The sequence below is a fragment of the Durio zibethinus genome, chromosome 19 (genome assembly GCF_047325235.1).
Source record: "Durio zibethinus cultivar Kanyao isolate XHJ-2024 chromosome 19, ASM4732523v1, whole genome shotgun sequence".
NCBI classification, from domain to species: domain Eukaryota; kingdom Viridiplantae; phylum Streptophyta; class Magnoliopsida; order Malvales; family Malvaceae; genus Durio; species Durio zibethinus.
In genome coordinates, this window is record NC_143180.1 from 17,943,945 (window position 1) to 18,016,033 (window position 72,089).

A 72,089-nucleotide genomic window follows, 5' to 3' on the forward strand; every position below is an offset into this window, starting at 1 on the left:
GAGAACGTTAGATGAGAAGAGACTAGAGAAAAAAGAAAATTGAAAATATGAAAGTCAAAAACATAAAAAGGGCGTTTTATACTAAAGTCAAAACAGCTTCGTTTCCTATGCTTAAACCCGCATGTTGACCTGGACCTAGTCGCCTCCTATCCCCACTAAGCCGCCAAGCCACTAGCTATCGAGCTGCCAGCCGCAAAAAATAGGCTACTGAGTTGCGAGCTGATAAGCCATTTTGGTTTTATTTTTCTTTTTTATTATTTATTTTATTTTATTTCTTTTCCTTCATTTCTTTACATTAGAAATGAGTTTGAAAATAAGTTTTTTTTTAATTCATAAAATTTACCAACAGATTTTATTGCCTTAAAATTCAAAATTTGAAAATTTGTTTTAAAGTACAATCTTATTAAAATATTAAAAGATTTTATAATTTTTATAAAGAAAATTTTTAGAAAATAAATTCATAAATTCCTACTAAATTATTAGAGAATTTTATGAGTTTAAAACAATTTTTAAAAAATTAATTCATAAATTTTTACTAAATCATTAGAGGGTTTTATGGGTTTAAAAATAATTTTTAAAAATTAATCTATTAACACATTGGAGGATTTTTATAAGATTTAAAAAATAATTTTTAAAATTTAATCCTACTAATATATTGGAGGATTTGATTTGAAAAATAAAATCTTACCAAATTATTAAAATATTTTTTTAAGTAGAAAAAATTTTGAAATTAAATTCTTTCAAACCAATGGAAGATCTTTTTGAAAAATAAAATTTTACCAAACTATTGAAAGACTTTATAGATTTTGAAAAAAACTTTTAGAAATCCAAGATGAAGCCTCTTCAAGCGTGATAAATAGTTTTCTTGAATACCTTTGAGGTGAAAGAATATTTTTAAATTCTTACCAACATATTGGAATAAGTAAAGATTTTTTTAAAAGATTTTTTTAGGCTTTGGATAACATAAAATCAATTAATACCATCATTTGAATAGGCATTGTAAGGGTTGCTATAACCTTTTTTACATGGAATTATACTCTCGAATTTTTTTTGATTTCGTAGACTAAAATTTACTCTTTTAAAAAATTTGAGTCAAGTTTAGGATCTTTTTAAAAAAGGATATATTTAATTAGGTGCCAAGTCACACCTAAACAACAAGATTAGTAGCGATTATATGTTTATGTCTAGAGATAAGCTTTTGGACTTATACATTATAACAATTACAATATGCAAAAAAGGTTGAATTGAAATGCCTCCAAGATACAATGAAACTTATGTTTGGTTTACCTGACATTAGAAAAATCAAACGACTAAACATTCCTTGATGAAAGACGAAAATACCTTGTCTTTACCAAGGTTTTCTATAACAAACAATGCTTGAACATGAGTAAAATGAAAAAAGTACTTTTGCATTGTGTAAATGAACTCACAACAATTTCGATTTATAGAGATTTAATCCTAAATAGTGACTTTTTTATTTTGTTATTTCAATCAAAAATAATTTTCTTTTATTTGAAAGATTTTTTCTAAATAATTAAGAACAAATTGGTTCATTAAACTTATTGATCTTTTCATTTAAAAAGAAACCATTTTTCACATTTTAGAAAATTGTAATTTTTCATGTTGACCAGTCAACTTTCTAATTTTAATTTCCAGAAGCAAGGCAATTGACTATTCCTTCAAATAGTTAATTTTTTCAACTTTAAAAAACATTTAACACGTGAGCAGTCGACTCGACTCTTTTCAATTTCCAAAAAAGTTCTACTTAGGCCTCCAATTGGATAGTCAACTCTTTTTTGTTAGTAGTCGACTACTATAACCTCAAACCATAGTTTAGAAGATTATCAATCAATAGCAATTGATTTTATTAGGGTTTGAAATCGATTCCATTCAATCCAACTATAATAGCTGATTGCTCAATGTTGACAATCAATTGCTATTTTGTAAACTTCATGCCAATTATAGTCAATTGCTCTATTTAGGAGTTTAAGGTAGTTGACTCCTTTGAATAAGGTAGTTAATTGCCTATATGATTAGTCTTCTATATTTGATTCTTTTTAATTCCAGAATCATATTTCTTGAAACCATACCTTAAATTAAATAACTTAATGTGATTTCTCTTTTGATTAAGTTAATTACTTAATTATGTTATTTTAATATTTTAAAAATATATTTCTAATCACTACTATAATAAAATAAAAAAGAACTTATATAGAAAATGTTTAGCTTTAAGGTCCTTTGTTTTGAAGAGGTGAAATTAAGCACTTTGAATGGACTTTTCCAGCTTAAACATTATCTTCAATCATACAAGTTAAGCAAAAGTAGACAAATATATGATGTCCTCAACTCATTTATTGAAACAAATTGTTTTTGGCACACACAACAAACTTTCTCTATTACCAAATAAATGTCATCTTAAAATCCTCACTATTATTAAAATTTAATTTAAAATGAAGTATTTTTAAAATGCAAGAACGTATGTTCAAGCAAGCTTTCTCCCTTTTGAAGTTGAGGTAAACCTTCTACTACTTTGAGATGCTTAAGTTATGAATCTAGATGGTATTATCATAGCTCAAAATGCTTGAGATGCAAAATCATTTGTATGTTGGTTTCTAACATCTAAGAAAGATCTTATTCATGTTTGGGTTGTACCTCGACTATAGCATTTTAATGTGCATGTTAATTTCATCATATCACTTCATTATAAAAAATGAAATTGACAATTACATCAGGCATCCATTGGACTATAAATGTTGGAGATTGGAAAGTTTGGGTGGGTAGTAATTATAGGTTGTTGTTGCTGAGATGATTAGGAAGCTTAATTTTATGAAGGGTTAAATATAAAATGGTCTATATACTATATACTTTATGTCAGCTTAGAACTTAAAAAATAAAATTATCAGTTTGATAGTCATACTTTCATTTCGTCATCAACTTTGATACTTGAGACTAACACTATCAATCAACTTTGCTAATATAGCATGAATATCCAATAAGATGTTGACATGTATAAAAAATTCAATCAATGTCATCATCAATTGCCAAGTCAACATTAAAAGCAAAGTTCTTAAAAATTCTAAAAAATCTAAAATATTTTAAGAAATTATAAAAACTTAAAAAAACTAAAATATTTTTAAAAAAATTATGAAAACTTAAAAAATTAAAAACAAATCTCAAAATTTTAATAAAAAATCCAAAAATTTTCAAAAAATTCTAAAAGTTTCAAAAAATGAAATTTTAATAAAAATAAAAATTTCTTTAAAAAGATTCAAAATAACTTTAAAAATTCAAAATATAAAATATAAAATTTTTTGAAAAAATTTAAAAATGTTAAAAAAATAAAAAAAAGTTCAAAAAAATTTTCATTTTTTAATATTAAAATTATAATTTTCATATATTTTTGAAATTTTCAGAATTTTTTTGAAATTTTTTAGATTTTAATAAAATTTTAATTTATTTATTAATAAAAAGTTTTTAAAGAATGTTTTAGATTTTTTTTATAGTTTTTAAGTTTTCAAAAAATTTTAAAATTTTTGAAAATTTGTTTTAAAATATTTTTATATTTTTTCAAAAAAATTTAAATTCTTTTAATTTGCAAAAATTTTCAAAACACTTTAGATTTTTTTAGTTTTTAGCTTTTTTAAAGTTTTTGTTATTTTTTTAAATTTTAAGAAAATTTTATTCTTATTAAAATTTTTATTTTTTAGATTTTTTTAAATTTTGAAAATTTCCTTTAATTTTTTATATTTTTGAATTTTTAAAATTTCATAATTTTTATAATTGTTAAAAATATTTCAATATTTTTTAAAATTTTTATAATTTTAAACTATTTCAATTTTTTTAAAAAAACTTTTTAGAATTTTAAATTTTTCTAAATTTTTCTTTTAATTCTAACATTGTAATTGATGATGTGGCATTAATTGAAAATTTTTTTTACACATGTCACCATCTTATTAAATGTTCATACCATATCAAAAAGTTAAATACAACAGTAGTCCAAAGTTCCAAAGTGGATAACATAATGAAATTTAAAGTACCAAACTGACAATTTTATTTTTCTAGGTATCAAATTGACAAAAAGTATAAAGTACATTAGTCATTTTTATATTAACCATTTTATGAATTATTTCTCTTGACCTATACATAATGAAATACATGAGAATAAAACAAGTCTAATACATGTAATGACTATAAAATAATGTGAAATATAAAGAGTTTGACACAATAGTAATTTTTTCTTTGTATTTTTAAAGGTGGCGTTGGCTCCATGAAATCTCTTATTGTGGTTTTTCTATCTACATATGAAGCATGTCATTTTGACTTCTTGGTTGGTTATTCATAAGACTATAAAAAGAATGTTTCTTTCTCTTTTAAGTTGTTTTTCTTCCTTATTTATTTATTTATTTAAGTAGTGGTAGTGGGATGACAATACCTTTTCCACTCTTAGGCTACATTTGTTTTCCTTTAATAATAATATAGGATGAATAGTGTAACCATAAACCTATACATAAAAAATATGTTTGAAAAATGGATTATACCATTAAGTTATAAAAAATTTAAACAAATTTTCAATAACACACATCTTTAAGTAATTTTTTATTGAGTAACATTCATCCACAAATTAACTTTAGCTTTAATTTTTCATGTTAAATGCTAGCGAAAGCATGTGGACATGGGAGTTGCGTTAGTTACCATGCATTTTTTACAAGAGCATTCATGGGTTTCAAAGTCAACAACAAATTATATATCAAGAGGGTCCACTTCATCTAATAGTAATGGAGGAATTAAGTAATGCACTTGAAAGCTTTTAGTATCGAACCATCTAGGAATATAGTACAATGATTGTTCTTTAGCCTTATCTAACTTCTTTTTAATCTTATGACATATTGGACCAATGCGTTTTTTCATGGCCTCTTTTTCACCTTAGTCTTTTCATTAACATACTCCTAACCATCTCTATCATTGTTAATATTGGGATGTACATATTAAAGCACTCACATACATTGCTAAGTAGCATATCAAAATTTCCTCATTCATCTATCAAAGTTAGCAACAAAAGTTAGCCTAACAACATTCCATAACAAATCTTCTAAGATTTTACCCTAATGCCCATATTATCTCTAAAGTTGTTGTACATATGCTAGACACAACATCTATACTCAAATCTAGGAAACATTTTTTCTAACATTACTTTTTCTCCTTGTAAGATACAATGACATAAAGATTGAAATTAATAAGTGTATTTATTAAAATAAATAAATATATAAATTTACATGAGAATAGGAGTATATTTTCAATATCATATTTTCAAAAACTAAACTCCAACTTTTTTTATCCATTGTTTCAACCACAAATCAATAGTAATGCCAACAAGAATAACCATAACCTATTTACCCCAATTAAATGCCTATAACTAGCTAAAACTCATCCTTACAAGTTTGAAAACAAAAACACATTTTTGGAGTTAAAAGTTTATTGTTTAAATCCAAAATGGTTCTACTCCTTGAATTTGTCCTCAAAATCCCTCACAATAATCTTAAAAGATTGAATATTTTTCCTTTTTATTAGAACCCTAAATCTTTTTGTCATAATAGGGATTTCTAACTATCATTATTGCCGTACTTTCTTTTACAAAACACTTGCAAATTAACCAATTTGGATCAACCATAAATTCATCCAAATACTTTATTCCAAGATACTTGTAATTGGAAAATCTTTTCTCGTGCTTTTTGTTGCATGAATGAGTATCAACACAAGTTTTTATCTAGACAATGGACTTGTTATAACGACAAACCCAAATCTTTTAAGGACAACCACTTTTGCATTTTGTTTGCACTCGATACTTACCATTACGATTAAACTTGATCTTGAAGTTATAGGTAATTGAATATTATGCACAAACTACTTTAAATTCTTTAAATGACTTGAACAACAATTCATTTTTAATTTTAAGATCACTTGTATACAAATAAGTATTAAACTTATGACACTTCACCCTCTTTTGATCAACATTATCATCACTAGAACTAGCACTATGTAGCTTATCATATGGAAAATATTTTGATGATGTTTCTTCTATATCTTCTTGGACACTAAAATGAGATTTTTGTAATTTGTTGGTTGGCTCATGTCTTACTCAATTCCATTATTGACAAAAACATGAAACATTAATGTCACTCTCATAAAAATCACCATCTTCATTGTCACCATTTTCTTCCTTACCCTTTTCACCATCTTTCTCCTCATCATTTTCTTCATTTCCATATTGCAACACTAGAATTGCAAGTCTTATTTCCTAAAACAATCTCAAACCTATATATGTTTTACCTATATCTTAATTACTTTCTCTTGAGGAACAGAAGTACCTATTTAAGCTGGGCATTAAAAGCAGGGCATGTATCTTAAACCATTATCTCTAAAGTTTGTTATACATATATCTGACACAATATCTGTATTCAAACCCTGAAAATATCTCTTAAAATGTTATTTTTAGTGCTTATAAGATATAATGACATAAAGATTGAAATTTATAAGTGCATTCACAATTGTTTACAAATACCATGTTCCAACCATAATAAACCAACTTCTTTTGCATGAAAAATAATTCATCCCCCCGATGGATTTTTAGTGTAAAATCATTATCATTTTTTGTTTGTTTGTCTGTATGTTTAAAAAAAATTAAATAATGTTATATGATCCAATTCTATTGAAAAAAAATCAAAGTTGGAACATTAAACAATGACTACCTAATATTATTAAATTATAAAAAACATCATACAATTCCATCAAATATTAAAGAAAACTCAAACACTAAAATATTTTATTTATAGAAAACCATTAATGAAGCTTTCAATAAATAAACCAATGACCATTGAAAGCATAGACATGCATAAATCGTATAAAATCCACCCATGAACTCATTTTTCACTAATGCACTACATGAAATAATAATAATAATAATAATAGAAATCAAATACAAACCTATCAAGTAAGTTTCTTACCTCTGGCGCACGATTTTCTGCTCCTTGATGCCATCACAATCAATTGATTACTATCACAACTCACCCTTGGTAGTCAATCTTTTTCACTCAAACCATTGGTGTAAATAAAGAAAGAACAAGAGGAAATAAGATGGAAGATGAAAAACAAAAAATAAGAAGTGGAAAGGTTTTGGTAAATGATGATCACTGAGAATAAAAAAATATTATGACCTGAATTATAAATAATGTGATAATTTATGTGATAGTGTAGATGATAATTATACCATTTTTCATTATCGGAAAATCTATTAAAATGATCAAATTTTATACAATTAATAAACTCCAGTGAATTTATCAAGAAAATTTAAAATTTATTTAAAAATTTAGTGATTATCTCTAAAATAACTTTACATTAATTACTTGGTTACATAATGAAATTTGTTAAATAAAAAATTATAATTTTTTATGTAACCATTAATAAAAAATACTCGGGACTTTGGGCAGTGGGCACAAAAACAAACGCCACGATTCCAAAATTATCAGAAAACCCGGAAGCGCTCAAAAATACAAATCTCTCTCTCGCTCTCTCACGACGGTTAAAATTCCCTCCTTTCCAGATTTCCCACTCTCTCTAAAACTAGACCCAGCCACTCACCATTTTATAATTCATTTCTATTTTTTTTCATCATAATTACTTCAGGTTTTACATTTCGATTCGAAACTACAATGTCCCCATCAACTGTCTCCATTACCGCCAGTCCTGTGGCGTTGGCTCGTCGACGGCCAGTCCATAACACCGACAGGAAATCAAATATCGAAGCACTGGTCGCCGAACCGAACCCTAACGGAGTTAACGTTGGGTAGGATAAAGCCGCTGGCGCCGTTGCCACTGCCGGTCACAGTAGAGATCTGAGCCACCATTCGGTCCATGGCGAGGAGTCGAAGGACTCTATGCAAGCGAGAAAAGTCACTGTGGGTCAAAACTCGAACGTTCCGCTCCGGCGGACGCGGAAAGGAGTGGTCAACAAGACGGAGAAACCCCGGTGGTTGATTGTGGGTAGTATTTTTATTAAGAATTCAGTGCTTTTACTTGTTTTAGCTGGGTTAGTTCAGATTATTAGGAGATTGGCTTTGAAATCTGGGAGGTTAGTGGGGTTGGGACACAGATTGCGCAAACTGAATTTGAGGGTAGGGTTGCTGAGGTTGAGAGTTTTTTGAAGACCACGGCTAAAATGATACAGGTTCAGGTAGACGTTGTTGATATGAAAATTGAAAATGAAATTGGTGGGTTAAGGAGGGAATTGAATGAGAGAATTGACGATCTTACTGTTGTATTGGAGAATTCATTGAAAAAATCGGAAGAAAAGAGTGAGGGATTAGACAAGTCCTTGAGAGAATTGAACAGCGGGAATTTGTTGACAAAGGAAGAGTTTGAGAAGATATATGAACAATTGTTAAAATGGTGAGACTGAAAATGCAGTGAGTTTGAGTGATCTAGGAGCCTATGCGAGAGAGATTGTTAAGAATGAGATTGAGAAGCATGCCTCGGATGGGCTCAGGAGGGCTGATTATGCGCTGTTTTCAGGTGGAGGAAAGGTTGTTAGGCATTCTGAGCCCTTTCTCGTTGGAAAGGGAAGCAACTGGTTTTTGAAAAGTAGTCAAAATGAGGTTCATGGTGATGCAGACAAGATGTTGAAGCCAAGTTTTGGAGAGCCAGGGCAATGCTTTCCATTAAAAAGAAGCAATGGGTTTGTTCAGATCAAGTTGCGCACGGCTATTATCCCAGCGGCTATTACTCTGGAACATGTTGCCTAGGTAACATTTTAGTTATGCTTACATTGTTGTAAAGATGTTTACTTCGTTTATAGTTCAACTTATGTATATGTCTTAATTTTTTATTTGTTTTCTGATGGAAATCCAATTATAATTCAGTTTCGTTGATGTTTAACTTGAAGCTGTAACATAATATCCATTGGCTGTGAATAATCAACCTAGAACACCTATAGCCAGTTCTTTTAGGCAAAATAATTTATAATTGATATGAGCTATGGCTCTAAGCTCTGTTTTGACCCTTGATCTTGCAATAACAATCTGCTTCTTACTTTTTCAAGACTTTATATTTCTACTAACTGACAGCTATTAACTTTTAGTATACTTCTTATAATTAGGAGATCTAACTCTTTTTTTTTTTCCCTGAATAGCCTCAATTTGTCGATGGAAATAAATCTTATAGAGTTGGATACACATGGATCTTGTAAAATTAGAGAAAAAATACACAAACATTGTACTTGGATCTCATTTTGAATCTGGATTGGCTCAGTAGTTTGTCATAACACTCTCCTTAGCCAGCATCCTACCTCCCAAATTAAATAGGTAAATATTTACGTATAATATTTCTCTATTATATGTAAATAATGAGATATAGTAGTGTTTCCTTCCCTTCAATAGTTGTTTCAGGGAAAGAGAAATTGGTTAATAATACAAATGCTGAGGTTTGAGTGAAGAGTATGTGTCATATGAGAATATGTTTATCCATTTATATTTACTTTTAGCAGAGGCACACTTTTGGATGTTGTGGGTAAAGATATAGAGATTTCTGGCCCTGCATTGTGTAAAGAGAGCAACAGCTACTTGTTTTTTAAGAAAAAGACTGCTAGGATGGGTTTTCGTCAGTTTCTCATATTTAGTTTTTGCCAGACATTTGCAGCCTAAGATGTTAGGAATCTGTTGCTTTGAGAAGAGAAGGGTCCTTTTAGTAAACTATTATGTTGGTGGCTGAAAAGTTGCAAAAATTAATCTTGTGTGTGCATTGCAGCCTTGTCTTTTTCATAATTTTAAGACAATAGCATCTAAACATGTTGAAAATGTTGAATCACCAAGCCGAACAAGCTAATATTAGAACAAATAAATTCATAAAAGAAATACATAACAAAAAATACAACAACAAGAACAACAACAACAAATTAAGCTTTATATCCCATACTCTGGGGTCGGTTGAAATACATAGCAAGAAATAATATGCGAAAAATAAAAGCAACAAGAACATTAGGATTTAAGTCATTCGGCCTTAAGCTTACATCCATGGACAGAGGTAAAGAGAAATTTCAACTATAATGGAAGTAAGGTAAAGGGTGCAAAAATTTTGGTACCCAAAACTCATTTGAAGGCACTATAACCTACAACCCAAAAGCAAGAGCTCTTACAATTCATTAAAATCTGTGAACTCTCTTTTTTTTTTTTTTCCTTTCTTGTGAGAAGCAAAAAAGAAGACCACACCTTTTTTGACTTTTATACTCACCATTTCTTGCAACCCCAAAAGTGTCATTAATAAAGGTTGAAATAAGGACAAACAATGGCAAGGGCAAGAAGGGAAACCAAGGGCAATGGAAGGAAAAAGAGAAAACGGTGGGACTGCACTTGAGCCAGCTTAACTTTCATGTCCATCCGCAAAAAGTCTTCACTTTGGCTTGAAAAATCACTTTGTTTCAAGACCATGTTACGCATGATGATGTTGTGATTAGTATGGTTGCTCCTGAAGAGATCTTATGGACATGTTGACAAAAGCTATCCCTGCTTACAAGTTCAAGCATTGTTTGGACTTTGTTTGGACTTGTGATGCGGTGAAGAAGTAGAAACAATAAAAGAAAAAAGGAAAATCAGAACAAAAGGTTGATGGAAATCGAAGTAGGAAGAAAATAACTAGGGTTTAAGGTTGTGGAACCTTTGATAGAAAATTATTCAATATAATATGGTTGTCTAATGTGTCTAAAATACTATTTATATTAGGGTTACAATAGCATTTAGTCCTAGTCTGTGGATATACATCAATAGCATCTAATCCCATCTAATCCTGGACACTCAAACTCATTAAGAGATGACACACTAGTCACATGACCAATTACTAAAATAAAAACATAGTAATTACTAACTAATAACTATAGTAAGACAGTAAGCATGATGGAAAACATATCAATATAAACAATTACATAAATTATAGATTGCTTCTGTGTCAATATCTTTGGGTTGACAAAATGCCTCCTCATTACTGGGAACTTTGGTGACTTTAGCATAGTTTTCTGGACCAATCTTTTTCTGTTCAAATCCCTTGATAAAAATCCAGTTACCTTGCTTCCCAGAACCAGTAGCTTTTGTTTTAGTTTCTCCTTTGAGGGGTGCAAAGTATACTTCTTTTTCCCTCTATAAAATGATTAAATATTAGGCTTAGTGAGATGTTATTATGGAAAAACTAAGAATAAAACTGTGTGGAAAACTAAGAGTAAAACTTAATGTATATTGAAAAACTGCTCATAAAGAATTATACAAGCACCTTAGGTTTATATACAACTAACTAGTGGGTAAACTAGAAAACTAAATCTTCCTAAAATTGATCCTATAATTGAGGGATTGTCTATCTTAATTTTTTGTCTTTAATTTTAGGGATACAAATACCTAATTCTAGAGATACAAATATAAATATATAGATTACAAGATTACAACCAGTTATATGCCTTGATCAAACAGCCAATGTCTACCCAACAGATTATTAGCTGCATCTGTGGGTACAACATAACATAAAGCTTCATTGTTTGGAATACTACTCAAAAGGAAATTTGACCAAACATTGAGATATTAGTATCACTGGCATTTCATTCCCCTTCTTAAACCAGCTCATTTGTATGGTAAGGGTGCTTCTCTGGAGACAGCTTCAACTTCTCCACAGCCTTCTTTTGAGTAATGCGCTTCATGCTCCAACTATCAATAATCACATCACAAACTTTGTTCCAGCAAACAACGCAAGTCCTAAAAATGCAACTTTGCCTCCAATTTTCCCTTCTACAATTTTCATTGTCATCACTTTTGGAACCACCAAAGATTTCAAGCAAAGGTGGAGAATTGTTTGTGGATGGCTTTGAAAATTAAGTTGGCTCAAGTGCTGCGTTAGCATTTTCATATTTTCCTCACCTTTCTTCTACGATTGTCATTGTCATTGCTTTCGGAACCACCAAAGATTTCACAGGAAGGAAGAGACTTGTTGTGGATGGCTTTGAAAATTAAGTTAGCTCAAGTGCTGCCTCATCATTTTCTCTTTTTCCTTCCTTGCCCTTTGTTTCTATTTTTACCCTTTTCATTGTTTGCCTTGATTTCTACCTTCATTAGTGGCATTTTTGAGATTGCAAGATAGGGTGACTATAAAAGTCAAAAAAGGTGGGCAAACTCAATTTCCTTTTCATTGTTGCTTCTCACAAGAAAGGGGAAAAGATGGAGATTAGAGAATTGCAACATCTCTTGCTCTCAGTTTGTTGGCTGTAGTGTCTTCAGCTGAATTTTGGTACCAAAATTTGTTGTACTCTTTGTTTTGCTATATGTAGGCTTAAAGTCGAACTGCTTAAATCTGTTGTTTTTGTTTCTTTTACTTTTTTTATTTGGCTATTTTTCTGGTGAATTTATTTGTCATAATATTAGCTCGTTGGCTTAGTGTTAAGGAAGTTCGGCAAAAGAAAAACCAGCCCATAGGATTTCACTATTCACAGCTCTAGTTAACAGGCAACTATTTTTTTTCTGCAGAAATGAAAATGTTAATAGTATAATATGTTGTCATTAAATTTTAAATTTTAAATCTGATATTAGGTTTTTTGGTTTACTACATTTTTTTTTCCTGTAATATTTGTAAAGTAATAGTCTCTCGTGGACTTTTTTTGTTGTTTTGTTTTTCCAATTACATGTTTCTAATATCTTCTTTTACACTTTTTTTTTCTAAAATTTTAGAAAGCTAGACTATTTATATGTTTTATATTATGGAAACTTTTTGAAAATATTATAAAACTGATTTGGTCTATAGAATGAACCCGTTTTTGGCATTCTTTTCTTATTTTAATGTTTCTTAAATTTTCAAATTTGGTGAGTGGCCAATGAATGTCTCCCTCCTATATGTAGAATTTTGTGTATTTATAGGAAGTAGATGATACATCTTGACTAAAAGAAATCTAGCCTTTAGTTAAATCTCAACTAATGCAATTTTTATACTTGGAGTGCAACTCTGCAGCTGGAGCAACATGCATCCTTAGCTACCAACTCTAGTTTTTGCTACATAGATCTCAATGACATGCGTCCTAAAGTGCTTGTCTTCAAGGATTTGGCTATCAAAACTCACCCTAATTTTTTAAGGAGGTTTATGAGACTGTCAAAAACCTGATTTTGTTTTTGGGATAAAGATCTCAGTAACATACCCCCTAAAGTGCTTGTTATCAAGGAAGCAGCCTTCATGCTAGCTATCAAAACTCACCCCACTTTGTCAAGGTAGTTTTTGATGCTGCTCCATTCACGTTTTAGTGGCTCATGGTTCATAATAGGGGGCTGTGTACTCGTATTTTGTGGATGAGATGCCTATCTGCTGTACTGTATCTATGCTTTTTGCAGTAAATCAGGATCCTATAAAGTGGAGACTGATGTCTTTTCTGTATAAATGCCTTTAAATTACTGCAAGCAAGAATAAATCAAGGGCTGATTTAGGAGAGTTCTCCTTCTGTTTCTGCTCTCTTTCAACTTTATCACAAGTGCTAAATGTGTTGTTCTTGTGCTCTGAACAGAGCGTGGCATATGATAGATCCAGTGCACCCAAGGACTGTCGTGTCTCTGGCTGGTGGCAAGGTCGTGATCTTGATTTACCAGTTGATGCCAATAAGATGTTTGTTTTGGCTGAATTCACGTATGGCCTTGAGAAGAGTAGTGCTCAGACCTTTGATGTACTGGATGCAGCAGGTGTTGGCATTGTTGACACATGATGGATTTCTCTTCCAACCATGGAAGCACTTCACATACGTGCATTTACCGTTTGAGGGTGCATGGTCACGAGTCTGATTCTGTTTCAATGTTAAAATTGCAGTCTTGAGGCATATCATGCTTTCTATCTGCATTCCTCTTGTAATTGTTGTTTGTCTCTTTATTTAATTAAACTGTACATAGATCATTCCACTTACTGCATACAGACTCCTTATCCTGTTAAAGTTTTCTTCTGTGTTGCTAATGAGTGTGAATCTACTTGTATGTTTTCAGTTAGGCTCTGCTTGAATTAAGAACAATGATCTATATGAACCAGAAATAGATGAGCTTTAGTCTCTAGGCGGGAAAAGTTTGATAGACCACGATGACAATCGTAATCGTTTCGGCAATTCAAGACTAGAGCTTTCTTGCTTAAATGAGTTGGATGCTTGGAAATTGTATAAAAGTACTTAAATTGACAAACAGTAAGCTTTTACAGGTTATGAATAGTTGAATTGTTGAACTTAAAAGTTTAATTTAATTGATTTACATATTAAAATAATATTTAATAATTAATAAATTTAAAATTTTAGCATTTAGAAAATTTTTTTCATTTTTTTAAGCTGATGTTTTCTTGTCAAATAAGAAATATATATATATATATATAAATATATAAATAGTTGAATTGCTGGATGTTTTGGCAGTTTTATTTGTAGGAGTCAAAGATGAAAGCAATGATTGCTCAACAACGTGTTTCTGCTCTGTAGAGTACGAAAAAAAGGGGGAAAAAGGCCTAGTCCTGCTGGATGATTCCTTGCTTAGTTGGATTGGACAGGGGAAAGAGGCTTCTTCAAAATTTCAGTGCCATGCAAGCTAAGAAATATCATATATATATATATATATATATAATAATTATGATTAGACGTGATATAATGATATATAATGATTTATATAAAAAAATAATTTAAAATTAAAAAATTGTGTATGAATATAATAAAATAAAATAAATTTATGTCTAATGTATAAATATGAGAATTTTTATTTTTATATTTTATATAAAATAAATACGAACAATTAGATCTAATTATAATTATTACGATGAAGTTTTAACTTTAAGCGTCAAAATCTATGGTTTCAACCGGCGGCGACAGTGATCATATAGCCTAGCCCTAGGTCGTCTGAGTGTTTATGGGGTATGTAACGCCTTTAACTGGCTTGAGCGGCCTGAGACCCCTTATAATCGTGATCAAATGAAAAGTTCATAATGATTAATTATATTCGCACTGTAGCATTTCGTTCAATAATAACTGATCCTCGCTTAAGGAGCGAGTTGGATTCCATTTTTTCTTTTGTACATATAACATTATATATATATATATGCGGGGATTATTAGTGTAATTTTTATATTTTTTATTATTGAATTAAAATTAAATTAAAGTAATATTTTTAAATTTAATAAGTTTGATCTAATACAAAAAATATATACTATTATGAGTGAATTCATCTTTTATATATGTATATATGTAAAAGAAGGCTGATTACACAGTATAAAATTAAAAAAGTTTAAATTTTTTTTAATAATTGATTTTAATATATTTAAAAGAGAAGATTAAATTATTTTTTTATTTTTTATTTATCTCTCTCATATCTTAAATATATTAAAATTAATGATTAAAAAATATAAAATTATTTTAGTTTTATATTGTATAAGTTAATTTATGAGAGAGATAAGTATAAAGTAGAAAAAATGATTTAATCTCATTTTTTAGATATAATAAAATTAATGATTAAAAAATATAATTTTTTTTTAATTTTATGCATTTTTTAACCATTAATTTTAATAGATCTAAGAGATGAGATTAAATTATTTATTTTTGTTTTTACTTATCTTTCTCATTTTGTGGATTTATTAAAATAAATTATTGAAAAAATATGTAAAACTAAAAAAATTTTATACTATGTAAGTTAATCTTTTCTCATGATTGACAAAAAATAACATGAGAGTCTAAATAATTTAAAGTAATCACTTACAAATGAACTTTTTATTGTTAGATTAGTGTGATTTAGTGGTTGTGTAGTCTTTTAAGCTTGGTAAGCTTTTGACGTGGAAGCTTATAGGGTTTTAATGAAATTTGCTAACATCCTTGCTTCACTTTTATCAGTTACGAATTTTTATTTATTGAGAACCATTAGTAAGAAAAGAATAAAGAGGAAAACCTAATTTACTTATCGATCTTAATCACCTAAACAAGTATGTTAGTTCACTTTGTAAGTTCATGGTGTTCTTATTATCACATAATAATTTTGGTTGATGCTTACAAATGAGATTTAAATATTTTATTTATTAGATTTAGGTTCAAATTTTACTATTAGCAATATTTCTTTATAAATGATTTGTAGATTAATTATAAATTTTCTATAAAATTTGTGATCTATCCCCACTCCAACAATTCTCCTTTCACTTTTACAATTCTCTTCTCACTTTTTAAAATTTTTCAATAAAAAAAGTCCATGCCACTCTAAACATTTGCATTAATGACCTATTATTCATATAAGATTTTTAAGTAAGAAAAACCAAATCCAAGCATTTGATATCCAAGATTACATTTGGATAGACGATGAAATTAATTTTTGTGAGATTTAAAATAATAATAAAAAATATTGTAACTGTAATTAAAAAAAAATTACTGTAATTATAATTGAAAAAAATTTAATGAAAAATATATGTTAAATGAATTTTATTAAAATAAATAATTGAATTTAATTACATCACATCGAAAACATAATGAAATTTAAACCTAGGCTAAGTATCTCGTTCTTAAGGATTGTGCTCAGATTTATAATTGCATTTGTAGTGATAGCCGTGCACATGGACGTCTTGAAATAATGAAAGAATATTAAACTAAAATAATTAATGGAACACAACATTAAAATCAATATTATCCATTAGAATTGAGAGCAATTCCAAAATTCCGCAATCATGTTTCCTCTGTTTTGGGGCTTCTGTATGGTTCAAGAAAGGTAGGTACGGCATGGCAGGGCAGACCTGTTCTTTGTCTTGTTTAATACCTTTTTTTTTGTAGCAATTTTATATTGAAATTTGAATAAATTATTTAACTTAAAGCAAGGGTTTTCATCAATTTGGGATTAAAGTACAGATACATGATTTGGGTTTGTTATACTTGTTGGTGTTACTGTCCTATAGTTAATATAGGAACATTCCTTTACATAAGGTTATAAAGTTTAATGTTACCCCAATTGATTTATATATGTGACATTTACCAATATTATTTCATGTGTATATCAAATGAAACCATCTATATCAATTTACACAAAATACATCTTTTTTTTTCACATAGAAAATATAATTTTTGTTTAAGATTATTAGATCTTAATATATCAATTTGCACAAAAAAAAAATCATTTTTCACCTAGAAAATAAAAATCTCGTTCAAGATTATTGGGTCTTATTGGATGTTGCAATTATACTTGATAGAAGCTACATAGAATTAAGTTAATAATGTTAAAATTTTGGATCAACATGATTGATATTTTAATATTCAGTTGCAATATATATATATATATATATGAATATATTTCATTATAATTTAGATATTAAATATATAATTTATTCAAAATTTATTTATTTTTATGGTTTTTTAAGCGGTATGATGGTTTTGAGTTTTATTCAATATATTTTTTTAGATAGGTTCAAGCATATTATTTACACCGAATCTTCGAATTCATGAAAATTTATTATCTTACGATTTTTCAATGTATTCGAATACAAAAAACTATCTTATAGTTTTATTTTTAGGGGATTTCTAAACATATTTCATTTTGTCTCTTCATATCCTTTTTTTTTTTTTTTAATCATTCTTAATTATCCTTTCTCAAACTTCTTCCAACTTTTTAAATTTTCAAGTTTGTAAATTTGGAGACTTTTTAAATTTTCTGAACTTATTTATTCGAAAGTTTTTAAAAGTCTCAAAATTTGCAAATTTGAAAACTTTTAAAAATTTACGAATTCATATATTAGAAAACTTTTAAAATTTTTGTCCCATTTCATTTAAATTAAAAAAAAAAATTCTCAAAACCCACATGCATAGTTTTTTTTTTTTTTTTTATCAATTTGTAAATGAACTTATAATTATTTGAAATAAATTTTGTTTTTTTATAATGTTTTGAAAATTCTTCAAAATATAATATTTTTTCTTAATTAAATTTTTTTCTAAACTCTAAAAAGGTGTTTGATTTTGCAAAATTTTAAATTTCATAAAGGAAAGTAATTTAGGAAAAAAGTGATATTGAAGGAGAATATGTGATTCCTGTATTTTTATTGACTTTAAGAATATAAGATTTTTGTATGTGGTTCATGAAAATGTAAAATTGCCTAATAAAGTTTTTTATTATATTATTCTTGATAACATAAAACATTCATGATACTGATAAGTAAAAAATACGTTATTATCCTTATGCAAAGAAAACACATGGATTGGCCTTTACGGTAAGGTTAACATAAGCGTTGGAAGAGGGTGGCAAACCCCCCTCTTGGGGGTTTTCGAGAGCAGAATCTGAAACCAATTTTATGTGTAATAATATTAAGTAAATGTATTTTAGATTTTATATGTAATAATATTAAATAAAGATATTTTACATTTTAGTTTTTCATATTTTTAACAAAGATATACATTTTTATTTTAGAAACATCGTTTTTTTTTTTAATTTTGAAAAATATATTTTTCATGTTTTCAATAAAAACTATTTTTTCTATCTTAGAAACATTGTCTCTATTGAATTTTGAAATATATATTTTTTTATGTTTTCAACAAAGATTATGTTTTTATCTTAGAAAGGTAGTCTTTTCAACAACATTGCATTTTCTATCTTAAAAATGTTGTTTTTATTGAATTATTGAATTCTGGAAAATACTTTTTCATGTTTTTAACAATATATTGGGTTTTTTATCCTAAAAATGTCATTTTTATTGAATTTTGAAAAAAAATATTTTTTCATGTTTTTAACAAAACCTATATTTTTATCTTAGAATCGTCATATTTTCAACAAAAAATGCATTTTATATCTTAAAAACGTTGTTTGTATTGAATTCTAGAAAATAGGTTTTTATGTTTTCAACAAAAACTATGTTTTTTTTTATTTTAAAAATGTCGTCTTGTATTCTGTAAAATAAATTTTTTCATATTTTCAATAAAAACTGTATTTTATATCTTAGAAACATCATTTTTATTGAATTCTAAAAAGAGTAAATAACACATGCGGTCCCTAAACTTTTTCTATTGGTCTTTAAAATTTTAAAAATTTAATTGAGTCCTTAATTGCCCAAACATGTATCAATGTAGTCTTTTTGTTCTATTGAACTATTTAAATTGACAAAAAATCTAGCATGACATGACACATACCTTTACAAAGTTGTATTACTTATAAGGTTAATATTCTGTCCTTGATTTTAAGCAAAAGAATTCTTGGCTAAAGGAGGAATCAAACAATTAGAGAGACAAACATCAAGCAATCAAAGACAAAAGCAATTAAGCACACATCAAGCAATACACAGGGGAAACAATTTGACAACAAACATTCAAGCAATTTAGTAGCAAATTCAATTAGCCTTCAAACAAAAAATCCATCAAACCCATACCCAAAAACCCATTAAAGTTTACCAATAAAAAAAACACCACCCAATTAATTCACACTCTAATTTAGTAGAAACCCACAACACCAGCAAGTAAACCTAAAATCATCCATGCTTACAACCCACAAATTACTACAGTTGATAATCAACCTCAACTAAACCGGTTTGTAGAAAATCAAGAGCTTTAGCTTAAAAACAAAACCCATTAAGATTAAATAAAAGCCAAATACAGAAAGAGTGACATCGTAAAAGAAAGGTCTAGCAAAAAAATTTTTCAAAGTTTGGTGGTTCTGTTTAGGTTTTCCAAACAGAAAAAAAAAGGCTAAATTCAGTGAGATTTTGGTTATAAATGGGTCTCGATAAGTGAAAAGAAAAGGGAATTCAAAGAAGTTTTTGGCATAAGCACAAAGATCGATGGTGGTCACTGGTGAGATAAATGGTCGACAACAGAAACGGTGGACGGTTTTGTGGTGGTAGATGCTGGCTTTTGGTTTAATACTATTGATATTTATTGGATTTAAAAAAAAAAAAAAAAGAATTGAGAAAGAGGTTGGACAAGAAAGGAAAGCTTAGAATGAAAACCTGAAGCTGCTGACTTTGAAGTTTTTTACTCTATACAAATGATGCCATTTAGGGCTGAAGAGAAGGCCCATAATACATCTGTCATTGATTGTAAGATTATGTGTCATGTCATACTAGATTTTTCATTAATTTTAAACGATATAGTAAACGAAGGGACTACATTAACACACATTTAGATAATTGATGACTCAATTAAAATTTTTTTAAGTTTAAAAACTAATATAAAATTTGGCTCAAAGTTTAAGGACTACGTGTGTTGTTTACTTTTCTAAAAAATATATTATTTTCATATTTTTAACAAACACTAAATTTTTATCTTAGAAACATCATTCTTTAGCAAAGATTACATTTTCTATCTTAAAAACATTATCTTTATTGAATTTAAAATTTTTTTTTTTTTTTTCAACAAAGACTGCATGTTTTTATCTTAAAAGCTTCATTTTATTGAATTCTAAAAAACATATTTTTCATGTTTTCAACAAAAACTCTATTTTTATCTTACGTACATCATCTTTTAAACAAAGATTGTATTTTCTATCTTGAAAATGTTTTCTTTGTTAAATTTTAAAAAAATTATATTTTTTCATATTTTCAATAAAAACTGCGTTTTCTATTGTAGAAACATCATTTTTGTTGAATTATGAATTTTTTTTAATGTTTTCAACAAAAACAATATTTTCTATCTTAGAAATGTTATCAGTTTTAGGTGATATATTACTATGGTTTATCAATGACTATATTTTCATAGCAAAAAACATAGTCTTTGATATGGAGAAATATAAACCAAAATTTAGTTTTATTAATTACTATGTTTTTTACATACAAAATATAGTAAAACAAAATAAATATTATATTGTATTGACTTTACTAACAACAACTATATTTTTATATTAAAAATTTATATTTTATCAATTACTACATTTTCATACTAAGAAACAATGTTGATATTGAAAATATAAAATTTGTTTTGTTATTATTTTCTATAATCAACTATGCTCAATATGTTAAAAATAGAGTACCGTTGAAATTATAAAAAAAATTTCAAAATCCTAATTTTGAAACAATTTATTACATTTTTCTTTTAAAATCATTGTTTTTATTATAATTAATTTTTAATAATTTATTATAATATATAACTATGTTTATAATATAACAACATTGTAGAAATTAAAATTTTTTATTTATTAGGATTTTATTTTATATGTTTTTCAACTATATTTATAATTAAAAAACATTGTTTTTTTGAAATTTTATTAGTCGAAAACAAATATTTGAATTTATAAAAATTCAAATACACATGATTACTATCAAGTGTCCAATCATGTAAATAAAAATGTAGTTTTGCCTTATTATATGGCTAGGAATGTAGCTTTGCATGTCAAAATAGGTATTGATTTATCATCCAATTTTTATTATAATTAAATTTTAATAATATATTATAACATATAATTATGTTTATAAAATAACAACGTTGTATAAATGAAAATTTTTTATTTATTAAAATTTTATTTTATACATTTTTCAACTATGTTTATAATTAAAAACATATTATCTTTCTGAAATTTTATTAATAAAAAACAAATATTTAAATTTATAAAATTTAAATACACATGATTATTGTCAGGTGTCTAATCATGTAGTTAGAAATATAATTTTATCTAATTATGTGATTAAGAATGTAGCTTTGTATGTCTGAATATTTTATGTCAGAATGGATATTGATTTATCATACAATTACATTAATTTTTAAAAATAAAATAAACTATAACAAATTATTATTAAGGTCAAAAGTGAAATAAATTTTATATTTTTTAGGAATCATAAAAAACTTAAGGGAGAGGTAGGTTTTGATTCAAGACTATCATCAATTTTTTTTTTTTTTGGACATTATTAAAAATCTTGGAATACTTAATCTATTGGATTCTATTAACTAATTTAAGAAATCAAATTACGAAAACAAAATTCTAACCAATAATTTAATTTTTCTTCGGACTAAATATCTCTAAATATAACTTATCAGATGTAAAAATCTGATAAGTATAACTTATCATATATGTATGTCCAAAAATTTAAAAATAAAAATAATTAAATAATTTTATTTAAAGATAATTTAAAAAAATAAAAAATGTGTGCTCTTAGAAACATCCACGACAAAATGATTGACCCAAGATAAATTTTTTGGCTTTACGCCTGTACCCACTACTTCCACTGGCACAAAAGAAATTTCTTTACTTTTCATTAAAAGCTCATAACCCAAACAAAACCAAAGGGAACAACAAACAAAAACGAAGAAACTAAAGAAAAAAACAAACGGCAAACTAACAAAGAATCGAACTCTTTACGGAAAAAAAAAGGAGTTTTATTGAGGAGACATTTGAGATTCGATCCTCACTTTTGACCGATTCTTTTCCCTTTTATTTTCTTGAGAAAATCTTTCTCTCCAACCCGACCAAACAAAAAACCGACGTCTATATTTTATAACATTCAAAGAAATTAAGAAAATAAAATGGGTTTTTCTTAGTCTTGTCCTTCAACAATAAATCTAAGGCGACAACTTTTTGGTAACTCCAATACTGTTGTCTTTGCTGGAAAACCAAACTTCATTTTTGCAGCCCATTGGCTTTCCAACACCATTTCTAGAACATTGGAAAGACATCACCCAACATTCTTACATTTTTCAGGTTTCTTACCCACCATTTCTGTCTGTTTCTCTTATATTCTTTGACCCTTTTGTCTCCTTCAACTTGCTCTTTTGACCAACTTCTCATCAATAACATGAAAAATATGAGGAGAAAAAAAACATTTACTACTGTATATATACATTTACTACTATATATATATATATATATTGTCATATTTGCTTCAGTTGACTTCCTCTATGAATACCCAATGCCATGATCATATTCTTCCTTCCTTCATAGTCCTGAATTGAAGTACACCTTTGTTTTATTCTTCCTTGGTAACTTTTTTATGTTTGAGTTAAAAAAAGTATGGGTTTGTCTTTTTTTTTTTTTAATTTTCTTTTTTGATTTGTATTATTCATCAATGTCCTCTATATGAGAAAATTCTCAATTTTTACCCATACTTTTTTCCTATCATATGCATGTATTCAGTCAACAAATTTGCTTTCCTTTTTTATTGTTCTATTTTGATTTACAAGTTTTGGATTCTTTTGACTTCCAGGTTTCTAAGTTTTCAGAAGGATTCTGATGATCGGGGTTGGATTGTCTGGCATGACTGTAATGAATCAAGACAGGGCAAACCAACAGGCTTCAGTAATTTCTTTTCCTTTTTATTTAACTTAATCTTATTTTCTTTGTTAAATATTTTCAATGGTATTTCTTAATCTTTCCTTTTTTCTTCTTTTAATTTTTCAGTCTTTGATTGGTAAAATTTTTAGTGTGAAAGGGAGAAATCAAAGAAAAGAGGCTGAAGTTTCATTTGGTTCCTCTGGTGAGTGCTATTAGCATCATTTATACTATTTACCAATTATCATCATTTTCTTCCACAAGAAGATAGATTGGCATTTGGCACAGAGAATGTTCTTATTATAATTATTGATGAAATAAAGCTGTTCTTGATAAAAGGTTCATTTCCATATTATAAATATTGTTACTATTTTGTCAAATACACTATTCTATTCCCTTCCCTTTTTTTGTGGAAAGCAATTAGCATCAGTTTATTGTCTGAGGTTCCATTTAGCTTTACATACATATGCAAACAGTATCCTTCTTAAGAAGTTAAAAATTTTTACTTTGCTATATATCATATGAATTCATGTTGGATTTTAGGCATTTGTTCATTTTGAATCAATTGTAATTTTGTTCTTTACCATTTACTTTTAAAAATAAGTAGGAAAAGTAATAACTTAATGAAATGTCTACTTGTATGGAAGGATCTTTTTATATCTTTACTTTTTTTTTTTGATTAGATGATTTATTCAAAATTTATTCGAAATTGCGGTGATGATGACGAAAGCATGTATATGTATCTATGGAGAAAAAGGATGACCATGTGGGAATTTATGGTCTTTATACAACAAAGAGATATATAGTGGAATATTATTGCTTAAACAGATATAGTATAACCAAGTACAGACCATGACTATACAAAGGGGGTAAATGGCAATTTGTTGAGAATATATTCTTGTTTGAACTTTTATCCAAGACTAAGGAAGGAAGCAAAGAAGAGGATATTTTTCTCTGGTTCTCACTTCCACTTCCATCCAATAATAGTGCTGCATTTGTTTTCTCTTCCTTTGCCTCTATAAATTCTTGTTCTTACTTCAAATCAAGTACTGGTGGGGAGTTAAGTCTTAGATTTCTAGCCACAATGTTTCGCTGGAAAAGAAAGTTCCTTTTTTTTTTCTCCTGTCATAAACTGCATTAAATTCCCATACTTCTTGAACTTTCATTCTAATCTTTGTATCTTACTAGCTTTCTTGTCTATTGATTTGCATTTTTGCAGAAGGACAGTATGATTTGCCACTTCAACCTCTGCTTTCCAGAGGTGTAAGCACAAAAGTGCCTTGCGAGGATCTGTCCTTCCGGTAGTCATTAGATGGCAATCTTCCTTTTATCTCTATCCTTTTAAAAGAGGCTTGCTTATTAGATTAACTGAACTGTTATGTTTCCTGATTTGTTTGCTTTGTTTAGTGTTTTTGTTGCGACATGGAATGTAGGAGGCAAATCTCCTGATAGCAAACTTAATCTGGATGATATTCTTCAGGTCCGCGAAGAATCAGACATATATGTACTAGGGTAATTCTCTCTCTCAGGTCTTGCCTTGCAATTTGAAGATTAATATTTAGTTTCGAGTTTCTCTTTTGGAATTTAAAATTTCTTCTTCATGATGACAAAATATGCGGAGACTGATAGAAAAGTTAAGATACCTTTCTTTGTCATAAGATTTCACTATTGTTTTGGATGCAGATGCTTTAATCATGCAAATGCAATTGTTTGAATTTAAATTATTCTTTTGAATTATTAGTTTTCAGGAAATTGTTCCATTGAATGCCGGAAATGTGCTAGTTATAGAAGACAATGAGCCTGCAGGGAAATGGCTTGCCTTAATAAATCAGTCACTGAACAAGGCAAATAATGTGCCTTTAAGAGGATCAAGATCCACTGCTGCTTCTGGGGGTTCACTGGTTTTCCAAAGGACTTCGCTTAGAAAGGCCAGTAAGGCTTTCAGGACAGAGAGTAAGAAGAGGCTGAAGAGTTGCAACTGCCCTACTGACTTGGAAAGGAAGAATAGCAAAGAATTCTGTTTCCGGTGCCCACAATCACAAACAAATGAGAACGAATTTTCTTCAGAAGAGGATGAAGATGGACCTAGCAGCTTTGCAGTCACTACAATATCCGCTCCTTCTAGTACAAACCAGATGAAATATGGCCTTGTAGCAAGTAAGCAAATGGTTGGAATTTTTGTTACTGTTTGGATGAGGAAAGAGCTTGTGCAACATGTAAGCCACATGAGGATCTCCTGCTTAGGTCGTGGAATCCTTGGCTGCCTTGGAAACAAAGTAAGATGAGAACTGGATCAGCTACAGATGTTTTGTTTGCATACGGATATCTATATGAACATTTATTCCATTCAAATATGTTATACAATAATTTTTTTGTGGATGCAGGGGTGTATTTCTGTGAGCATGCTTTTCCACAAGACAAGCTTTTGTTTCATATGCAGTCATTTGGCATCAGGAGAGAAAGAAGGTGATGAACTTCGGAGAAATTTAGATGTTGTAGAGATACGTAGAAACACACAGTTTCCAAGGATCTGCAAAACATCTACTAGTAGGGTGCCCGAGAAAATTCTTAATCACGAGTAAGCATCTATGAAACTGTTGAGCCAAGATTTTTAAGTTTTTCAGAAACCTTTCTTATAATCTGATATCAGTTTTTTACATATATGATCTCAAATTATTTGACCTTCTTCCCTTTGAAAAATTTCCCAGTCGGGTCATATGGCTAGGGGATTTGAATTACAGAATATCTTTAAGCTACTCTGATACCAGAAAGCTTCTAAAAGAGAAAGCCTGGGATGCATTATATAACAAAGATCAGGTAGCTTCTTAGACCATAAATAAAACCCAGAATTTGTAGGCTTTATGTACAGTTTAAAATCATTTTGCTTTGATAGCATTCAAAAGAACAATATTTCTTTAATACTTGATGCATACTAAACTGGAGCACATTAGAAGTCCATAAATTTTGACTGCTTATGTTTGTTTCTGGAAATACAATGTCCCATCATATGCTTTTCAGTAAATAAAGCACAAACAGTGGCATTCATTATGGAATTTGACAATTATCGGTAATTGATATGTTAGTCTCTTGGAATACAATGGAAGGTCTCACCATAAATTCTTTCCAAGTTTCTTTTTTTGTGAAGTTCAATACTATGAATATGAATATCCATTTATTTAGGTCATCGCTGTATGCTAATGTGGATCTATTTTCCCATATCGATACACAGCTCAAGATTGAAATGGAAGCAGGAGTATTTGAAGGATGGAAGGAAGGAAAAATCTACTTTGCACCAACATACAAATACTCTCTTAACTCTGATATTTATGCTGGAGAGACAGTAGAAACAAAAAGCAAAAGGAGAACGCCTGCTTGGTATGTATATATAATGTATCAGGATTAACCAAACTAGAATGTTCCGATGTAAGTTCTAACAGTTGAAGTTTCCAGGTGTGACAGAATACTATGGCGTGGAAGCGAAATATATCAGCTTTCTTATGAACGGAAGGAGTCCCGGTTTTCAGATCATAGGCCTGTATGTGCAACATTTTGGGTGAGTGTTGGGGCAGTGGAGGATGGATCAAGGAAAAGATGACCTTTGCTAAATTTTGGAAAGACTAAAATAGGGGTTTTACTTCATAAACAACAAATAATTGCGGTAAAATAACAAGTTTCATGAGCAAATATTGGCAATGATTTTTTTTTTTTTTGCTACCTCAAATGTTAACTCATTGGAATTTGATACCATGAGTAGGAATAACAAATGTAACCCTATTTGGATAAAGAAAAATCCAAATCAAAATAAACAAATATCTTGAGTTTGTTTATGTAATTCCTTTTTTTTTTTTTTTTTATGCTTTAATCAGGAAGAAAAGCTTGAAGGATAAGATTCTTTTTAGAATTTTGAAAATGGCTACCTATTCACACATGTTCAAAGAGGCATCTTTTTACATATAGTTTTTGTTTATGGTCTGAGATATGGCTTGAAGCAGTCTTCTTCTTTATATTCTACTGTGGAATTAAAGACTTCTCTACCAAGTCTTTGCAGAATCAAACATGATATATGGAATTGTAAACTATGCATTTTCTTTGGGATAATAAACAAAAAACCCCTCCAATTTTACAGAAATGAGCAATTTAGCCCTCCACCGCTTATTCTGTCCACCAATTAAAGGCTACATGCTACTAGTTAAAGAGCGATCAGCCCTTAGAAAAGAGTGGAGTATAGAACATGTGTTTATGCTACTTTAAGCTGGCAAGTGCTTGCCAAAGTTAAATGAAGATTAGATAGAAGACAAAGTAAAACAACTCTTCTTTTCTCCATTGTGGGATTAGATAGAAGATGATCACGCTATCCAAATTGTGGGATGATTTATAAACACACGATTTGAGAGTCAAACTATGAACCCATCATTTTCTTTTCTCCATTCTTCAAATCTGTCTTGAAAGATTATATTTTGTCAATTAAGAAAGAAGATTGTTTAGGATTAACTTTTAGCGTCTTGGAGTTGATTGATTAATTTGTTTCATTCCATTTTTTCTTGCATGTATTTTTTTTTTGTTAAGCGACAAAGAATTCTTGGGTTTTATTCAATACATATTTTTTTTACGAGAAACTATTTTCTTATAACCTCTTAATAGATTCAGTTCAGACAACAAAGCGAGGAACACTTTCTTTTCATTCATCGCCAAAACTCTATAAACAAGGAAAGCTTTCATCAATTTAAGTAAAAGATGAATATTATAAATGATCCTTAAATTATAAAAAAAAATGTTTAATGTGATATTTGAATTTTAAAATATTTAATATGCTACTTGAACTATAAATTTGTAATTAATGTGGTATTTAAATGGTTGTTTGTTATGTATCACCATTTGAAGTTAACTAATGTAGATCTTAGAGGTAGGGGTGAGCAATCGGTCGATTTTGGTTAATTCTGTTTCAATAGGTCAATTAATTCAGTTGTAAGTTAATTTAGAAAAAAACCTAATCAACCGATTAAAATGGTGAAAACAAAAATAAATCGAATTAAAATAAATCAATCGATTTTTTCGATTTTGATTTTGAATAGGTAGAGAGGTAATTTGCAAAATGGATTGATCTATTTTTAAAAAAGGGATCGATCTATTTGCAAAATAGATCAATCCATTTGCAAAAATGATCGATCCATTTATGAAAAATCTTTCATGTGATGTGATTTTTAGTTTTTTGGTTGGTTTGGTTCTTGATTTTCAAAACCGCAAACCAATCGATTACACCATCCAAACCGACCACTCAATTGTGAAAATCGCTAAACCTGAAAAATTGATCCGATTTAATTGAATTTTGGTCTTTCATTGGTTTATTGGTTAAAATTGACTAATACTCACTCTCACTTAAAGGTAAATACTATATTAATTAATAAATTTATAGTTCATATATCACATTAAAATTTTTTAAAATTTAAGTACCATATTAGAATTTTATTATAATTTTAGAGCTATATATAACATTAATCCTTTAAATAATGAAGTACTTATTAAAGATTTTGTTGACTAATCAAGTATTACATTAGAATAATTTGAATTCTTTTTATGATGTTATTAATATAAAAAATTATAATCATATTCAAATATTACATTTTTAATTAATAAATCAACAAACATATAACTAAATAAATTTAATTAGACCAAATTCAACTATAATGGAACTTAAACCTAAAACTTCAAATATTTAAATAATTTTAAGATTTCAAAATTACTAATCCAAACACATTGACTGTGGTAATTTGAAACTTAAACATTCTTAAACTATTTATTTATTTATTTATTTATTTTAAATTTGAATTGAAATTGAAACCCTCTTTCGCAGTTAAAGTACCAATCGCAATCAAAAACTCAAATTGCCTCTTTTCACCCCATATTAGTGGGCTGCCTTCGTTTCGTCAATGGTACAATTTTTTTTTATTTATTATTTTTTTATGTTAACATGCAATAAGATAAGAAGGTTTAAAATTGTAATTATTTTTTTTTTATTTTTAGATCAAAATAATTTTTGATTGATTATTAAATGATAATAAATAAATTTAATTCTATAACTCATTCATCTAAAATTTTATATTTCTCGTAAACTTAAATTAAAAAAAATTTAAAAAATTATAATCTAAAAATCATTTATGAAATAAAAATGTTTATCAACTTTAAGCCTTTGCATTGATAGCAAAAATGTCATAAATAGTTCTATAAAGTTACCTTCACACTCTAAATATGTGATGCATATTTAATTTTAATAAAAGTAAATCAATAGATAAAATAATTCAATAATTAATAAAATCTTACATAAAAACATGAAATATCTAAAAAAAAAAAAACTTTAAACAGATATCTATTTACAAATACAATTTGGTACACCAATGCAATGTCTCATTCTCTCACACACAAACATATTTGAAATGCATTATAGGATTAAAACATGCAACTGTCACGAGTCGAGACTTAAGCTCCGAATTCGTGTGGCTCTCGGACTCGGACATTCATCATTCCGGCGTCCCAGATCAGCTTACCTATCACGGTTCACACCCTTGTGAGGTATTGTTCGCTTTAACCCCCCTGACCTCACAGTTTTATTTTACAAAAGGGCCTCATAAGACGGAGATGGTGTGAACCCTTTTATACCCTAGGGACCCTCCTATTATGTTTGATGTGGGATTCAGGACTTTCCTTAGGTCCGTGACATTCTCCCGCACCCAACCTCGTGATGCCCTCGTCATGGAGGCTGACCACCATGTCTGTCTTCCTTGAGGTGCTTGGCGTGGATCGAACGGTTTAGGGTTGGCTCTGATACCACTTGTCACGGGTCGAGACTTAAGCTCCGAACCCGTGCGGCTTCGAAACTCGGGCATTCACCCTTCCGACGTCTCAGATCAACCTACCTGCCACGGTTCACACCCTTATGAGGTATTATCCGCTCTGACCCTCCTGACCTCACGATTTTGTCCTACAAAAGGTGTCTCACAAGGCGAAGATGGTGTGAACCCTTTTATTTCTCAGGGACCCTCCTATTATGTTCGATGTGGGATTCGAGACTCTTCCTTAAGTCCGTGACACAACTACCTAACTAATTAGGTGAATATCCAATAAATAAGATTGCAACATGCAACTGTCCAGGTTAACTTAATTTTATGCCAACTTGAAAATTACCTAACCAATAAGGTGAATATTTAAATCATTCCCTAGAAAAATTTTAAACCTTTAATTGTACTTAAAGAAACACAAACTAACTATTAATCTAACTGATCCTTTTTCATGAATTTTTCATACAATTGCTTTAATAAATTAATACTTTTCAATATTCTCTAAACTAACATATAATTTTTAAGTTATGGCTCTATTGGAGTCATTGTCAAGTGAGGATAAAGAATACCAATATTGAGTAAAAAATCCAATATTTTGTTTCATTAAATTGGAAAAAGGCTTGCCATTTTAAGTTATGGCTCTATTGAATCAACTACTTAGGCGACCTCCTAATGCTGTTAATAGAGTTGTTTTGCCCCTGCTTAATGGACCAAGCATCGCTAACATTTCCCCAGATTGAACCATCACTAACTTTCTTTCTCAAACTTGATTTATTTCCAGAAAAATTACCTATTTTTCTAAACTTTATTGTATAGACAATATCAACAAATTGTAAACCAATTAAAAGCTCATTAAAATGTCTATTATTCCTTGTTAATATAGAGATTTAATGGATTTTCTTATGTTTTTTTATCTTATTTTATTAATTAAAATAATCCATAATAGGAATCCAATAGCAAAATAAAAACAATGCATATATATAAAGATCAAATTTCTAATATTTTATTCAATGAAACACTTATAAAATAATATGCATACCTTTAAAATAATAAATTCATTTGTACTTTAAAATAATAAGCTTATGCTTTGTTTTTCAATCATTCTCTTCTTCTTTTTTTTTTTTTTTTTTTTTTTTTTTTTTGGTTTTCTCTTTCAAATCTAGAAGCTTTTTCTCTTGCAACATCTCTCAAAGTTTTTTCATCTATCACTGCTTATAAAATAAAGACAATTTTAATTGCAAATAGCTGTAAAGCAAATTGTACTCAAATTTACCTTTTTTTTTTTGAAAGACATCATTGATGTGTACAATCAATTGTAGTCCGGGGATTGCTTTTATAGTATGTATAGATATAAATTTTGTAATTTTTTACTTTTTCTTTGACTTTTCTTAATGAATGCCATGTGTCACCAACTTTTAACTACTTCAACTATTTTTTTAATTTTTTTTCTAAACATAAAAAGATGAAGGATGATACTCATCATTAACAAAAATTACAAAAAAAAATTAAAATTAAATTATTTATTACTTAAATGCAATGAAAAAAATAATTAATAAAAATGTCAATTATTTTAATTAGTAAACATAAAATTCTTTCTTTTACCTTAATGTGTAAGTGAATATAAAATTATAATATTTATAAAACAAAATGTATTACATGTATATTTAATAAAAAACATGAAAATACATTATAATATATGTATGTCAATAATTCTAAGAAATTAAGATAAATATGTATATTAAAAATTAGTTTTGATAGTTTATTTATTTTAATATTTTTCTCTTATGTTTAATAATAAATATAAAATTTTGAACTTTTATTGATTTGTAATCCATCTTATATATAAATCTTGCAAATTTACCTTTACATATGTCGATCCCCTTTTTCTGCTTTTTTCTTTACATGACATGTGTTATTTTTTTACATTATTTTTTTTTTTCAATAATTCATATTTAAAAAAATATATTTTTTCACTGGAATTCACTGTTTTTATTTTTTGTAAGACTTTTTTTTTGGTATATTTTATTAGTTTATTATTATTATTATTATTATTTGAATATTTCTTTTAAATTGGAGACCCACTTTTTTTAAAATTATTTTTATATGAGAATAATTTTTTTAACTTTTTTTTTTGTGTCATGTGTATTTTTAATATTTTTGTGTTTAATAAATAATTTTTAATTTTAAGTTGAGAAATCAACTTTTTCTTTTTCTTTTTTTTTTTTTAAATTTTTTTGAAAAACTTAATTAATCCTTTTTATATATTTTTTGTTGAATTTACTTAATATCAAAGGTATGCCTCGTGTTTTTCTTATTAGTTTTTAACTTTTGTCATTTTTTTATTTTTTTTTTCAATTTTATATATTTAATAAATAATTTTTTTAATTTTTTAGTGACTTGATATCAAAGGTATGTTATGTGTCAACTCACTTTTTTTTTGCATTTTCTTTTTAATTTTTTTTTTCAATTTTTTGTTTAATAAATATTTTGAATTTTTTTAATATAGAGTCATTTGATATTATTATTAAAAATTTATTTTTTGTTACATTATTTTTCTAATTTGATAATTTTTAAAATAGATATTAACGAAGGTATAAACATTACATCCATATTTGATTTTTTTAGTCTTTTTTTCAAAATTAATAAAAACCCATGATATAAAATTTTCCAAAAAACTTATCATTCTAGATATTACATACCTGCTAAACTTTCCTTTTTTTTGTTGTTAATCTTTTCTTTTTGTTTTAGTCTTTCTCTTCTTTTCTTTTCTTTTTTGTTTTCTACATTTAATAAATATTTTTTATTTTTTTTTACTTTTATTATAGGTCAAGCTAATTTTATATTATTGATTAATAAAATCTTTTTGTAACTTTTTTATTTAGATAATTTTGTTAAAAAAAAGATATTTATGAAGGTGTCAACATGACATTTAGATTTGATTTTTTTCTTTTTTTAGGTTTTTTTATTGTATAAGAAAAAGATATTAAAATAAGATTTTTTAATAAATAATATCAAATTGGCTCTAAAAATTTAAAATATAAACAAAAAATTATTAAATATGAAAAGAGAAAAAAGTAAAATAAAATAAAATAAAAATATAAATTTATGATACAAATTTTGCAAGGAAAACTCGTTATTGCTAATTTTGTGTGCCAACTCAACTTTGCTCTTTTTGTTTTTGCATTTTTGTCATTTTTTACTTTTTTTGCTTGTAATTCTCTCATTTTTTTTAATTAGATAAATTTTAAGAAAAAACTTTGCTTTTGTACACGTGGTACCTTATTTCGTTTTTTATTTTTTTATTTTTTTAATCAGATAATTAATAATAAATTAATTAGTAAATTAATATTTTAAGAAAAATGTTAATGAAAGTATGGATAATAAAACAATTTATATCTAATGGGTTTTGATTCGTCTGGATCTGATAGGCATATTTTTTATTTGGGATCGAATCGAGATCTATTTTACCAAAAATCAAAATCGTGTCGAAATTGAGTCTATGGTTTATAGTGTTTCGCCTTTCTTTGACTATATATATATATTATATTATATTATATATTTTTAATTATTTATTTAATTTTATATTCACATATGTATTATAATAAAGTTATTATTTAATATCTTAATTTTATAAAAATACTATATTTATATATAATCTTAATTCATCAATCCACCATCAATTTATTATATAAATTTGACTCATTTTTACTTTTGTTTAATCTTCATTTGAGGGCTCAACATGCCATCTTATGTTTTTTTTTTTTTTTACTTTTTTTTAAAATTTTTTAATTATTTATTTAAATAAATTTTATGAAAAAACAATGTAAGTGCCCATATGACCTCACCAACTGGAACAAGCTACTTTTTTCGACCCATTTGTCTTAGGACTTGCGCACAAATCGTGACATTCTCCCCCATTCATTCTAGCAACACCTTCGTTACTAGGGGATGTTATTCCTTTATCGCATGCACATGCTAGATCAATGTCCCACTTTTATTCTGATGGTCCTTGGCGCACGATGGTTATTGATACATGATGGTTCTCGGTACACCTTCGTAGTCGTTCCTTGTTTTGGTTTTGATCCCAGATGGTTCCCATAAAACTAATGCTTAGCAAGCAATGCCTTAGTTAGTGACATGCCATTACCCTTTCTCCGTCTTCAATGGACCCTTTGAGGTGTGCAGCAGTCATGTCATGTAGGCTTTCACGATCTTGGCTTGTTGAAGCATGTAGCGCCTATGTTTGACATGCCATTTCCTTCTTCTTCGCACCATGGTGTCCTTATCCTTTTCTCGCCCTCAATGACCATTCGAGGTGTGTAATGCACATAGGTGTAAAGTGTGCAGCGGTTACATCTAGGCCATTACCCTTTCTTTGACAAACCATCCATTTTTGGGGCCAGTGGCTTTTCGCAGCCACATTTACTTTGCCCTCATTAGGAGCCTAAGAGATCCCTTCCTGTTGGCTCAACCCCGATCACGACTCTTTCCATTGGATTCTCTATAAGTTCTCACAATGGCTTCAGGCTTCTTTCGTTATGGGTGTTCCCTGGCCTTATGCGATCCTGAGCACAAGAAGTAGTTAAATGACATGGTTTTCGTACTTTTATCCTAGATCAAATCCTTGTTCCTTGCCTTCCAATGCTGTGGTTCTTCATTGGCCTCCTCTTCCTTTAAAGAACTACTACTCTCGTCTTCCCCACTCAAGCCCTTACCCTTGGGCTCAGCCTTTTTTAGGCTATGAAAACTTAGTGCACTTAGTCTCGACCATTGACTCGACAATGGCAATGCTCTTGTTTCAAGTCCTATACCTTACTGTTTCATTTGTCTCTTACCCACGACTTTTATCATTCTTCATACTATTTTCGTGCAGAGTCTAGCACTCGTATGCGATCCTTGGTGTATGACAACCTCTCCTTTGAACTAGCTTTTCTCACCTTGCTTGTGGATGGCATCCCTTTTGTGCATCACTTGTGCACTTAACCACAAACACGAAGTTTGAACTAAAGATTTTTTGCACATTCTTAGGAGCACTCAACTGTCCTTATGCTTTACTCTTGGCATCGACAACCAATAATGATCGCAATACGCAACCCCATTGCAAGTTGATAGCATAATTGGCACACTAGCACATAAGCTACTCGCGTAACCTAAACCGACACCAACTCTAATTGTAATGAAGGTTTTGATTCCACCACAGTCATAACTTGCTCTGATACCAATTTCAATTGAAATTGGCTCTAATATCAATTATCACGGGTCAAAAACTTAAGCCTAACACCCATGCGGCCTTAGGCTCGAAACTACCATCCATGTGCCTAAGTTAGCCTCTTTTCTGACTTTGTGCCGAACACTTGTGCCATGCACTCCGTTGGCTCCCTAGGGGATTACGAGAAAGCTAGGAATGAGAGTTAAAGCAATTGTAACTTCAATTTACTTGATGTTATATACAATTGCTCAATGCGCAAGTCTATGACTTGGTTCTTCTTACTTGCTTATCTTCTAACTTACGTACAAATGAAAGGGAAGGCCCCTATTTATACTTGAGCCTCCTTAGCACATATGACCCTTATTGATCCAAGTGTGTGGCCCTCGTAGGCCTTTTAAACCCTTCCATGGACCCTAGACACTTCCTAGGTCGACTAAGTCCTTTGCAAAATCTAGCTTGTTCCAAACTCCCTGCTGAGCTTTGGGTCTGGAAAAGTTCACACGCTCCCGCTAAATGCCCGTGCCTAACAGGTTCCAGAACCTTTTCCATCTGGTCACTGCTCTGTCGGTAGTTAGGGCCTTCTAAAGTCTTTCTTGTCTAGGTGTTATATTGCTCGTTACTGTTCTCACGCCATGGCTTTCTAGAACTTTCGGTGCCCATACACTTGCCTTGGCTCCAAGCTTCTCCAGACTTGTCTACGCCAGTGCACTTGACCTGTCTCAAGGCTAATCTAGAGCCTTCTATGCCTGTTTACCCATGACACTCTTCTAGGGTGTTCTAGATCCTTCCAACGAACAATCTCCATTCTTGACACTAGGCTGCTCACCTCATTATGCTTTCACAACTAAGTCTAAGTCCTGGTCTACACACTTAAGGCTCATTTATGCCTTTAAGACCTTGGTTTCAATCCTTTCCGATCCTTCGCCTGCACTAACACGAACAAATTACGTCTCTCGATCCACTTGTCTTAGAACTAGATTGCAGACCATGACTCATGCATCTTTTTAATTACAATAAACTAGACATTATTTACAATATCAATTCTTTTTTCTTTTTTGAAGACAAATAGACAGCCGATTTGGGTAGTGAAAGTAGATTTAGCATCGCTTCTTCTGACATCTCCATTCAATTCCTACGGACAGAATATCCCAAAGCAAAACTTCAAACTTTTACTTAATACCAAACATATTACCAAACAATTACTGTTTACTTATTACAGTGCAATTTATCAATTATAATTTCATATTATATAAGATTCATAAAAAAAATTATATAAAATCCACAAATAATTCTTTATTGTAATTAATTAATTAAAACATTTTATATAAAAAAAAAATTATAGATGAAATGTCTCCAGACTATCACATTGGCTAAAAATATACCTTGCTTTCATTAACACAGAGATATTGATGTTCAAACTTTGCTTCATTGCTGGGACCTAAAACTCAACCCAATATTTACAATTCATTCAACCAACAGACGTCAGGATGTAAAGCATGAAACGCAAAATAAAACTGGGTTAAAACTACAGTAAAAAATTGAGCTTTTGGATGCCATGAATATTTTCTACAAATAAAAAGAAAAAAATACTCTACAAGAAGATGACTAACGTACAAAAATTTTTGTCAATCCAAGTCAGGCGGCTCCTTCAGATATGAATGCTACTGCCTTCACCAATCTTGAAAGAAAAATGAAGAATACTACATGGTTACGAATCATGCAAACTAGCCTTCTGCGCAGGCACTCATTTTGGCCTTGATGCTCGGTGTTCTATAAACTTCCAAGACGATTTCATACTATCTGATAATGGTGTTCCGAATTCTAAGATATGCTTAAGCCATTTAACACGACAAATAAGTTCCTCCAAATCCAAAATTGCAGCTTCAATTGTATCAGAGGATGTGGAATTCAAGCAAATTCTTTCATCAATTTTCATCTTCTTTAATCCATTGTCATCATATTTGTCACTTTGAATTGCCATTCCTGGCATTTGTGTTGAGGTATCTTGTATAGGCGAACTGGAAACACTATCTGAGCAACTGGTTTTTCTAGGGACATGATCCACTACAGTCAAGCCTATAATTTTTTCTTTAGTTTTTGTCTGTTTTTCATTCAAAGATTTCTTTGCCAGTTGCAGTCGTTTATATGGAAGATGTAAGGGTCCAGATGAAATATGAGAAGATAAAGAACCCTCATGCTCAACTGATGCTCCAGCTGTTGGCTGAGCATCCTTGTCCCTCACACTGAAAGTGTGATCTATCAAGTTTGGGGAACCCCCTGCAACCACCATTTCCCATGTAAGGTAAGTTCACCTAGCTAATCAAAAGTCACTATATAAGCAATAAGAAAGATATCAGAAGAACAGCAAAGCTAAAGTTAAGTGACACTTGTAAATTACTATCATGTTGATGAGACATAGGCTGATGGGAAGGGTTATCAAACAAAATTTAAGAGTCGAGGTTAGTGTATTAACAATTACATAGAGCTTCTTCTATACTTTGTTATGACTGCTCTATAGAGCTTCTTCTATACTTTGCTATGACTGCTCTACAACCAAGCTAAAGACAGGAAGCTTTTTATGTAAAAATAACATACTTGAACAACCAACTAGCTTGGACACCGAAGAAAAAAAAAAAAAATCCAAAGCAACAACAACAACAACAACAAGAGATCAAATGTGAAAGATCAAAGAAAGCAAATACCAAACTAATTCAAGGAAATGCAAATGTGCACCAATAATTATAGATTTATTAAAAAAAACAGCAATAGTACAAAATATAGTAGCAATATTTTTCATCTAACCTTGAGAAGTTTCACAAAGATAACCATTGAAATTTGAAGACACAGCTTTCCTACATCTCATTGACCTAGTTTTAGGTTTCCTAACCACAGCTATAGTACAATAGCTGCCAAATTTATAGGCTACAATATTTTTTGACCTATGAAACCACAAGACATTACATTTTTGGTTGACACTTGACTCAACCACTATTTGAAATGTGACATCTTTATTTATTTATTTATATTTTATTTTATTTTTAAATTCTAAAAGAAATTTTGACCTTTCATATATGTTTTTACCATTTTGGAAGAAAGTAAGAGATTGAAAAGAAGTTTAATGCAGCCATGGAAGAGAGAGATTATAGATGAGGGATAACATGAGTAATAAATATTTACTGTGTTGAACAAAATTTTAAAAATGACATAAATTGTATGATAAACATAAATAAAATCTTTAAATAATGAAAGCTAATACAATTTAAATAATAAAAATTATATATTCAGTTACTCTTTTGTTAGTTAATCTATAGAAGTTGGTATATGACATCCTTTACACTATGTTTGGATTAAACAGAGGGGAAGAAAAGGAAAGGAAAATGAAGTAAAAAAGCAATGGAAATAGAAAAATCTTTTTTTTTATTTGGATAAACTTTTAATTTAAAAGAAAGAAAAGAAATGAAAACCCAATAACTTTTGGTTTCCTTTGTAATCCTTATTTTTTTAATATCTTAATTTGGGAAAAAAGCCAAGAAAAAGAAAGTTGAAAAAATTTTATTTTTATGAAAAGATTATTATATTCATATTTTTATTATGACATTAGATTTGATTATGTAACTAACACATTTTATAAAGATAATTTCTTTTTATAAGTATTTTATATAACATTATAATTTATAAATATTTTATGATTTTTCAAGTCTTAACAACAAAACAAGCCAAATTATTATCAGAATAAATTAAAAGATTAAATTACACACAAAATTAAGAATAAATCAATAACTAACTAATACATCTTACTGTGTTAAACATGTTTAATTTTGTTCAAAAAGATTTGTTTATAAAAATTAAGTAGTATAAAGATATATTTGTATATTATATGTTACTTTATTAAAAAAAAGGTAATAATTGTAAAAAAAAATATTATGATGAATTATTTTCTTTCTTTTTTACTATTTATCCAAAAGATAGTGTTTAAAATTCTTTTTCCTTTCTTTTATTAATTTTAACTATCTAAACAAGAGATACATGTACCCTTTCCTTTCTTTTCGTTTACTTTATTAATATTTATCCAAATATAACGTTAAGTAGGGTTATCATTTTGTATAATTTAGGAGTTATTGTTTGTTCTTTATATATATATATATATATGTCGAATTGTACTATAAATTCATATACTTAGTCAAAAAATGCAAATTTAATCCCTCTACATTAATTTTAATATTTGAATTACCTCTACTTTTTGAGATTTTGAATTTCAATTCACTCATAAACAATGTTAAATTTTTCCGTTAAATTGAATGACATGTCAATTGACCAGATGACGTGTCTTTTGACCTGAATATGTGGCATAATTTTTACTGATTAAATGGGCTCTATATTTGTGATGTGGATTAAAAAAATCACCACAAATTAAAACTAACCTAAAATCCAAAAAAATCCAAATGGATTAAATTTCTTCCTGATTTCCCTAATCCTAAACCCAAAAAAAAAAAAAAATCGAACGAGCATAACCAATGGTAACATTGGCATTGTTGCAACCACTACAACAGCTACCCAGAAAAATGGATCTCATTGAAAGTTCAAATGGACACTACAAAGATGGTGAAAATGGGTAGCTTGAAGAACAATAAAGTTGGGACCTAGGGCCAATTGTAAGGTTGATCTCCAGATCAAAATCTGGAAATGGACTATTTGAGAACAATTCAATCTGAAACCTCATTCCCGTCGTCAACACTCTTCCACATATTAAACTGATTTTTACTCTCAACTGAAGAAAAAACTCAACTTTCTAACCAACATATTCGCGCCTCAAACTCTTCTACACAAGTATCAAAACCCATAAAACTGAGCAAATGAGAAAATTAATGTGAATTTTAAGAAAAGAAACAGGAAAACTATTGATGGGGAAAAGGTGATCTGAGAAAATGTCATCTCATTCCAGCAATTATTGCAAAACCTTCTCCATTTCTCCACATCTGTAGATTATCTTTTTTCAAATCTTTGTTGCGATTTGCATAAAATCCTTTTATGAAGCAGAGAAAATGGAAATGGAACTGGAATGAATAGAATTTTGAAGATATATGTAGAGATCTAGGTGAAGAAGAAATCTGATTAACATGTCAAATGGCGAAGATAAAAGCTTGGCTGCAGACATTGAGATAGAGAATTAGGTATTTTCTGTTCTGAAGTCTGAAGAGGCCTTTCAAAGCGTGATATCTTTTTGTCTTTTAAGTGATATATAAAATGAAGAATAATACATGTCAAAAAATAGATACATTTAATCAGTAAAAATTATGCCACATCATCGGGTCAAAAGACACATTATTTGGTCAGTTGCCATGTCATACAATTTAACAAAAGAATTTTGACACTTATATGATAGGATTGAAATTCAAAATCCACTTCCAAATATTAAAATTAATGCAGAGGAATTAAATCTGCATTTTGTGACAAGTACAAGGACTTACAATACAATTTGACCATATATATTATTACCTCCTTAACAAAGAAAGCCATGACTCCTAACAAAATATGATCAGATTAATAGTAACATGACAGAAATTAGTTTCAAAATTTTAAAGAAATATTTACTCGTTTAAATTAAAAGATGCCAGGCAAATTTCCAGTTTGCAATAAGCTTACTACATTAAACTTGCCAAAAGTTTAATACAGATAAATCAAAAGGAAAACAACCCATTCTTTCTGTACATGAACATAACACATCATAAAAAATCAAAACACTGAGCAGCCAAAAGAATGATTAGAAGCATTCTTACCTCGATTAAGAGACTTGACTATCCGAGCACAACAAAGATGATATTTATTCTCCTATAATAACAAAGTTAATTGGGAAAAAAATTGATAAGCATTTAAGTTTACAATAGGCACCTCAATGTCAACATAAATTGCCTTAGACATAATAGGATAAAATATGTCCACAGATGACAAGACATATTTTGCACCAAAGAACTGCTTTTTAAATTCCAAATACTGAGAACAACAATTGTCAAAATGAAAGAAACTTCATAACAAGAATTCTGAAGGTCAGGGGTTAAACTATGGAGACAAAGTAAGTGAAACTTTCAGACAAATCTATAAATGTGCTAAGTTCTCTGACTATGTTTTCATGATTTTCTATCACATCAAACTTTGTTTTCATGTCATTTCTATATCAAGTTGTTATGCCTTCTCGCATCAATGGATATTGGGTGTTGAACAAATTCAAAAGAAATACTAAGCCTGGAAAAAACCAAGATTAGATCAGATAAAAATGCAAGGGAGGAGAAAGAGTGTAAGACTGCAACCTTGGGAAGAAGCAACTTCCAGCCCTCACTCACAGACCAATCCAACGATGGACGTAAGTCTTTGCACAAAACCTCATATGAAGACCCTTCACCCACAGGAGGAGGTGGCAACTCAATCTATGCAAACAAGAAGCAAACACATAAAACCAAAAACATTAGAACAGAATCAACAATCATAATTAATTCTCAATGAGAAAAGTGTTTAAAGTTTAAACTGAAAAGGAGCATAACAAACTAAACAAACTGTTTATATGGACAGGCACTTGTGGATACCTACCATAGCTAGATGGGAACAATATACAATCACCTTATTTCTCATAAACACTACAAACTAATACTCATAAGAAAATAGTTCTATATGAGAAATATATTGAATTGAGATTTACTCCACCTAATCCCAACTTGAGAGAATGTTTGGATTTGGAACATAAGAGATGTGGCTACTAGGTAGGATAGAAGTGACAAGTGAGTGTTTAAGAAAATATCTTATAGAACCATAATTGTAGCATAGCTGATATGATATGAGCTTACTATTACAGGAAACAAAATGTCGATGCCTTTTCCAAATGACTCTTGAAATAAAATGCAAGAAATCCAATCTATTAGAAACATCAAAGCATAGATGAAACTATATTACCTTAACCTTTTCATCCCCCAACTTTTCAGTTATCCTTCCAGACCAAAAGCAATTATCAATCCACCAATCTACCAAATCACCCACCTTCCAAACATCATTGATGATGACAATCACCTCTGAGATGGTATTGACATCAGGCATTTGATTTTCACGATAAACAGGAGGAAAGCAAGGGCGCACCATCAAGGTCCGCTTCCCGTCCTTTGATTTACCACCCTTTTGATATAACTTTGTCCAACGTATTTCTGTAAAAAGGCATAGATTAATGAAAACTTTAGAAATCCGATTCTCATACGTTAGTGCAGTTATTTCCTAACTCTTTTGATTTAGTCAATTATTTTGATTGTCAAGTTTTTAGAGATTTGTTTCTATTTTAGAATATAATAATTCTCTTTCCGTTTATTATTTTTGTTTCCTGTTTCCTATAAGTTATTTCCCAATAAGGAACATCACTATTCCTATTTATTTTAATGTACTCCGTCATTCTAAAATAATAAGAGAAAAAAGATAGTTGTTCTCTAGGTTTTCTACATGGTATCAGAACTAGTCAGCCTGAACCATTAGATTGTAGCCAAATGAGTTTCCATCATGGCCAGCAAGAGTAAGAACTCTTTCTCAGAGGTCACGCTGACACTTGGAGGACAACTTTTGCTGCTGTTCCCAATGTTCCCAAAAGACCAATTCTTCTGATTACCGGACACACTAAGGAGACATTGGAGGATCCATAGGAAGCCTCCCAACTGGAAACTTGCATGAGAAAGAGATGGACAAGGAAATGTGGCAGCCACCGAACCTCAACCACAAACAGAACCGAGTTCCTTCAGCAAGGAACAACTTGAAATTTTGCAAAAAAACCTCCAACAAACCCTTCAAAACAACTCTGCAACATTTGGAAACAGTACCTTAGCACAAAAAGGTTATTTCCTAAATGCCTTAACTGTTCAACGAGGAAATACAAAATCTCGGATTTTTTATTTAAGAGCATCAAATCACATGATTGGAGATGCATCCTTATTCAACACCTTATAGACCTTGCTATGATAGTTCAGCTGTAAAAATCACTGATAACTCTCTCTCAAAGGTGGCAAGAATAGGTTCTATTGTGGTTTCAAAAGACATAACACTCGACTTTGTCCTTCATGTCTCTAATTTAAGCTGTAACCTACTTTCCATCAGTAAGCTTACGGAGGATAGATGTTGTGTCACTAAATTTTTTCCCAACTTGTGTGAATTTCAGAAATTGAGCTTGAGGAGGATGATTGGTAGTGCTAGAATGTGTGTAGGGCTCTACCTTCTTCAAGATGATGCACTTGAGAGACCACAAAACTCTTGTACAACCTTAGCCTTTGATACTAATAAGGATGACCCTATCATGTTATGGCATTACAGACTAGCACATCCAAATATTTTGTACCTAAAAAAGTTGTTTCCCTCACTATTCAATAAAATCCCTAAAGATTTTCAATGTGAAATTTGTCAACTTTCAGACACAGTCTATATACCTACCCTAGCCTTTCTTATAAACCATCCCAATCTTTCTTAATGATTCACAATGACATTTGGGAACCATCAAGAAGTAATAATATCACAGGTTCTAAGTGGTCTGTTACATTCATTGATGATTATACTTGACTCTCTTGGGTATTGCATATGAAAGAAAAATCCGAAGTTGGCCAAATCTTTCAAAACTTCACTAGCATGGTGCAAACTCAATTCCAAGCCAAAATCTAAGTCCTCAAAACCAACAATGGGAGGGAATACTTCAACTTTATTCTCAGCCCTTACCTCACCAATCATGACATTATCCATCAAAGCTCTTGTGTTGACACTACATAGCAGAATGGAGTTGCCGAATGCAAAAACAAATATTTGATAAAAGTGACTAAATCTCTCTTGTTGACTTCCAATGTGCCTAAACATTTTTTGGGAAAAGCTGTCCTCATTGCAACTTATTTGGTTAACCAAATGCCTTCTCGAGTTCTTGGCTTTAAACCACCTTGTCAAACTCTCCTTGCCTCTTACCCACAAACTTGGTTAATCTCTTCCATTCCCATCAAACTCTTTGGTTGCATTGCCTTTGCTCATATCAACCAACAAAACCACAGCAAGCTTGATCCCAAAGCTTTAAAATGCATCTTTCTTGGTTATTCCCAAAACCAAATGGGCTACAAGTGTTACTCAATTCAATCAGAGTTCTTTTGTCACTAGCAACCAACTTGGATTGGCCTCTCCACTAGCTTGACATCAAGAATGCATTCTTAAATGGTGACTTGGAGGAGGATGTCTACATGGAAATTCCCCCTAGTTTTGAAAGGCAAGTCAACATGGGCAAAGTGTACAAACTCCAAAAATCTTTGTATGGACATAAATAGTCTCCTCGGGCTTGATTTGAATGACTAACCAAGCTAGCGAAGAGGTATGAATTCCTTTAATGTCAATTTGATAATACCATGTGTGGGAAAACACTTATTTACAGCTGGTTGTAATATTGTAATCTGTATATTTATATTTGTATCTCTAGAATTAAGTATTTGTATCCCTAGAATTAAGGAAGATTTAGTTTCCTAGTTTAACCCCTAGTTAGTTGTATATAAACCTAAGATTCTTGTATAGTTCTGATGAATCAGTTTTTCAATATACATTCAGTTTCCACATGGTATCAGAGCCAGGTTAGTGGCTAAGGGCTACACTCAAACCTATGGAGTGGATTACCAGGAAACTTTTGCTCCAGTTGCTAAGATGAATACAGTTAGGATTTTGTTATCATTAGCTGCAAATTACAATTGGCAGCTTCAACAATTTGATGTAAAGAATGCTTTTTTACATGGTGATTTGGAAGAAGAAATATATATGAAGGTTCCACCGGGATTTGCAGGTTATCTAGAAGCAAACAAAGTATGCAGGCTAAAAAAGGCTTTATATGGCCTTAAACAGTCTCCTAGAGCTTGGTTCGGGAGATTTGCCAAAGTGATGCTAGCAATGGGATATAAACAGAGTCAAGGAGATCACACATTTATCAAGCACTCTGATTCAGGGAGAGTCACAGTTCTATTAGTGTATGTTGATGACATAATTGTAACTGGAGATGATGAAAAAGAGAGAGAATCTCTAAAACAGTGTTTGGCTAGAGAATTTGAGATAAAAGAGCTAGGGAGATTGAAGTACTTCCTAGGAATTGAAGTAACTCACTCACGGCATGGTATTTTTATCTCACAATAGAAATATGTGATGGATCTTCTGAAGGAAACTGGGAAGCTTGCATGTAAACCTGCAAATACCCCTATAGATCCTAATCATAAAATTGGAGAAGCTAATGAAGATGCTGCTATAAATAGAGAGATATACCAAAGATTAGTTGGAAGACTCATTTATCTCTCACATACTAGACCTAATATAGCATATGCTGTGAGTGTGGTAAGTCAATTTATGCATAGTCCTAAAGAAGTGCACCTACAGGCTGTCTACCGTATATTGCACTATTTGAAGGCCAATCCTAGGAGAGGTATCTTATTCAAAAGAAATTCAAGGTTAGTTCTAGAAGCATATATAGATGCTGATTATGCAGGTTCAGTAACTGATAGAAGATCCACCTCAGGCTACTGCACTTTCTTAGGTGGTAATCTTGTGACTTGGAGGAGTAAAAAACAGAATGTGGCGGCAAGATCAAGTACTGAAGCAGAGTTCAGAGCAATGGCTCAAGGAATTTGTGAACTACCATGTTAAAGATTATCCTAGAAGACTTGAAGATCAAGTGGGATGGACCAATGAGACTCTACTGTGATAACAAGTCTGCAATAAGCATTGCACACAATCCTGTGCAACATGACAGAACAAAACACATTGAAGTAGACCGGCATTTCATAAAGGAGAAACTAGACAGTGGGTTGATTTGTACACCTTATGTATCAACCAAGAGGCAACTTGCAGATGTGTTGACTAAAGCTCTCAGCAATGCAACATTTCAAGAAATTATTTCCAAGCTGGGAATGGAAAACACCTATTCACCAGCTTGAGGGGAGTGTGGGAAAACACTTATTTACAGCTGGTTGTAATCTTGTAATCTGTGTATTTATATTTGTATCTCTAGAATTAAGTATTTGTATCCCTAGAATTAAGGAAAATTTAATTTCCTAGTTTAACCCCTAGTTAGTTGTATATAAACCTAAGATTCTTGTATAATTCTGATGAAGCAGTTTTTCAATATACATTCAGTTTCCACACCATGTTTGTGAAATTCATTATTGAAGGAAAAAGAGTCATTCTTATTGTTTATGTGGATGATATCATAATCATTGGAGACCACAAGGAATAGATGATTTGAAGAAACTCCTTGCAAAGGAGTTTGAAATAAAGAACTAGAGGTTCCTTAAATATTTCCTTGGGATGGAAATTGCTAGGTTTAAAAAAGGAATATCTGTGTCTCAATGTAAGTATGTATTTGATCTACAAAAAAAAAAAGGGCTAGCATGAATGGATGCAAACCTGCTGATACATCCATGGATTCAATCAATAAAATTGGTAGTGAAAATGGAAGCTCTCTCACAAACAAAGGGCAATACTAAAGACTAGTTGGGAAGCTCATTTATCTCTTCCACACACGACCTAACATCGAGTTTGCAATGGGGATGTTGAGTAGGTACATGAATAATCCAACCAAGGAGCACCTCAAAGCTATTCATCGCATCCTACAGTACTTAAAGAAAAGTCTTGGTGAAAGTCCATACTTTAAGAAGTCAATGGACAAGGCAATTGTGATGTACATGTATGCTAACTAGGCTAGATCAGTTAAAGATAAAAGGTCCACTATAGGATATTGCACTTATGTTTGGAGCAATTTGGTCACTTGGCGAAGTAAAAGGCAAACTGTTGTAACTAAAAGCAGTGCTGAGGCAGAGTTTAGAGCAATGTGCTATGTTATATGTAAAGGAATTTGGCTGATGAGGTTACTTGGAGAATTAAAAGTTTAGACTATGACATCTATGACTTTGGTTTGTGATAACAAGGCTACCATAAGTATTGCCAAAAATCCTGTTTATCATGACAGAACCAAGCACATAGATTTGGACCGACATTTTAGAAAGGAAAAGATAGAATATGGGTCGGTCAAACTGGCCTATATCCCCACAAGTTCTCAAATTGCAAATGTGCTAACTAAACTAGAAGCATCTTTGGTGGATTGAAATTCAAGGCGGGTATGATTAACATTCATAAACCAGCTTAAGGAGTGTAGAAATCCGATTCTCCTTCATTAGTGCAATTATTTCTTAACTCTTCTAATTTAGTCAACTATTCTAATTGTCAAGTTTTTAAGGATTTGCTTCTATTTTAGAATAGAATAATTCTCTTTCCATTTATTATTTTTGTTTCCTAATAAGGAGCATTACTATACCTATTTATTTTGATGTACTCCTTCATTCTAAAATAATAAGAGAAAAAAGACAATTGTTCTCTAAGTTTTCTACAAAAACACTGAAATTTCTCTCAATAAACAACAACACATTTTAATTTCTCATTCAATAAGGTCATCTCTAGCAAACAAATATTTATAATGCATAAGAAGTACACAAATTTTGACACATTTTAAAACAAACAATAGCTTAGCCATATAGAGAACTTACTTTCATCTGGAAAATCAATATATTCCAAGGCATGCCCCAATTCCTTGTTCCTCCTACCAATTTCCTTAATCTGATGGAAAACACAGAGATAATCAAGGAGCAAATTTTATCTCCCACAATTATTCCTCTAACATCAACATTGACAAGGAATGACTCAAAGAGAAGCAAGCTTCAAACTATAAACAGAAATACTGTAGTAATTGACTCAATAACAATATTCTTTCTAAAACTATACATAAAATAATGGCATATGATGTGGTTTCTAAAAGGAGATTCCTTTATCATATTCCACAAGACAACAATTTTTATCAAAGAAAAATAGGAAGGATCTATGCAAACTAGAAGCAAATCAAAGGACCCCTTATGAAGAAAATACAATTTACATAAACACATGCACATTTGGGTTTAAGAAGTTTCTCAGAAGTCTTGGAAGGTTTTAAAGATGATGCTTTAAGAAATTTACATTTTCCTATTCACTGGATTTATTTTGAAGGTTGTTAGAAGAGGTTTAATCAGGTTGGAGTCTTTTTTCCCTTGTTTTCATTCACATTTCAAGGTGTTTTCCAATCTTTAGGTGTTTGAGTTTTAGTTTTTTGGTCTGAGGAGTTTCCTGCTTGTAATTTTTAAGGATTGTGGTGTTTATACATTTATTTGGTGTTTTCTTGGTGACTTTGCTCATGCAGCAGATTGTTGCTGCTAGCATTGTTGCTAGTCTTTATCCATTGTAATCCTTGTAGATTATTAATGAAATATATATTGGCCTAGTAAAATGTATATATATATATATATATATATATATATATATATATATATATATAGAGAGAGAGAGAGAGAGAGAGAGAGAGCAATTAGATTGAGTTTAAAATTTTTATACCACTTGTTGCACATTTCTCCTAGTTAAAACTTAAGTTAACTATTTAGTCCATATTTAGAAATCTATTAAAAACAACAACCCCCATTAGTCCATATTTAGAAATCTATTAAAAACTGTAAACTTTATAAAAAATCATACAACCTGTAAAACCATTAATTATTGTCCAATGGGACAACATTCAAGATTTGATGAACTCTAATCACTAGCACTTTATCAATCATTATGGTTTTATTACCTTCCCAACACCCAAAATATAAAATCTAGGCTACCCAACACTTAACTTCTTCCTCAAGCCAACACTAGTTACTAAGCACGTCCACTAACTTCAATGCAATGGGGCCAAAACCAAAGACTTTAAACACTTAACATGCTAGAAACCTACCCCAAAACAACCTCCATTTTGGCCAATAAAAATTCTACTTACATTCTAGCTAACATCATTATTACAAATTCTTCTACCTCTTCTCCCAACAACCATGGATTGACCAAGAGTCACCCAATTGTCCTTCTTCATAATCAATAATATTGCTTATGCAACTTCTTTACATTTATGGTCACTTTGCTTGCCATCTTTAAAATACTTCACATTATAGATTTCTCACCCAATTCCAAATATCAAACCTTTTGTTTTTCTAGTTCCATCAATGTAGAACACATGTTAAAAAGATCAAATCCTTTAATGTATTTGTGAACTAAGCTAGTCTAATGCTTATCTTCAAATCAACCTGACAAGGTTGATGAATTTGCATATAATATGCTAACTATTCCAATATGACTTGATTGATGCTGATAACGCTTAATCCAAAAATGTCAACCTTAAAATCCACACACTAGTGTTTTAAATTGGAGCATAATATAATCTTTATGTGTCAAACTGAATGTAAACTTTGCAAATAGCCAAAAATTTAATGCATGATTATTTTGTGTTTTACTTTCCAACTTTAGCTATCAAAAGTTTAAGGTTGGCCCATCCAAAGAAATTTATTTTTTGAGTTGATTAATATTTCAATAAAGGTAATTTCAAGAAAACACAATCCATTTTCACAAAATGAGAATTATTTTGAAACATCTTAAAATTGTAAGATGAAATTTTAATTTTAATACAAAAGAGTGCCAAAATCCTAGCAAGATAAGGAAATGATTGATATCATTCTTTTTTTTTCTTTTTGAAAATTTTCCTCATGACATCAAGTTATAAAAAGTGATTTACTCACCCCCTCCTACTTTGAGGGATTGTTTATCATAGTTAGTTTGTTACCTTTTCAATGATGATTAATAAATATCACTAAAGAACCAACCAAATGATTTAGAACATTTCCATCGAAAACAACATATTTTTATGCCAACTAACATCAAATTATAAGACCAATTGCCAAAAACTAAACTAAAATAATAAACTATGTCCTCCCACCATGTTAATAAACTCTATGACTTTATATTGCATCATCATGCCCTATTCAAGGCCATCTCTTCAATGCATTTCATAATAAAAAATTACTTTTGTAGTTTTCATCCATTTCCTCTTTAGTCTTCATCAATATTGCTCTCCTATTGGCAAAAATGTCTTCAATTAAATCACAAGCATTTGTAGTTCCCTTTTTTATGCATCCAAACCATGAGTAAAATCTAAAAATCTCTTGAAATCATCCTAAAAAGACATTTCGACCTAAAACTGGTAATCTAAAACACGACATAGTAACATGAAACGAAAATAATACGAATCAAAGACACAAAGTTGATACAGTTTAACATTTTAACAAAAACCATATATGGGCTTAAAAAACCAAAAAAATATGTTTCATATTTTCATGTCAACACAAATTATAACATGCAATTTTTGTGTAACATGACACAAATACATGAATTATCAATATTTTACACGACGTGGATACATGAATTGCTAGGTCTAATTCAACCCCTATCTTTTAAAAATGCATCTTTAGGCACTATAATTGTTTGCATTGTTTAAAAAATTAAACAAGAAATGAGACCTAATTCCACATCTTTTCAAATCCAAACAAACTTTTGCTCAAGCCACTCTTTTCTTTTCTCCATGTTTCCTTCTCATTAGTGGCCCAATTGGTCTTGCCCCCAATGTACTTTCTTGTCTTTTCACTTTGCCACTCTCTTATCACCCTTGCTTCTATCCCCTCCACTTTAACTCACCAATTATTCAATCAAATCTTCACGAATTAAGATGTTATGCCTAATTTTTGTTAAGTGTATGGATATTTTGTTGGGTTCACAACTAAAGTTGAGTTTTATAATTGCTTATGTTATCTAATTCTTATTGATTTCTTTTGTTATGGATTGTGGTAAAGTATGAGAATATTTATTTTTATTTTATTCTTTTTTTATCTATTAGGTGTTTTATGAAAGAAGTGTAGATCTTAAATCTGGGTTTTTTTACATTATTCTTGGTGCTACTACAATCTTAAATTTGGGATTACAATGTTAGAAGACATGGACATACTGATTACTAAGAAAATGAAATAAAAGAAAAGGCTAAAATATTAAAAGAAAAGCACTGAACTATTCCACTTTTCTTAAGTAAGCCCTTGTACTTTTATTGTACCCAAATAAACCCTTACTTCAAATGAAAGGTTGACTTCTATTATGGTCAACTCCATTTGAATTTTAATTGTCCACATGGAAGATGACATGGCCTAATGATGTGGCCCAAAATTAAAAAATATATATGTTGAAAAATAAAAAATAAAATTCTTTTCTTTTACCCTAGATCCATTTCGACTGTTATGAGGCAAAACCAAGCTAACAAGGCCATTACCCATGTCATCAAGCCACATTAAAAAAAAAGCTTATTAATGTTTTTCAATTTCAATTTTTTTCCACACCATTCAAGTGGACCAAAACATAAAGCTCGCATTAACGATAACAAAGGCTATCCTTTTGGTTGAGATAAGAATCTATTTAGGTAAAATTAAAATATAAAGGTTTAATTGGGTATGGTGAAAATATAGGAGCTTAAGTAAAATGATAAAGTTCAATGGCTTTTTTAGTATTGGAAAAACCATTAAAGTGCGTTTGGATGAGAAATTTTGAAATTGAAATGAATGCATTTTAAAATGCATCAATTCAAAATGCTAGCATTTGCGATTGTATTGTTTGGATAAATAGGTTTTAAAAAGAAATTTAAAATATTAGAATTTGATGAGATAAAAAAATAATCGTAAAAGAAGAATAATGGTATTAGAGAAAAAAATATATATATAAAAAATGCAATATAGATATCATTAGATTTGTCAAAATGTATAAATAATATTAATAATATGAAAAAATAAAAATATATATTATATTTAAATAAAATTATATTTTGTTTTTTAGTTTTGTATTTTAGGGTGGGTAATGTAGAGTAAAATAAGAGAAGATTTGGAAGAATTTTGAAAAATCACCTTTTTTTTAACCCAAACTAATAAATTCATTTCAAGACTTCTGAAAACCTTAATTGAAATGAAATCCCTTCTATAAATACCGCATCCAAACACTCCGTTAAGGCTCCTCAAGTTCCTACCAAGCATGACAATCCAATCAAAAGGTAAATCACCATGAACATCATTTGTCAAAAGAGCCTTAAGCCTTGTTTGATAAACCGTTGAAAATTTTCATTGCATTTAAAATGAAAATTTTCAACATTTCATTTTTTTTCAATGCATTTGATAACACATTTTAAAATCCATTTAAAAGAATTTTTTCAACCAAAAAATATTGAATAAGATAAGTCGGTATAAACCTACTTATCACTTAATGCAGAAAAAATTCAATAAATATTTCTTTTAATTTTTTTATGAATTATTATCCCATAAAAATACTTCATTATCTACAATGAAAATGAAAGTAAAAAAGATAAAATGAAAATTTTCAGAATTCAATATTTTAGAGTTATCAAACAATATATTTATATTCAGCATTTAATTTTCAGTAAAATACCAAATAGTTTTTATAATTCAAATTCAATAATTATCAAATTTAGTATAAAAATTCAGTACTAAATTTTTCAGCACTTAATTTTTCAGTTTATCCAACAGAACCTTACTCAATGTAAAGGCAAAAATTTTAAATTAAAAAAGAAAAGACCTAAAAATTTTCAAGATCGATCATCATTAAAATTGTTAATAGAAAGAGGATCTAATGAAATGAATGCAACAAAATTTTTCATATGATCTACGAAGTTGATTTGACAATTTTGTTCTCTATTATCTTGGAAGAATTTGTTGCATCTTAATGTAAATTTCTATGTTTCTAAGCCATTTTCCTTAAACCAACAAGCAAGTACACGTAACAATAAAAAGCAAATGTTTTTCTTTAATAGAAATAAAAGACATGTTTCTACTACATAATCATATACCTTGCATCTAAACCATGCACCACGATAACCAGCCAAAAAAGATCTTGTCTCAACTAGTTGACCAACTTCAAATGGAAGGCTATGGGGATCCATTATAGCACATTAAAGAACATAAAGCTACAAGGCAAATACAGCCAACATTAGAAGCAGTTTCAACATAAAAGTATAAATAAAACTTTTTGAACAATACAACAAAGTGATTAAAGCATTCCATATTAACAAGAGTCTAAACAAGGTGCAAATTCACCAATCTACTTGTGGTTAGTAGGGGTGTAATCGAGCCGAGCCAAGTCAATACATTGTGATACTTGAGTTCAAACTCAAATCGAAAGTTAAGGCTCAAAGCTGGGCTCAAACTCGCTCAATTAAGCTTGATAAAAAAAATTGCAAATTTGATTAATATACTATATAACAAAGCTCTATGAATCCCAAGCAAATAAAATCCAAATAATCAAATATAAAAATCTTTACACAAGAAAAAAGTGAAGAAATTCAGGCCACTCTAATACTAGCAAGAAACAAAAAAGTTTAAGAATATTTAAAAATTCAATTCCTTCATAATCCCATTTGTATTTTAAAAACTCAAAATTTAGAAAACACTTAGCCTTAAACACATCATTATAGCTCATCAAACAAAATCAATCAGTTATAAATTATTAATGAAAAGATAATTACTAACTTTTTTAATTGAATAAATTAAAAGAACAAAAACTATAAACATGGGGAAGAATTTATTAACCAACTTTTGAATAAGATAAGCATCAGTATGCCACTCAATCCAAGACATAATGATTGCTAGAAAGGTGTGCAGTTAACGATATGAGATCGGGAGAAAGAGGAAGAATCTAAAAAAGGAAGGGGCGTTATGGGTTGAGAATGGGAAATGAGAAATGGATTGACAGAGTGAATGAGCAGATAGGGAGGGAAGCAGAAAAAAGGTAGATTTAGGGATTTTTAAGTTAGGTTTTCTGAATCGAACCAAATTCAAATATTTTAATATTTAGCTAGAGTGACTCGTTAGCCTATTTGAGTTTTTGTATTATTATTTTTTTATTATTTTAATTATAAAATTACAAATTTACCCTTTAATATATATACCTAAATTTACCTTAAAAATTTCCTAAATCAAGACTCAAAAAAGCTTGTACCAAAAAACCTAACTTGAAAATCCCTAAATCTACCTTTCCTCTGCCTCCCTCTCTGTTTGTTCTCTCACTCTGTCAGTCCATCTCTCTTTTCCCATTCCCAACCCTTCATGGCCTTTTTCTCTTTTAAATTCTTCCTCTTTCTCTCAATCTCTTATCGGCAACTGCACACCCTTATAGTGATCCTTATATCTCAAATTGAGTGCCATAATAATGTTTATTTTACTCAAATGTCAGTTAATAAATTCTTTCCAATGTTTACAGTTTTTATTCTTTTGATTTATTCTATTAAAAAAGTTAGTAATTATCTTTTCATTAATAATTTATAGTTGATTGATTTTGTTTGATGAGTTATAATAATGTGTTTGATGCTAAGTGTTTTTCAAATTTTGAGTTTCCAAAAAACAAGTGAGATTATAAAGGAATTAAATTTTTAAATATTCTTAAACTTTTTTTTTATTTTTGCTAGTAGTAGAATGGCTTGAATTTCTCCACCTTTTTCTTGTTTACAAATTTTTATATTTGATTATTTGGATTTTATTTGTTTAAGATTCATAGAACTTTGTTTGGGTTAGGAATGGGTAAGGAGGGATGGACTGACAAAGTGAGAGCACAGATAAAGAAAGAAGCAGAGGAAAGATAAATTTAGGGATTTTTAAGTTAGGTTTTTTGGTACAAGATTTTTAAGGTAGATTTAGGTATATATATTGAAGGGTAATTTTGTAATTTTATAATTAAAATAATAAAAAGATATAATAATAAAAAAACTTGAATAAGCTAATAAGTCACTCAAGCTAAATATTAAAATATTCGAATTTGGCTTGATCCATAAATTAAACTGCTCGAATTTGAACTCAACTTAAGAATAATCAAGTCGAATTCAAATTTTTTTCAATTAATTATGTTTGATCCATATGTATTATGTCGTGTATTTAAAATATTACATTTTTTGTCATTTTTTCAATAATACCACATCATAAAAAATTTAATCTGATTTCAAGTTTGTAAAAAGGTCGAAGTCATTTTCTCTTCCATTTACTCTCAAATAAAATTTCCTCCATCCAATTAAGTCCTTTCCCTATGTTTAATTTATGCTAAAACCCAACATTTTCTTAGAGGTAAAATAACAAATCAAAAATCAACTTTTTCATTTTTTCTAGGTGAGCTCATGTTTTTATCATACCCAAATAAATTTTTATCCTTCAATTTGTCAAAAAAAAAAAAAAAAAAAAACCCTCATTTGAAACAAAATGTTGACTTCTATTATAGTCAATGCCAACTAGAGTTTTTGGTCCACATGGAAGCTGATGTGGCTTGATGATATATACAAAAACTAATAATTTTTTTTTATTTTTTATTTTTCCAAAAGTAATTGTGTAAATTTTAGGCCACATAAACTTCCATAGTAACAAAAAAAAAATCCAACAGATGTTGACTATAATTAAAAAAAAAAAAGAACAATTTGAATACAAATTAAAGATTAAAGTTTTATTTAGATATAATAAAAATATTAAGGCTTACCTACAAAATGTGAGAAAGTTCAAGAGCTCATTTAGTATTTTAGTCATTTTCTTGTAATTTTTATTTCTTTTTCTTCATCGTGACATTTTTTGCTAAATATAATGTCACATCATACTTTTTGTTAGACCTCTCCAAATTGGTCATTTTTCTTGTACCATGTCATTTTCAAAACAATTTCTAATAGAATATTCTCTGACTTCTATATCTTTTCTCCATCTTTATACCTTGACCAAACTTGCTCCAAAATTAGAAGTATAAAAAGTTTAGTGATAAAATTACAACAATTGAAAGATTACTGGCAACTTTAAACAACTTACATAAGTGATAAAATCACAAAAACACCTTACAATACATTTAAACTAGATGAATGGAAGGGACATAAAAGCTTTTGTTGTGGATAAGAAAAGGAGAAGGTAAAATAAATTTTACTTCTTTCTTTCCTTTCAAAATCCATTTATTCAGTATTTTCAAATTAGAGTGAATGAGAGGTAAAACAAAGCCTTGATCCATACCGCAATCATAACGCTTTGCTTAATCTATGAATAATTTGAAAACAAAAAATATTAAAGAAAAATGAAGAGAAGGAAATAAAAACTTACTTGTAATACAAGAAAAATAGGAAGGAAAAATCCTCTCAAAGATATACCAAACAAAACCAACCATAAAGGTGTACTTCTTTTACCAACGCAAAATAAGCACCACACATTGTGGGGATACCTATGTTTGATAACCTCTAACAAATCATATGGCATTCAAAACCATTCCTTTCCCTAATTCCATACATTTAATTGACTCAACCACTCCTTCCTTTTCAATCTCTAATTAGGTCAGTTGGACCTCAAATTGCCTTGCTATAATTTACATTCTCCCTAACCTTAGTATCTCATGTCCTTCAAATAACTTAACTTGATGCTAAGTTTCGAGGAAGACGTACAATATCCTCCACTTTTTAACATTATCCAAGCATTGCAAACTATAAGCTCTTGAACTATCCCAAATTTCTCAAAAATACTTTACTCATTTATTATTATATCGAAATAAACCCATATTCCCAAATAAGTCCTTCGATAAAAAGATGTCATGTGACATGTGAGCTTTAAGACCATTAGCCTCATGACGAGTAGACATCTTTCAAACTTGACATGACTTTTCTAACACATTTTTCTGACATAACAAAATTAGTTGACTATAATAGTCATATGTTAGAAGATAAATTTTCTCACTCAACCAATATTAGCCCATCAAAAAAGCCATATCAGCATCCATATATGGAGATGTCAATGACAAACAATTAATAATTGTCAAGGTCACATGATTTACGTTGCATATTTCATCACCATGAAACTTTATCTAAGTACAAATCATAGAATAAGCACTTATAAATAGAAAAATATGAGCTTATTTAAAAAAAAAAGTTCATAACTTAGTATATCAATCAAATAAAATTAACAATTAGAAATTTTATTTATATTTTTCTTAATTTTTTCTTCCTTTATCCCATCAACCAAAAACAAGGAAATAAATCCATGGATTTTTTTTTCATTTTATTTTATTTTCCTTTAAACTTTCATCAACTAAACAAGATACAATAAATAATCAGTAAATTGCCATCCTTTATGCTTTTAACCAAATAAAAAACACTTAATTTGATTCCTTTCTCACCCCAACATTGGCATATCCGAGATCCATTCGTTCTTTCCGTTTCTCCAACTTTTCTTTCCACTCATTTTTTTCTTAAAGATTATAATCAAACTCTAACTTTTCTTTCCGCTCATTTCTTTCCCATAAATTCCAATCCAACTAAAGAAATAATATAAAATTAACTTTGCCTTTCACTTTATTATTCTAACTAGGTGTTTAGTCTAGCTTATGGAAGAACTTATCTATTTCATAAACAAAAGCCATGTGTTTGGCTCTCAAAATTTTAAGTATTTTAGCTTATACGAAAAGCAGATTTGCACTTTTAGACGAAACTATAAATCAAAATTTCAAAAAGTGTTAATTCTAATAATGAGTATTTAATGAAATTTTTTTTAATTTTCACTTTACTATTCAATAATTCACAAAATGATGAGGATTATATTATTTCATATTCACCCTTTTTATTATGTCCAGTTTTTTTGTAGATTTCCTTTGTTTTTATTCTAATTAAAAAAATATATGTTTTTATTCTAATTAAAAAAATCTCTTTATTTATTTCTTTCATGTAAAAACTTGTGATTTTATTTAATAAAATTGATTATTTTATTTCTTTCAATTATTAAAAAAATACAAGAATAGTATCAAGTTACTTTAATTGTTCCAACTCTAGTACGTTGTTATTTTTACAGCTTAAATTCCAAAATATTGAAGAATTCCAAGATTTGAATCACCATGCTTGAAACAACCTTTCATTTCTAATATAAAATCTAGATTTTGGTTTTTTCCAATCAATTTATTCAAGTAGTGACTAGAGAAACATCACGAAGGTCTACCTCTTTCTTATCACTTCTTTTTCTTTGCAGGGAGTAAGAATCTATAAAGGAAAGCTTCCATTTGCTTCTTTCTTCTCCTTTGTCTCATCCGTTACTTAATCATTTTCATTTTTTTTCAAAAAGTCTTAAAAACCATAATCCACCTAGTATATGAACCATTATGCAAACAAGTGCAATAATAGAACTTGAACAAGTTTAAAATGAAGCACTTAAGCTATCTATGTGGTCCTTTGAGTTTAAATAAGGGCAGCCTCCCAATTTGGCCCTTCCACGTAAAAAAAGATACATATTAAAAAGTCTAAAATCACCAAGTTCATGAACAATTTTAAAAAGAACAATGCTTTTAGACTTTGAGCAAGTTTCAAATGAACTTAAGCTATGTGGGTAACTCAATGAAAATTTATTTGTCAGCCTTATAAATTAGCCATTCAAGTGCTAAAAAAGTCCTAAAAAACCATAAATTGACCAAGTATATGAACCACTACGCAAATAAGAGCAATAATATACTTTTAACAAGTTTAAAATAATGCACTTAAGCTATTTATGTTATCTTTTGGGTCTAAATGTGGACAGCCTCCCACTTCAGCCCTTAAGGCACCAAAAGTCCTAAAAAAAGCCTAAAACCACAAGTTCATGAACAAATTTTCAAAGAACAATATTTTTAGAGTTTAGAATTTGAAAATGAATTCATATTACTAATTATTTCAAACAAAATACACGACAATTAAGAACAAGAAATGCAGCATAGAGAAATCAAACATGAAAAAAAAAAAAGCTATTGGCTAATGCTAAGAAACAAAAGCAATAACGAGGACATGATAATCAGGATATGTTAGATCCAGTAGAAAGTGGAATCAACATGTCTACTTCCAAAGCAATAGAACTTTTAATCTATTGCACAAATTACTGATTCGCAAGATGGCTTGAAAATTTGAAGACAATAAGAAACTGCCTAACTTAGTAAATCTATCTTCTTTTTTTTTTTCATTTCTTTAGTCTACAAGTGCCTTACATAATCAAAGATGTAAAACACTACCAGAAATACTCTAAGATCACTGCTTCTTAGACCAGTTCATCAATTGAACCAATAGATTCAATTTCGAAGTTAAAATTTGTCAAAACAATTTCATTGATAAAATAACAAGGTAATCTAGCATATATTCAAGAGATTATGATGCAACATGAATAAAAACTGTAGAAGAGAGGAAAAGATTATGATGAAACACAATCAAACACACTATAACAAAGTAATGGGCAAGGTGAGAGGGGTGGTCTACAAAACAAGCATGCCAATTGTATTGTATGTCTCTTTTGGGTAACATAATAGATAGAGTGAAAATGTTGCATTTGTGGATATGATAGATCTGACAATCCGTGTGTTCGTATCGTGTTTGCTACATGAGAAACATGTGGAAAACACAAACATTATCATATCATAATTCGTGTAGACACGTCAAATATGAAATATATTATTTGTTTCTATCAAACCCATATAAAGTTTTTTTCAATTTTAAACTATATCACTTTCATATCATTTTACGTCTAAAATTATCATATCCTAGATATGATAAATGAGGCATGGCCAACAATTGAAAAGAATGCTACATACCATGCACATTCTAGTTTTCAATCCCTTGGGTTCGTCACACTAGTCAACCAAAATCACCCTTCCCTGCCAAACAATTTTCCATTAAAATAATCCTAAATAGAAAATTCTTAAAAAGAAAAAGAAAATCCACAAACATTAACCTTTGATTTTCAAGTCTTCAAAAATTGTAAAGAAAAAGTACAGGCTTTGGGTTTCAGTGAAGAAGTAAATAGTCTTCGATTATTGGGTTTTGGAGGCTGTTTTATTGAAGGGAAAAATGAAGAAAAAGGGAGAAGCGGCCTAAGATAATAAACAAGGGAAGCGTAAGATGAAGCTGCCGCCGATAACTCCAGGTGCGGCGACGAGAAGAAACGAGGGAAGAAAGCGTAGAGATGAAGAGTTATTTATTAAATAGAGAATGAAACTTCTCAAGGATAGACAAAGAAAAGAAAATGGGGAGTTAGGATTTTTTATTTTTGGTTAAATATAAAATTGCCTCTTGAAATATATATTTTTTTTCAATTTAATACTTAAAAAAAAAAATTTTTAAAATAGCATATGAACTTTAGTTTAATTAGTATTTTCAATTAATGCCATTAGTTAATTTTATTAATATGATAATAATATTTAATAACATAATGTTATTATTATGTCTAAAAAAAATTCAATTAATATCATATCATTAATGTCTTATCAATTTTTTAACAAATTTTAATAAATTTCTACAAAATTTTAAAAAAATTTTAGAATATTCACTTAAAAAGTTCTAAGAATACAAAAAATCTTAAAATTAAAAAAAAAAATTGTAAAAAATTTTCTACAGATTTAAAAAAAAAAAAGTAAAAATTTCTTTAAAATTTTAAAAAAATTTTAAACATTTTCACAAAAATCTCAAAATTTTAAAAATAATTCAAAATTTTTCAACAATTCAAAAAATGATGATTTTAATAAAAAAAACAAAATTTTCTTTAAATTTTAAAAAATTTAAAAAAACTTAAAATAATTAAAAGAAAAAAAATTTTAAAATATAAAAAGTTTAAAAATAATGTAAAATTTTTTTAAAAAATTATGAAATCTTTGATATTTTTTGAATCTTACAATTTTAATTTTTAATGTATTTTTTAAAAAGTTTTTGGATTTTGATTATATTTTTAATTTTTTTGTTTACTTTTTAGAATTTTTAAAATTTTGTAAAATGTTTCAATTTTTTGAAATTATTTAATTTTTCAAAAAATTTTAAAAACTTTTAAATTTTTTTTAAAAGCTTTCATATTTGTTCAAAAATTTTTCTACTTATTACATTTTCAAAGTTTTTCAAAAATTGTAGATTTTTTTTTATTTTTAGTTTGTTAAGTTTTTATGATTTTTTTAAACTTTAAGAAAATTTGATTTTTATTCAAATTTTCTTTTGGAATTTTATGGATTGTTATTAAATTTTTAAGACTTTTGTGAAATTTTAAAATTATCATATTTTATAATTTTTTTCAAAATATTTCTTTTTTTAAATTGTTTAAAAATTTTTTTAGAATGTTTTAAATAGTTTTTAGTTTTTATTTAGTTTTTTTACTATTAAAATTTTTTTTATAAATTTTAAAATTTTTTAAAAAATTGTTTTGACATTTTTATAATTTTTTAAAACTTTTTAGATGTTTTGAATTTTTTGAAAATTTTAAAATTTTTTAAAATTTTTTCATAAAAGATTAGTATTTTTTGATAATTTTTAATTTTAAAAATTTTTTAAAATATTTTTAGAATTTTTAAATTTGTTTTAAAACTTTTCATGCTAACATGGCATTGATTATATGGCACTAATTAGTTTTTTCAATATAAGTTAACATCTTATTAGATGTTCATCTTATGTCAGTAAAGTTGACTAACAGTATTAGTTTCAAGTACAAAATGATAACGGAATAAAAGTTCAGGTACAGTCTGATAGTTTTATTTCTTTAGGTACTAAACCGACAGAAAATATATAATTTAGGGATCATTTTTATATTTAAACTTTCTTTTTTGATAAAACATAGCTTGCTTTCAAATGCACTATATTGTTTCTCTATGTATCTATTTTTTAAAATTAATTTTAAGTTAATTACTTAATTATCTTCTCTAATCTAAATTTTAAAGCTTTTGAAAATGTATGTCTAATAAATTTTATAACTTATCATATATTCATATCTAGAAATTTGGTAAGTTATAAAACTTATCAAATATGTATATCTAATAAATTATTATATGCATATCCCATAAGTTATATAATTTACTGGATATGTATATATGATAAATTATATAAATTACTTAATTTTTATATCTAGTAAGTTACATTTAGAGTTTAAAAAAAATTAGTTTAGGAAAAAAATCTCATTGAAGAATTTTCATAATATTAAAAAAAAACATGATTTTTTTCAAATAATTGTAAGCTCATTTATAAATTGAGAAACAAAAACTATACATGTAGGTCTCTAATTTTTTTTCTTGATTTAAACAATCTGAGACAAAAAATTTTAAAAGCTTCCATATATGTGAATCTAAAAACTTTTAAAAGCTTTAGAATTTGCTTTTAAAAATGTTTGGATTTACAAATTCAAAAGTTTAAAAGTAGGAAGGGGTTTGAAATGATAATTAAATAATTTTATTTAGGAATGATTTTAAAAAAAGGTGTGAAGATAAAAAAAAAAATTAGGTGTAAATAAAAGCCATCTAAAACATATTTAGGTTAAGATTTGATAGAAAACAAGAAAAGTGCCCATGCGTTGTCATGGATAGATTATGGGTGTAATCGATTGAGTTTGAGCCGATATAGCATTAAACTTAAGCTCGAGCTTGATTTGAAATTCAATGCTCGAAATTCAACTTGAACTCGATCAAGTTTTATTTTTTTATTTCAAGCTAAACTCAAGACAAAAATCGAGCTCTCGAATTCACTTGATTAGGCTCGATTAACATATAAAAATAAATTTGATTTTTATATTTGACAAAAGCTAGATTATTTGTGTTCGACCTTGAGTTTGAGATATTTTATAAATTAAAACAATAAAAATATATTAAAATATAAAAGCTTGATTTGGCTCGTGAACTACTCGAGCCGGTTATAAGAATATTCGAACTCAGTTCGATCAATAAGTCAAACTAGTTGAGCTCGAGATTGACTCGATAATAATCGAACTGAATTCGAGTTTAATTCAAGTCGAATTTGAATAGTTTGCGAGTACTAATGTATCATTTACACCCTGAGGGTAGACTTAGCAATTCATGTATTCGTATCGTGTAAAATAATAAAAAGTCATGTATATGTATTATGTTTTATGTTTTATATAAAAATGCATGTCACAATTCGTGTCAACACAAAAAAACATGAAATTATATTTTAGTTTTTGTTAAACTTATATATGTTTTTTACTAAAATTTTAACTCATGTTGCTTTTATGATTTTTTTGTATCATTTTTGTATCATATCATTGTATCATAATTTGAATTGCCTGGTCTAGCTATGGGTTAACAGTTTTTGCTTTGCTATATCTATTCACATTATTTTTTTACAAAATTTATCAAATGAAAAACTAAAAGGGTTTAGGGATTTATAAACTAAGGGGGTAAGTATGCAAATGAATCACTATCCAATGGTGATTCTTAGAACTAGTTAAATGTCATAAGAAAGGAAGCTGAAACCACTTGGAATTTAGGAAAAATGTGGGTTTCTCTGCACATTGTGATGATGATCTTTTTATTAAAAAATTGAAAGAAGTAGAGGATGGTGAACTAAAGTACTAGTAATTGCTTCAAGTTAGTGTTAGTTTAATATTGTCCTAATTTGCTATTTAATCTTAAGTGTTGGCTTAGATTTGTTGATAGGAGTTTGTGATGCAAGAATATTAAGATGATGGATAATGTTGATGCCCAATATGGTTTTGTTTTATTTCTAGTTCAAGTTATGATGGCTTTATGCGGGATTAAATTCTTGCATTAAATACCTTTGTTTGGTCAATAATTTGGTAATGCTTGATAAGTGCTTCATAGAATGATTCTTTGATGGGTTTTGCTACATTTTTATAATATTTGAGTATCAATTTGCCTTGGAGATTTTGCTAAGAATGGACTAGTTTTAAAGATGGGTTTGTGATGTCGTCATTGCGAGCAAAATTTCATATTTCGACAAATAATGGATATATAAATATATTATTATAAAATCATATTCGAAAATCAAAACAATATTAAACCATATTCTAAACGCATAATAAAGAAATCATATATACATTTTGCATGCTCAACTTGATTTACAAAATAAATGGGCAAAACAAGATATATTATATATTTCAATTCTAAATATATTGAGGCTAATTTTTAAAGACAGAAAAATCGAAGGGATATCAAGTCACTTACCTTATGCGCTAAACTAAAACTTAAGTAGCGAATTATTCAATTCTTTTAATATCCTAATAATTCAATAAATATTCAAAAATCATAATTTAACCTAAAAACATAAATTTAACAAGGCAAACCTTTCACAAATTGCTCAAGTAATAATATAAAAGTAACCATGAATATCATTTCTCAAGAACTACAAAGAATCTAATTCTAAGTATCAAAATTGAACATTTTAACTATATCATGTTCTATCATTTAAGGATTCAACATACTCAATTAATGGATTCAAATAAATTGATATTCAAATAGCATGAATGAAACAATAAAAACTACAAAAACAACAAACCGAAAACATCATGTAAATTCAACTAAAAAATAACAACAAATCTACAATAACATGAATGTAATCAACCTAGGAAATTAATAAGGATGCAAATGAACTTGAAACTTTAAAAGAATAATGAATTAAAGTGCAAAAACAGCAAAAATTAAAGCTAAAACAGAACATAAAACTGAATTGAAACAAAACAAGAATTTAATCAAACTTGAAATGTACTAAAAATTAAAAGCAATATAAATGAAATTAAACTTGATTTAAGATATTACCTTATAAGCACTGTCTTTACCTACAAGTAATACTAACCTTTCTCATTTAACTTTAAACAACTATTGTTAGCTTTTTAGTATAAGTAGGCAATCCAAGATGGGTAAATTGAATTTTTTTCAAAATTTTCCCAAAAAATAGCTTTCAATATAATTGAATAGAAATATGATGCAATTAACAATAATTAAAGAACTTAGAAGCAAATATGTAAAGTAAGGAGTGTAGGGATAAAAAAAATCAAACATAGAAGGGATCGATCGGGTCATGATTTTCTAAGACAAATTGGTTCAAAACATGAACCAATCGATCCTTTCATGGAAGCGATCGATTGGTTCTGGGTGAAAACACTCAAACAGTTACTTTTTAATGCTTCTAATGGCTATTTTCTTCTCCCAAACACTTTCAATGGCTATCTCTTCAATTTCTTTGTAAATTGGACACTCCAACACTCTAAGAAGATTGATGAATAAAGAGAGCAAGAGTCAATAAGCCACATTTTCATTCTCTCAAAGAATCAAGAGTTTTTTAAAGCTTCAAAGTCTATATCTTTGTATTTATTGTATCCAATTTTTATTTGTTATTCATTCATCATTTTCTTGTACTTAAACTTAGCAAACACTTAGCCTTAGAGAGGTTGTTCTGTTGTTTATAAAATTATCTTTGATATACAAGGGTGAAAGAGAACAAGAGGTGAGATATCCTCTTAAGAGCTTTGTAGTGAGATTGGATAAAATACTACAAAAGGTAGAGGTTTCTATCTTAAGCCTTAAAAAGAAAAAGATAAGTTGTATTTTCAATTCAAGAATAATGAATTGAAACCTTGGTGTAGACAACCAATAAGAGAGGACGTAGGTACCTTGTGGAGAAAGATCGAACCTTTATAAATCATTATGTTTGATTTCTCTATCCTTATCTCTTTACAATTTATTGTTGTTTATATTTGATTTTAGATCATTAATTGTTATTGTTTGCATTATATTTTCATAAAAAATGCTTATTGTTTTAATTTCTATTCAACTATATTGAAATCATTTATTTGAAAAAAATTTGGAGAAATCCAATTCATCCCTCTTTTGGATCACCATCTAACCTATAAAGCTAACAATTGGTATCAGAGCTTTGGTCTTATTTTTATAGGTTTAACAACCTTGAGAAAAGATCCTATGGCTCAATTTTGGTTTCAAGATGGTAAGAAAGTCCTCAAAGCTCCTATGGTTAATAAATTTGAATTTTACGAATAGAGAAAGAGGATAAAGATGTTCATTATGGCCCAAGATTTTAGAGCTTAGAATATGATTGAAAAAGGGCTTGAAACTCCTTCAAATGATACAAACTATATAAGACAAATGATGGATGATGTCAAGGCTAAGTGCTTATTATATAGAGCTCTTGACTCCCACAAATTCAACTTTGTATCAAAGTGTCCAACCTCAAATAAGATATGAAAGAAGTTGGAGAAAATACATGAAAGACAACAATCTAATCGAAATGCATCATGTCTCATGGCTCTCGAAGATTTAGAGGTAACTTCTAATTTTATTTGATTCAAATTCAAATACTTTTGATGAATTGTAAGATGCTTATAATGAGCTATATATTGAATGTGAATCAATGAAGAGGAAATATTAAAAAATGATTTCAAAGTTGAATGTAGAGAATGAGTTTTTAATGAATGCAAAAAATGTTTTGAAAAAAGAAAATGAAAAATTGAAAATAGATTTTGAAACCTCTTAACGTAGAAATGAATTCTTAGAAAAAGGAAATTTTGATTTGAAAAAGAAATTTGATGATATGATGAATGAAAAACAAAATCTTTTAAAGAATTCATTTAGTACTAAAATAATTAAATGTAATTTTTATAATTTTCATGGTCATACTATATATACTTGTCCTATTAGAAGAAAAGTTTCATTTAGAATTAGACAAGTATGGGTTCCTAAAAGAACAAGAGACTTGATCACTAACTCTAAATGACCCAAAGCAATTTAGGTACCAAAAATCAAATGAGATTGTCTCTTGTAGGTGTGCTAGAGCAAGGAGTTACAATGTGAGATTGAAGATTGAATACTCTAGATACACAACGACGATAGGTAACCTCTAAACTTTTATTTGAAGATAATTTGAATTTGGTTACCTATTCTTGATTAAATTTAAATGCTTAATTGATTATGCAAAATTTGGTTGCTTATTCTTGTTAGACATAGAATGCTTAATGGATATTGGTATATACCTTATTGATATATATTGAATATACTGATTTTACTTGAGAAAATGTGAGCTTGAATTAAACATACTTATTTTGCTCTTAAGTATGCTTGAGATACTTGTTGAAATTGATTGTGGTGTTAAATTGCTATTTACTTAAATGATTTTGGCATAATGGAAATGATTTTGTGATTTTTATATATAGTGATTTGTGATTGTTGAATATGCCTACATGACTATGTTGATTAAAATTACTCAATTTGTTTTTAATGCTTGGATAGTGTGAAATATTTTTTTTAAACTTGATTGCTATATTCTAAATTGTTATAACTCTTGATTTGTGAATTGATGAACATCTCGTGCTTAAATCATATATATTGATGTTTGATTGTTCATCTCTTGATTTCTTATGAAATAGTCTTGAAATATGCTTTAATTATTTATCCTTATTAATTCAAGATTTATTTCTTCTCTTGTGTTGATGAATTGATGAACATTATGTGCTTAAATGGAATATATTGATTCTTGGTTCATCTTTAGTCTTGGTCAAGATATATGCTTGTATGATCATTAATTCAATTTGACCTTAATGCTTTGTAGTTTAAAATGCTTGAATTGTTTATCTTTTGATTGTGAAAGATATTTTGTGAAATATGCTTATTTTTGTACTTAAAATATTTTATTAATTTTATGAAATATTTTGGATCTTGTGCTCAATTGATATATTTCTTATTTGTGATTTTAAATATGATGAACTACTTACTTGTAAATGATATGTGTTATTGGTTCATCTATTGTTCTTGTCAAGTGTGTGCATATATGATAAATGTGATTTCTCTTTACTTGATATGCTTGCAACATGACTTAAGTGAGTAATTTTCTTATGATGTTTATTTTTAGCTTAAGTCATTGTTGATTATGGCCTATAATTTGTGTAGACATATTTATGCTTTTGTACTAAAATTTTTTTGAATAAGTTTTTGATGATAAATATGTCTTCATTGAGTTTTTAGTTTTCATATGGCCTAAAGTTTATTTTGACATATTCTTTGGTGAGTTCTTGAATATACATGAATATTAAATATATCTATTTTGTGTTCATGAATGATCTAAAAGGTTTGATTTTTGCACATTACATGAGAATTTTTGCTTTAGTGCCATTCTTGTGCTATTTGATGTTTAAATTGATATATGACCTCTAGCTTAAGTATATATCTTCCTTGCAATTGACAACTTATGCTTAGTGAATAAATTTTCTTTTACCTATAATGACTTAGAATATGGAATTATTTTCTAACAATTGGTATAATTTTGATCAATTGATTTTTTTGATGCTTTTAATGAAAATTCTTTGTCAAGAAATTTTTCTAAGTCTATGCTAGGAGAACTTGAAATGAGCATGAATGAGCCTACATTTTTGGAATTTCAAGTATAGCAAGCATAGCATGTCATCCTCATCAATCAAGCTCAAGTACATAAAAGACTAGCTTAAATGATATGGATTGGAGGATTCAAAGCCTCACTCAACTACAATGAGCACAACAACATAGCTTGATAAGGATGAAGGTAATTGTATTGAATCTATGCTATGTGCCTATGATTTATAATGTTTAATGTATGATTTGATAAATGCTTACTTTTATAGGTGCAAAAATGAGATATTATATTTGAATTTGTGAACACTTTGCATAAATTAATCACCAAGCTACTTGATAAAATTTGTCTTAATATTTTTTTTAAAGCTTGGATTGATTAATTCACCTTCATTAATATTCATGCCTAGTTCTTGATTGCTTTAATTAATAGTTTTAATTGCATGAATATTCATTTGAATTTTTGGACATGGACATGAGTTAAATATATTGATTTATTTGAACATGTTCATTGATTGAGTCCATTGAGATATCATGTACCATATTGTGTCTAAAGTTTGCATTTTTTTTGGTATATTGCTATACATGTTTTGAGATGTTCCTTGCATATGCTTGTGTGATTTTGTTTGAAATAAATATATGTTTGATTACTTGTATATGCTTAGATTAAGTATATTGCTATGCATTGAAATAATTTAGATTATAATTGAACAATTATGTTTTCCTTATTTCTTTGCTATAGCATATGTGCTCATCATGTTTGAAAAATCATGCTTATATAATTTTTGTTATGACATGATGATAATTGAATCTTATTGCTCATTAATATTCATGCTTTATTAAATATATATGAGCTTCTGGTTCTTGTTTGGATATGATAACTTATGAAAGATTACTATTATCATTTATGCATGTATTAAATGAATTTTTCATATGTTTGAAGTATGTGTGCTCTATGAAAGTTGCTGAATAAAATTGCTAACAATTGGTAACAATTGGTATCAAAATTGCTAAAGAATTTTTTAACTTTCATAGACACTTGTTTATGTATGTGCTTATCCTTGATATAGTTTATACCTTTCATGCAAAATTGTGTGTGCCTTAAATTGATTAATCTTTATTTTGAAAATGAGGAGAAATCTTAGAATACAATTTTGCTTGATTTGTTTTGTGATAATATTGGTATGCTTTTTGATGACATATCTTTAACAATTGGTATCCATAACAATTGGTATGGGTTTGTATGCATGTGCTTGAATTTATGCTTAATTGCTATTGATTTTTTAGGTTCTAAGCGCATTTTATGATAACATGATTTATGAATCGGTTGTATATCTTTTATTATCCTTTTGATCATAAATTTCATGTAGTTAGGTTGAATGAATGATTTTGGGCTATAACATCTTAATTGGATACACTTATGGTTTGTACTTGAATATATGTATGTGAACTTCATTATGTATATTATACTTGATTACATGTATTCAAAATACTCTTGATATCATTGGTATCAAGCATTTTGTCTTATGCTTTGAATTGATCTCTCTTTCTTTTGAAATGACAAAAAAGGGAAAAGAGTTTAGAGATATTTCTTCTTGTATGCTTATTGTAATTGATATAGGAGTTTAAACATTTGGTATAAAGAGCATAAACAAAAATGAGGAGAAATGTTTCATGAATATATTTGTTAATGTTGCCTCTTTGTGTTTATTTGCTTATTAATATGCTCATGCCTTTTGCTATGACAAAAAGGGGGAGAAATATCATCTAGACAAATTTGCTTGTGCTTGACATGCATATGTTTGATTGTGCTTATTTCATATATTTGACTAGCATATGTTTGTTAAGTTGTGTTAGATTAGGATGCATAAATTAAGGGGGAGTTTTGCCATGCATTGCTTAAGGGGGAGTTTTCAAAAATGTCTTTCAAAATCTTAAATGTTTCAAAGAAAGTTCCTCATCAAGCAAATTTATCTTTAAGTTTTGTCATATCAAAAAAGGAGAGATTGTTAGCCTTGAATTGATCCTTATTTTGAAATGACAAAATATTAAAGCTAAATAAACTTGATCAAGATTTTGAAAAAAGATTTATTTAGTACATGTTCTTAAGTTTTCTATTTTGTTACTAAATAAATAATATGATTTTCAAAGTTTAAACAAACCTTTCTTAGTGTCATATTTTTTAAACTAAATCTATCTTTAAAGATTATTTATTTGTGCAATTGTTGTTTTTGAAGTGAACTTATTCATTTTGGACTTAATACAATTTTAATAATATTGGTTTTGAGAAATAGATTAACTTAAGAAAGTTGTTTTACAAGAACAAAGTTTTCTAACATTGAAATTGTTTTATTTTTCTGTATTAATTCACAAAGTCTTAATATTTGAATTTTATATGGTTGGAAAGCTCTTTGAGTCTACTTTCTAATGGATTAAACAAAATCAAAATCCAAATTTTCTAAGAAAAGATTTTGAATTTTTACTAGACACTCTGTAGTTGTAAAAAAAACTACTCAATATGTAACTTTGAAAATTCACTATAATTCTTACACACTGAATTAGGTGATGAACTTTATATGGATAGAAAGCCCTTTAAGTTTACTTTCTAAATCTTCAAACGGTTTGTGATTTGGATTTGTATAACTTAAGATATGATCAAATTAGTGAGTAGAGTACAGAATAGGAGATAACCACCCATCCACTGACAAGATTGATCCTCTCATGGAAAAGATCGATAGGGTCATGATTTTCAAAGGCAAATTGGTTCAAAACATGAATCAATCGATGCCCTCATGGAAAGGATCTATCAGTTCTAGGTAAAAATACTCCAACGACTACTTTTTGGTGCTTCCAACGGCTATTTTCTTCTCCCAAACACTCCAACGGCTACCTCTTCAATTTCTTTGTAAATTGGGTACTCCAACACTCCAAGAAGATTGATGAATCAAGAGAGCAAGAGCCAATAAGCCACATTTTCATTCTCTCAAAAAGTTAAGAGTTTTTTAAAGCTTTAAAGTCCATATCTTTGTATTTATTGTATCCAATTTTAGTTTGTTGTTCATTTATCATTTTCTTGTACTTAAACTTAGCAAACACTTAGCCTTAGAGAGGTTGTCTTATTGTTTGTAAAATTATCTTTGATATACAAGGGTGGAAGAGAACAAAAGGTAAGGTATCCTCTTGAGAGCTTTGTAGTGAGATTGGGTAAAATACTACAAAGGGTAGAAGTTTCTATCTTAAGCCTTAGAAAGAAAAATATATGTTGTATTTTTAATTCAAGAATAGTGGATTGAAGCCTTGGTGTGGACAACCAATAAGAGAGGACATATGTGCCTTATAGAGAAGGACCGAACCTATATAAATCATTGTGTTTGATTTCCTATCCCTATCTCCTTATAATTTATTGTTGTTTATGTTTGATTTTAGATTCATTAATTGTTATTGTTTGCATTATATTTTCATCAAAAGTGCTTATTGTTTTAATTTCCATTCAACTATATTGAAATCATTTGTTTGGAAAGAATTTGGAGAAATCCAATTCACCCCCCTCTTGGATCACCATCTAACCTATAAAGCTAACATCCTCCTACCGAGCAATTTATAAGCATCAAACTGATAGGTGCCTAATTGGACACTTTTGGTGTACATATTTACTAATCCGACCTCAAATTTATGAGTGTAGATTTTTAAAAAATTATGCTTGGGATTTGACCTCACGTTGTTGAGGTTAAATGTCATCGAGGTTAATGAGAGAAT

General features: G+C 28.9%; 2 protein-coding genes and 1 pseudogene across 7 annotated transcripts; 2 read left to right on the top strand and 1 right to left on the bottom strand.

The window, feature by feature from the left end:
* The first annotated feature begins 7,481 nt into the window (after positions 1-7,481).
* Positions 7,482-14,032, top strand: LOC111310455 (SUN domain-containing protein 2-like; annotated as a pseudogene). Its single transcript, XR_016330451.1, has 2 exons — positions 7,482-8,795; positions 13,568-14,032. The product of XR_016330451.1 is annotated as an SUN domain-containing protein 2-like (transcript).
* Positions 14,033-22,837: 8,805 nt separating this feature from the next.
* On the top strand, positions 22,838-27,051 carry LOC111309922 (DNAse I-like superfamily protein). 4 transcript variants are annotated; one of them, XM_089748734.1, is made up of 10 exons: positions 22,838-22,930; positions 23,155-23,246; positions 23,349-23,424; positions 24,439-24,520; positions 24,627-24,731; positions 24,961-25,495; positions 25,604-25,797; positions 25,928-26,036; positions 26,449-26,594; positions 26,670-27,051. In XM_089748734.1, the coding sequence occupies exons 2-10, from the start codon at positions 23,181-23,183 to the stop codon at positions 26,812-26,814; spliced, it is 1,458 nt and encodes a 485-aa protein (XP_089604860.1). In that variant the 5' UTR covers positions 22,838-22,930; positions 23,155-23,180; the 3' UTR covers positions 26,815-27,051. The 4 variants fall into 4 exon arrangements, with proteins under 4 accessions (XP_089604860.1, XP_089604862.1, XP_022764678.2 ...); XM_022908943.2 differs by having other exon boundaries at positions 22,848-22,959; XM_089748735.1 differs by having other exon boundaries at positions 22,858-22,904.
* Positions 27,052-36,667: 9,616 nt separating this feature from the next.
* Positions 36,668-60,271, bottom strand: LOC111309594 (uncharacterized). Of its 2 annotated transcripts, XM_089748737.1 has the most exons (8): positions 59,951-60,270; positions 59,811-59,873; positions 53,062-53,178; positions 47,822-47,891; positions 42,204-42,448; positions 41,567-41,683; positions 41,039-41,090; positions 36,668-37,538 (listed from the first exon to the last, which is right to left on the bottom strand). In XM_089748737.1, exons 3-8 carry the CDS (start codon positions 53,152-53,154, stop codon positions 37,006-37,008), a joined length of 1,110 nt encoding a protein of 369 aa, XP_089604863.1. In that variant the 5' UTR covers positions 53,155-53,178; positions 59,811-59,873; positions 59,951-60,270; the 3' UTR covers positions 36,668-37,005. The 2 variants fall into 2 exon arrangements, with proteins under 2 accessions (XP_089604863.1, XP_089604864.1); XM_089748738.1 differs by lacking the exon at positions 53,062-53,178 and having other exon boundaries at positions 59,951-60,271.
* Between the last annotated feature and the right edge of the window lie 11,818 nt (positions 60,272-72,089).

What these genes read in the sequence shown, in the direction of transcription:
- LOC111309922 (XM_089748734.1), top strand. Translation starts at nt 23,181, where the DNA reads ATGATCGGGGTTGGATTGTCTGGCATGACTGTAATGAATCAAGACAGG. An exon ending in AGTTTCATTTGGTTCCTCTG is followed by an intron (nt 23,425 to 24,438) that starts GTGAGTGCTATT and finishes GCATTTTTGCAG; the next exon opens with AAGGACAGTATGATTTGCCA. An exon ending in TTGGCTGCCTTGGAAACAAA is followed by an intron (nt 25,496 to 25,603) that starts GTAAGATGAGAA and finishes TTGTGGATGCAG; the next exon opens with GGGTGTATTTCTGTGAGCAT.
- LOC111309594 (XM_089748737.1), bottom strand. Translation starts at nt 53,154, where the DNA reads ATGGATCCCCATAGCCTTCCATTTGAAGTTGGTCAACTAGTTGAGACA. An exon ending in TATTGATTTTCCAGATGAAA is followed by an intron (nt 42,449 to 47,821) that starts GTAAGTTCTCTA and finishes GCCTTTTTACAG; the next exon opens with AAATACGTTGGACAAAGTTA. An exon ending in AGTCAAGTCTCTTAATCGAG is followed by an intron (nt 37,539 to 41,038) that starts GTAAGAATGCTT and finishes TGGTGGTTGCAG; the next exon opens with GGGGTTCCCCAAACTTGATA.